This window comes from Manacus vitellinus, unplaced genomic scaffold, assembly GCF_001715985.3.
Source record: "Manacus vitellinus isolate BGI_N305 unplaced genomic scaffold, ASM171598v3 scaffold_79_pilon, whole genome shotgun sequence".
In the NCBI taxonomy this organism is placed as follows: domain Eukaryota; kingdom Metazoa; phylum Chordata; class Aves; order Passeriformes; family Pipridae; genus Manacus; species Manacus vitellinus.
The window spans coordinates 1,055,512-1,119,652 of record NW_021940812.1 but is presented as its reverse complement, the minus strand read 5'-3'; the positions used below and the strand labels follow the sequence as shown (position 1 = coordinate 1,119,652).

At 41.0% G+C, this 64,141-nt stretch overlaps 1 protein-coding gene across 1 annotated transcript; it reads left to right on the top strand.

Moving 5' to 3' along the window:
* Positions 1 to 19,607: 19,607 nt before the first annotated feature.
* PAXIP1 (PAX interacting protein 1) lies at positions 19,608 to 52,531 on the top strand. The gene is made up of 21 exons (XM_018084954.3): positions 19,608 to 19,792; positions 24,313 to 24,447; positions 26,383 to 26,426; positions 29,350 to 29,413; positions 30,417 to 30,530; positions 33,539 to 34,183; positions 36,858 to 37,578; positions 38,369 to 38,463; positions 39,415 to 39,510; positions 39,838 to 39,975; positions 41,302 to 41,423; positions 41,947 to 42,131; positions 42,263 to 42,306; positions 44,791 to 44,858; positions 45,248 to 45,350; positions 47,475 to 47,643; positions 49,109 to 49,209; positions 50,452 to 50,586; positions 50,670 to 50,745; positions 51,271 to 51,331; positions 51,767 to 52,531. The coding sequence occupies exons 1-21, from the start codon at positions 19,703 to 19,705 to the stop codon at positions 51,780 to 51,782; spliced, it is 3,222 nt and encodes a 1,073-aa protein (XP_017940443.3). The 5' UTR covers positions 19,608 to 19,702; the 3' UTR covers positions 51,783 to 52,531.
* The last annotated feature ends 11,610 nt before the right edge of the window (positions 52,532 to 64,141 follow it).

The window sequence follows — 64,141 nt, the reverse complement described above, 5'->3', positions numbered from 1 at the left end:
GCGGGAATCAGCCCCGGCTTTGTCTCGGGGTGTCTTCTCTCCCCCTCGGGGCGTATGCCGTGTGCCAGCCGCAGAAAGTTAGCATCCTTGTGAAATTGTCCCCAGGCTCCTCTAAAAATGTGACAGTGAGGCGCCGCGGAGATTTCCGAGCTCCCAGTTACGCTACGGTCTGCGCCCAGCAAACCTGTTAGTAATCCTGGTTATCCTGTGTAGGGGGAATGTGGCAGGGGATTATTTCTTTGAGAACTTCTGTGATGGCATTTCCTAACTTGTTAACAATTGTAGGGCCTTTTATTAGAAATATTCATTCACTTGGCTGCTGTTATTAATTGTTCAATTAATAACATTAGCAATTAATGAAATGCTTGAGCATTTCCCCTGGTTTTTAGCACGTTGCTTGTGGTGAGTGGTGGGATTCTGGGCCTCATAGCAAAAGTCAGAATTTTACCCCATGGAGCAGGTTTCCCTGTGCCCCAGCTCCATGAAGGGATGTCAGCCAGCTCCAGCCCACAAGCCTTGGATGGCATCCAGACAGGGCTGCACCGGTGCTGGCACACGGCTTCTCCAGACAGTCCCGGGATAACGAGTCCCAAGAGCCGTGGAGTCACAGTGATGTGAGAAGCTGCTGGGCACTAACGTGGGGCTCACGGTCTGCATCTCTGGGGGGAGAAGGAAAGAAGGGCATCCATGTTAAGATTTAGTGACAGTGACATTTGCCAGTGAACTGCACTTTCAGAGAGTTTGGGGAGAAGACACAAGCAGAGGAGATGTTCAGGGAGCACCCAAATCATTCCGTGCTTGCAGTATATGGAGGGTAAAACAAAACTGGTGCTTTCTGCTGCCTCTTCTGAATCTCTCTGGAATTTTTGATGAAAAACAGCAAAGGAACAATAACAAGGGGTAATGAAACAAAACGTTTTCTGGTGCTGCTGCTTGTTTCTCTGTGCTGTCAAGTGAAATGCAAGGCAGTGTATCCAAAACAGGTCCAGGTCCTTGTTTTGGTGGGAGGGGATTTTCCCCATATGGATTCATTCTGTGCTGCTGCTACTCGTTCTCAGAGCTGGGGATCTGGCCTGTTGTAGTTACTAGAACAGATGTAGCCTTAGAGATTATAACATAATTTTGGAAATAAACTGCCATCTCTTGGGGGGAGGAATTATTATTTTATCTTTAATACACAAGGATACTGACAATTTCAGAATGAGTAGTTTTTTTACTTACAACTTAAGGGACAAATGGGGTTTTCAGGCTTTCACAAAGACTCTTGATTTCAAATTCCTGGTTAGCAAGGTGCAAAACATCCTTTACTGTCATTATATTGATCAAAACACTTAGCAACTGCCAGGACTGAGAGCTTTTTGTTGCGTGGGCTCTTCCCAGAAAAACCTATGACCCAGAATTAATAGAATCAGCAACAAAATATGGAATATGTGCTCCTGAAAATACATTATTATTTTTTCCTTCAGGAACAAATAGACAAAAATTACATTTAAAGGGAAATGAAAATAAAATTTATTAAATCTGAAGAATTAAAACTGGATTATGTTCTCATGAAAAATTATTAATATTTTCAGTATCTTACTTACTTGACTTTAAAAAATATATACTGGCAGATTCTGGAGTTGAATGGGTCAGTCGTAGTATCAGAGTAGAATCAGAGTAGTAACAGAAATAGAGAATGTAGACAAATATATATATGTGTGTATATATATATATACATATATATATATATATATATATGGAAGCACAAAGATTAAAGTGAAAATCTTGCTGCTGTCTCCAGCTGCCTCAGGGGTGGGTGTACAGGGGGTGAAAGCAAAGTCCCCTTAGAGGTGCACAGCAATCAGATGAGATGAAATCAATGAAAGTCACAACATCAGGTATTGACCTGGGGGTGTTGGTTGATGAGAAGCTCAACGTGACCCAGCAATGTGCACTCACAGCCCAGAAACCCAACTGTGTCCTGGGCTGCATCAAAAGCAGCGTTGCCAGCAGGTCAAGGAAGGTGATTCTGCCCCTCTGCTCCTCTCTGGTGAGACCCCACCTAGAGTGCTGCATCCAGCTCTGGGGGCTCCCAACATGTGAAGTACATGGAGCTGTTGGAACAAGTCCTCCAAGAGGAGGGTCACAAAGATGCCTAAAGGGCTGGAGCATCTCTCCTCTAGAGACAGGCTGAGAGAGTTGGGGTTGTTCAGCCTGGAGAAGAGAAGGCACTGGGGAGACCTACGGTACCTAAAGGGGCTACAAGTGAGCTGGAGAGTGACTGTTTATGAGGGTATGGAGTGATAGGACACAGGGTAATGGCTTTAAGCTGAAGGAGGTTAGGTTTAGATTGAATAGTAGGAAGAAATTTTTTCCTGTGAGTGTGGTGAGGCACTGGAACAGGTTTCCCAGAGAAGTTGTGGATGTCCCATCACTGGAAGTGTTCAAGGCCAGATTGGATGGGGCCCTGAGCAACCTGGTCTAGTGGAAGGTGTCCCAGCTCATGTCAGGGGGTTGGAACTGGATGATCCTTCAGGTCCCTTCCTCCCCAAAGCATTGTATGATTCCCTATTCCAATTAGAAACTGGGAAATAAATGTTCACCTGGAGAGTGATCAAACACTGAAACCAGTTCAAAGAGGCTGTGAAATCTCCATCCTTGGTGATGTCCAATCTGGACAGCACTGCGAGTCACTTGATCTGACTTTGAAGTTGGCCCTTCTTTAATGGGGGTTAAATTAGGTGATGTCCAGAAGTCCCTTCCAACCTAGATCATTGCATTCCAGTTCTGATTCTGCAATATTTAGGCACGTTGGCTGAATGTACCAGATTCTGGAGGTGACTGAATTTTGTTATTTTTAAGGACAAAATGCTGTTTACTTTACACAGATTAATAAGACCAGTCATTTCCTCAGAGCTGTTGATATTTATAAAGCAAGTGGAAGGATGGGATCTGTAGCAAGCAGATAATGTTTGTGGAATGATCACATCAATGAAAGTCTCTGAGAAAAGTTTCTATGCTACAAAGTCAGGATTATCTCACATTCTCATTAATGGAGCCAGAGGAATTAAAAGTGACGGGACTTCCTCAGATTTAGCAGAATTCCCTCCGGTAAAGACATCAAATACTTCTTACTACTAAATACCATTTACTGGAGGTACCTTCCAATTCAAAATACGTACCTGATGGTTTGAGATTAGGAGGGAATTCCCAGTGTAATCAGTGCCACTGCCTACATGCACATCCAAGTAGTATCTGCTCTTAGAGACAGAGTGAATGGACTTACATTGTTAACCTGTGTGCAGATCTTCTGAAGCTCTGCCCTTATAACAGGTGGAAAATGGAGAGGAGATGGCTCAGGAGTTTTCCTGGGCATGCTTAATGAGTGAATGAGAATTTCTGTCTACAGGGTAGGTGGAGCTGCTAGGTTAAACAAGGATTACAGGAACACATATTCTCAGTGTATATATAAACCATCACTGGAAGCTCTGCTCAGTTGCCAGCCAGACTGCTCAGTAAGTGCATCCTGTCACGGCAATTTCTAAGCCTCAGATATTCATCACTTATATTTTGTTTAACATTCAACCAGCATCACTCCAGCCTCACACTACATCCAGCCATGCCTTGGAACACAAACACAGATCACCTGCTCCTTTCCCATAACAAAAATTTCAAACACAAACACAGTTAAAATGCACAGACTGTGAGGTTATTCTCACACCCTCAGAGCCCATCCACAGTTCTGATGTCGCTCTAGTCTTCTGAAACCAAGATCATAGAATCATAGAATGGTTTAGGTTGGAAGGGACCTGAAAGATCAGCTCATTCCAACTCCCCTTTCACCAGGGGGACAGGGACATCTTCCATTAGACCAGATTGCTCAAAGTCCCATCCAGCCTGGCCTTGAACACTTCCAGCGATGGGGAAATCCACAGCTTTTATGGGCAACCTCTTTCCATGTGTCACCATGCGCACAGTAGAGTGAAGAAGAAATCTTCCTTACATCTGATCCAAACCTACTCCCTTTCAGTTTAAAGCCATTGCCTCTGGTCCTGTTACCCCATGTCCTTGTCAAAAGTCCCTTCTCCAGCTCTCTTGTGGTCCCTTTAGGCCCTGGAAGGTGCTCTAAGGTCTCCCCCAGAGCATTCTCTTCTCCAGGGTGAACAACCCCAACTGTGTCCATAGGGGAGGTGCTCCAGCCCTCTTATCATCTTTGTGGCATCCTCTGGACTTGGTCCAACAGGTCCATGTCCTTCTTACGTTGGGGGCCCCAGAGCTGGATGCAGCACTCCAGGTGGGATCTCACAGGGTCAGAACTGAGGGGTGGAATCACCTTCCTTGACCTGCTGGCTATGCTGCTTGTGGTGCAGCCCAGGATGTGGTTGGCTTTCTGAGCAGCAAGAGCATATTGACAGCTCAGGTTAAACTTTTCATCCACCCCATCTTCAGGGATGGCCATTATCAGCACAGTGACAGACTCTCATAATGTTTCACCTCTGGCTCAAGTGACCCATGGCATTAGGACTGTCGTTCTGGGAGTGAGGTAGGGAAATGCCAAATCATGGACTTCCACCAGCTTTTATGAAACTCGTCTCTTTGTCCAGTTCATCCCATAAAAGCTGTCTCAGGTTCAGGGTAGCAGCTCGAGTTGGGAGGAAGACTGAGTGATTCCCTCCCTCTCCAGGTGTCCATGACAGCATGTCCTTGGAGCATAGGCAACCAAGGTTCGAAGCATTGCAGCTCAGGCTGTGAGCTTGGATCATGATGCTTTGTAACTCACGTAAGCATTTCCACAGCCAAGCAGCTACTCTAGGTAGCTATCTCTCAGGTTTGTGGCATTGAAGCTGGTTAATAATCACATACTTACTGGAGCATGAACTTACCTGTGGTTTTCTAACATCCCAGCCAAGAGCCAGAGCAACCAAAAGTTGGAGTCAGCCTTTCCCTCCCAGTAACATGTAATTACTTACTGCAAAGTGGAGCAATTCCCACTGACTGAGAAGCAGAGATTAATCCTGTTGTGTATTAGTAGGAGACTCAGCAGGATTGTGGGAGTATGTCAGAGCAGGAACAAGGAGGACCTGAGTGCCCCACATCCCCACGTGTCCCATTGACTGACCTGTTTGCCAAACTGGGTTCTCTTCCTTCAGATGCTTATGAAGAACTTAGAAAAGTCTCTCTGTCTTGGGACAGAAATTAAAACAATGAGTTGAAATCCTGTTGGTTTTTTATTTGTATGACTGGAAAACTATTCCCCAGGCAGGTCTAATCCAGTTCAGATCATCCAAGCTTTCCTTTAGGGAGGCACCAACTGAATGACTGTCATCCCAGCTAGGAACTAAGTACCATGCAGCCACTTCCTCCCCTCCCAAATGGGGAGGAGAGTTGAAAAAAATGAGTAAACTTCATGTAGTGAAATAAGAACAGTTTAATAATTGACACAAAAATAGTGATTTTATACTTGTATTACATATATTATGTAATGCTTCATTCACATGAGGAGCAGCTGAGGGATCTGAGGGGGCTCTAACTGGAGAAAAGGAGGTTCAGGGGCACCATCTGTCTCTCTACAACTCCCTGACAGGAGAGTGGAGCCATGTAGGGATCAGGCTCTGCTCCCAGGGAACAAGTGACAGGACAAGAGGAAACGGCCTCAAGCTGTGCCAGGGAAGGTTCAGGTTGGACATTAGGAAGAATTTCTTAATGGAAATGGTAATCAAGCATTGGAAAGGGCTGCCCAGTGAGGTGGTGAAATCACCATCCCTGGAGATGTTCAAGGAATGACTGGATGAGGCACTCAGTGCCCTGGTCTGGTTGACAAGGTGGTGATTGATCACAGCTTGAACTCAGTGATCTCGGAGGTCTTTTCCAACCTTAATGATCCTATGATTCTATGATTCTAATGATACCACTCTACTAATGAAAAAAAGAGAGAGGGACAGGAATGAAACCCAAGAGACACAATTGCTCACCACCTGCTGATCGGTGCCCAGCCCATCCCCAAGCAGGAACTGGTGCTCCCAGCCAACTCCTCCCAGTTTATATATTGGGCATGATGTTCTGTGGTGTGGAATATCCCTCTGGCCACTTCAGGTCAGCTGTCCTGTCCATACTTCCACCCAGCTCCTTGTGCACCTGCTCACTGTCAGAGCACGGGGAACTGAAAAGTCCTTATCTTAGTGTAAGAACTACTTAGAAACAACTAAAACATCAGTGTGTTACCAACATTATTCCCATAGTAAATTCAAAACAGAGCACTGTAGCAGCTACTAAGAAGAAAATTAACTCTATCTCAGCTGAAACCAGGACAATGACTTTAATGACATAGCTGGAATGTTGTTAAATTCTACAGCAGGAACAAAACAGAACAAGAACAGAAGCTGTTCAAGAGTGCAGCCTCTTTTCATGTCTGTCTTGCCTAGAGCATAGTTCCCTCTTATGTAAACTCAGTGGTGAGTGAGTGCTTGTGTTTCCTGAATGTGGCCACAATCCCTGTGGCCTAAAGGGAGGATGGACTCTCTTACCTTGCAATACTATGCAGATCTCAGTAAATGGAGTGCCAGGAGTGCTTATCTGTCTTCTGCCCAACACGAATAAACTCCTGCTGGAATTAAACCCTTTGTTCTTGCATAGTGAAAAACATGTTCGTGGTCAGAGGACCAGCTGGAGTGTAACTTTAATAAAGTCTGAGGATGACTCCCACATCATTCACCGTCGCAGTTAGAGTTGCACTCTGTGTAAAGAAATGAAATGTAAATAATTTTATCGCCTCTTTCGTACCTTGAGGGACAACATTAATCATCCGTGTAATTTCAGGGGAGTCAGCAGAGTTACATTAGGCGTCATATTGGCTTTTAGTCAAAGGTGCTCTGCAGTGAGTAGTTATGACAGTAATGCAATAACTTGGAGCCTGCCTCGGGGGGTCCTGCCCTCATAAAGCATCTACAGTTTTCATTTATTACTCTGGTGGTAGCAAATGCTTAACACATATATACACCAGCACCTGTGATCTCCTTCACCTATGGTCAGTCCCTGAGAAGTAAGTCTTTCTCTACACTCTGATGGACTTGATGTCTACAGGTGGCTTGCAAACCACGGTAGAAAATTACCCATATTTCTGATTAAAAAAAAAAAAGGAAGTTTAAAAATACCAAAATATATTATGTTTCTGGGAGTACGGGGTATCCTGCAGTTCTGTGAATCATCTAGAATAGCAAGGCCATAGAAAAATAAGAAACTGTGTGTGGGAAGTCTAGGTAAATCTAACTTAATACATGAGCTTTGGCAATCAAAGCTGCCAGTGCAAACTGTCAGGACTCTGCCAGGGAGACAGATGGCATGATGACAGCAAATGGATGGGTCTCTAAAACTCAATTACCATTTCAGTTCAAATCCTTCTTCCGTATGCCGAGTTGTGGAAGAGGTTTGTTTATCTTGAGCTTCATGCATTGTGGCAGATAATTTGTATAGGTGTGAAGCTATAGGAAAGTCTATGATAATGTGAGACTGAACACGAGTTTTTCTGCTGTGTGGTGTTTTCCAGGTTACCTTCCTGCTTCCCTGCAAGTGGCAGGTTTCTGAACCTTTATTGACGTAAATCCATCCATAGTCTGGAAGCGATTTTTCAAGCTCCAGAGGCAAAACATTTTAGGATCTACGTACCACAATAAGAACTGAAAACACTCTAAACAGTTTATTGGGCAAGAAGTTCTTCAACTTTTTTTCATAGACCTGCTTTCACCCCCATTAGGCTCCTTTGGCTCCTTGTCAGTGTGTGTTCCCATGCCCATTGGGCAACTCACTTCCATAGGTTAGGCTGCCTTATTCCCAAAACTCCACTAACTTTAGCATTCAAGACTGGTTTTGTTATTGTAACTGGTTGGTAATATATGCAAATATTAAACCACTGATGCCATCATCAAGGGATATCTTTTCTTCCACTCCAACAGCCTTCGGTTGTTGCCTTCTTCCCTGGAGATCCATGAATAGCCACATCCCTACCTGCCAAAGGAAGCACTGGCATGGTTGTACAGCCTTCTCAGCTTCAGTACCACTGATGACTGTCTCAGGTTCATATTCCAATGCTGCTTCCTTCCAGCTATGGAATATTCCTCCCCCTGATTTTTTGGAGTAGCTGGATGTTTCCCAGGTCACACAGAGCAGCAGAACTGCTCTTAATTTAAGTAAGGTAAATTCCCAGTATTTTCAAGCTGTGCAACATGACTGGTCACTAGAGAAAATGGGAAACCTGTGGAATTTTTCTTATTTATATTTCATATCTGTGTTGCTATTTCAGTGAGTGAGAGGCTCATACAAACCAGAGGAATTATTCACAAGTTAGAGAAAGTCAAATGGTAGGATGTGACCATTTCTGTCTGCAGCTAAAATGAGTCTAGTCCCATGTCTGTGCAAGAAAAGTCCTTGTAGACATCTCCTGTAAGCTGATAAACACTTTGCCTCTGGTTTGCATGCCAGCAAACTTCTCCAGCTCTTTGAACAAAGACAGCCATTTTTAACAGTCCCCAAACATAATTTCTCCTGTAGAATTTGACAGTATCATGTTAGAATTGTTTTATTTTTGTTCCTTCTACCACAGCAGCTACCTGATCAAGCAGTCTTCTTGCTACAGCTATAAAATTCTCTGAACACACAGAACGAAAGTGGTTGTATAAATGTGTCTAAATGTCTCTCTGTTTTTCACAAGGGTTTTTATTAGTAGCATCATTATTTTTGACAACCAGCATTCACTGCTTTGACAGCAAAATGTTGCCAGACTTTTCTCATTTGTCTAGCAATACATTTTATTATAAAATAGCTGAATTTTTTTTTTCCAGCTGCTGGTCTGTGAATCAAGGTTGGTAGACTGCAGCTCAGAGGTGGTGGACCAGTGTGGCTCCCACCTCGGGAGCATGACATGTAACACTGGGAATATGCTCATGCAAGAGCTGGGTTTGGGAAAACCTATCCAGTAAGAGGGCCTGAGCATCTCTGGGTCACCTGGGGGTACGACTGTGTGCCCATCTGGGCCTTGTCTGACAGTGAAGCCACCGGGCTTGGAGGGAGCTGTTGGCATCTGACACCAGAGAGTTTTTCCCTTCTTTTCAGAGCCCTCCCTTCCCTTCCTTCAGGTGCCTTTGGGTAGATGCAATGTTTTGCATAATTCTTGTCCCTGCAGAGATTTCAGAATGCGACCTGAAAACCAATGGACCTGGCTGGACTTGGTCAGCTGGTGGCTCCTGTAAGTTCATCTTCTGTAGTTACTTTTTCTACTTCTTCTGTGGCTACCTTCTATTTTGGGATTTCAACTGAAACTTTTCTTATGATTTTATCAGAATTTCAGTGTAAATTTAGTAAAAATCTTCCATTTTGATACCTCTGAATTATTCAGGGTCTCATGTCAACATACTTCTTGGGGTGTCTTCATTAAATTCATCTGTACAGACGATGGCTCATGTATTTAAAATCTGAATCTCATTTTGGAAACAAAGAAACCACTGTTTTTTAAAAGGACTCCTCATCTGACCTGATACACCTTCAAAGCTTTCTGGGCAGACTGTCAGTGTCCTTCCTCCTCCACACATTTCACCATCTTCACTGTATGCTCCTGCCCCTTCTTTTTTTCTGTCTTTTACTGAGCACTAGAAGAGTTAACATGGACAGCTTTTACTACATCACCATTAGCAACTGACTTGGCAGTAGGGTTATAAATGCAGTTTTGTAATCACAAGCAATAATTCAATAGAAAAAAACCACCAAAGCAAACCCCATCATTTTCATGTTTTAAAGTCTTTCATCCAACATTCACACACACGACATCTCCTGTCCCTTGGCTTTGAGTCCTAGCACCAGTCTGAGTCTTGCAGAGCTGCCCACTCACATGCTTCCCATCCCTCCTGTTTTGGTATCACTCCAGCCAGTCTGTCTGCTGGTGCTCAGTCCTTCTCCTGCCATCATTCCTTCTGCAGCACGGCCACGTCTTGATGGGAGGCTGCAAGTGGAGTCCTGGGCTTGACACATCATGAGGAAGATGCAGAGAGACAAATGGCCTCTTCACAGTGTGTGTTCTCCATTTCAAGGAGGCTTTCTGATTTTATAACAGCTGTGACTATAAGGAACCATAAATCCCATGTCCTTGCCCCAGGTAATCCCTCCTGCCCAGTGAGAGGCCTGGCCCATTAAACACAGCATTACAGCCTCAGATTAATGGCAAGTGTTACAAAAGAGCACCATGGGTTGTGGGGAACCACAGAGGGTTCATTAGGGTGCATCTTGCAAACAAATACTGCTGAACATCCAGCTGGACTGTTTTACAGAGGTGTGGTTTACTGCACAGGCTTGGGCTATGCAAACAGAGTTAGCCATCCATGTGCCTAGCATTTATTATAGAAATTTATGGCAGCTGCTTTCTGTGGACAGTGAAATAGGTGAGGAAATAGATTTTCTGAAGCAATCTATGCTTCCCCTCCGTTCATTTCAAGGAGGATTATTATTTTGAAATGTAATAAGATTTTTTTATATAAAACTGAGGTGTCTGAAATATAGACATCTAAATCCTGTGGACTGCTTGGTAAATCTCAAAAAGACATCTCTATATTAATCAAACTTTTTTTTCTTCATCTGAATAGTAATACTCCTCTAGTATCTTTTATATCCTTTATCGTTTCGAGTGAAGACAGACATGGGTGAGCTTTTGCTGTACAAAAGCAAGACCAGTCTCCAAGGTGTGTTCAGTAAGCAATTAAGGCAACCTATTATGACAAATTACCCTCCACAGATTTAGGTATAGTGAATGATGGCATTTTGCTTCTGTTCTTGTCGCCTTAAATTGTAAAGGGAGTTAGACCCATCTCCCTGCACGTCTCTTTTCCTTCTCTTGCGCTGAGCCAGAGCAGGAGCACGGACACAAAACCAGTGAGGGGATCTAACCTTCTGATATTTACCAGCTGCATTATTTATGAGTGTATGAGTCGGAGGAGAGCCACGTGGTATCTGGACTCTTCTGGGGAGAGCAGATCTTCCTGTGTTCTGTGATGGACCTAAAATCCCACTTAGGTGCTGTTACCATTTAATCACTGTGACCACTGTATGAATCATAAATTATGAGCATGTACATGTAAAGCACGGAATGTGTAGAGAACTACAGTAGATGGTGGGTATGGAAGCCACTGGAATGTGTCCAGTGCGTCATTTTTTAGCTGGACTTATTTCAGGAACGCATCCTCATTCACGGCTGTTTAATTTCAAGGATGTGCTTTAGTCCTATCCAAATGAGCAGAGTTTGAGGATATGCTTGAAGGTAAGAATGGGATTTTGGAGCATCCCTGACTCAGAGATAAAGCTTGGGAAAGTTGTCAAAAAAATGTTGAGGCAAAAAGCTTAGACTGTAGAAAAGTGTAACTATGGAAAAGTCTCTTCCCTTTTAGGGAAAAAGTGTAGAAATGTATCCAGTTCTTTGAATGCAAACAACACCAAGGAAAATACTACACTACATGTTTAGAATGAGTTAAATCAATTGCTGGCTATCCAGCCACAGAGAAAAATAATGTAATTGTAACTGCGAGCAGCAAGATGGTTCTGTCTAATAGTTAAACATCAGCGAGCTCCACTGTGTCTAATAAAATGCAGATCTCATTATCTGTTTGTTATGTGCATGGAGAGATAACTGTTCAGGTTGAAAAGTATAAAAATTTGATTTAACTCAGTGACATTTTGGATACAAGAGGGTCAGGTTGGTCTTGTAACAAATAACAGCTTGGGGCATGTGGAGAGGAGTGTAATTGAAGATAAGGCTCTAGCAAGATGAGTGGAAAACGTAATAGAGTTCAAGGATACATTAAACAAATGCATCCTGGCCCTCACACAGTAATCACCTACACGTGCCATAAGGCAAACAGCAAGTATAATTGACTCCCTGAAGGAAGATCATTACAGCTTTGGGTCTTGCTGCCTCATGCCACGATTTCTTCTTCCATTCGCAACACTGAGAATTCAGATGTGGCAAGTCCTGGGATCCTGAGGCTGCTCTGAATAGACCCAGAGACGTTTTCAGTGGCTTCTTCAAAGGTTAAATCTGTGAGTATCTAGCACAGTGTCACAGATCAAAAATGAGTAACATTGACACGAATATGGCAGAAGCCTCCATGATTAGGGAGGAGAGTGGTCTTTTAAGGGTTAGGATGGTCCTTTCAGAAGGATAGTCCTTTAAGTACACAGGAGAACTAACAAGTTTGGCTGTACTATGCCAAAATCAAAAGAAACAGCTTCTTTGTACCCTGGTGTCTTGAAGAGCTTTGATGTGATCACAGTTTCATGTGTGTGGTGTGGAGCTCCTTCCTTTTCCCCAATTCTTGGGCAATTTCATCCATATCTGACTGGGCTGTAGAGCTGTCAGGGATATGGTAGAAGTGAAAGACCTTACTGGACACTGAAGCAGACACACTGTGAACTTAAACCTTACTTAGCCTCAGCCAGTTCATGGAAGAGTAGACCTTGAAACATAAATTAGTGGTAGGCTTTCTTGCTTCAGAGATCTATGTGCTCCTACTGAGGGAGCTCCAGCATATCACAGAGCATACCTTTCAACTATCCAAAACATTCAGGTACTTACAGAGTCTTTATTTCCCTGAAAGCTTCCTGGAATTAAAAAAAAAAAAAAAAAGATTTAGAGCCAGGACTGGCCTGAGAGTATAAGCAGTATGCCTGCATTTGTCTTCAGCTTAGCTCTAATGAGACACTCATTTGTTTGAATCCCAGCTCCTGGTTAGTACTGAATAGTAGAGATCATTCAAACAGACATACTCTAGATACCCAACCAATATTTTTTTTTTTTTAATTGAAGTGTGGCAGACAATTAGGGACCTAAGTAACAAATGTGTTCCTTCATAAGGTTTTCTGCTTGGCATGCTAAAGAGGCAGAGTTCTAGATATCAATCTCTAATTAATTAAGATGGCTCTGGGGTCCTGTGAAGATTGATCAATTAAGAGCAGCAGTGGATTCATCTCTTGATGTCTTCGAAACAGCATTCAGTATTAGCTCAGCTCATAGAAAGAGTGTTTGGGGTGAAATTTAAGGGCAAATAATAAGAAAGGATGACCAGAAGACCTACTGGTTTCTTCTGGCCTCGAGGCTGTTACCAGAATGCTGTCAGAACATATTTTTCAAGGATATCAGTGTAAGTTGTTAATTTCATTTGAAAACACGTGAGAAATAAAAATCAGGTTCCTTCCACAGAAAAAGAAGGTGGTAGTTCAACCTGGCAAAAATAACTAGTCTACATAGTGGACTCACATCCACGTGTAAGAACTGGGAGCCTCCCAAAACTGCAACCACAAATGTGTGACGAATACAATAAGCTTCTCTGTTTGTACCCTAGCACAGGTAGATAACCATGTCTACCTCCGTGTCTGCATTTTAAGGATGTGCAGGCACAGCTTTCAGCTACCCTGAAAGTGCTGCTTTAAGCTTTAGCATTTGGGAAGGCGATAAACCAGAAACGCGCTCCCAGACTGCGGCTGTTTTCAGAGACAAACAATGGAATGATCAATTCTTCTTCCAGTGCTCCATGTGGAAGGTTAATCTAAGTGACCCTCTGGCCTTACACTCCATAAGTTGGAGGAACTGCTCCGAAGATGATGCAGTTGCTGTGTTTTTACGTCAGTCAGGGAAAGTTTCCTGGCAGAAATATTTTTCATTGGTTTTAGCACTAAGACCCAATGGCTACATACGAATTTCTCTGGTGGCACAGGTGGGCTTGTGTAGCTGCCGCCCTCCATCTCCTATTCCAGAGTAGGAACCCTGAGTCGCTGCCTGCACTGGGCCAGCACTGGATTGACTGAGTCAGGAGTATGACCTGTGGAAAAACCAACCCTTTTTAATAGATTGTTCTCAGCAAGGTCAGCACGGGGCATCTCTGAGACACTGAAACTTCTCTGTGAGCACAGAGACGCATCCTCAGGCAAGTGTCTTGTCTCCATTCTTCTTTCTGGATGAGTAAAACAAATATTTAACTTTCTGGACTACAAACAGAAGGAGAGCAATGTGATGTAAATGTTTTATCGGCACAGATTTAGGGTTTTCACTGTATTCACAAGTACAAAGCCATAAATGAAAACTGGAGCTCATCTCAGAGCAGTACCCAGGTTCACTCTTCACACTGCTCTGTAACAAGCTCTTCAATGCCACTAACTTTAGTTGTCTTTTTCTGCATTTATCCATTAACAACACAGAAAGAAATACAAGTGTTAGCATTCTTTGAATCACAGGATATTCTGAGTTGTGAGGAACTACGTAATAAAGATCTGGCACAAATAAGACCAAGTTTGTTCCTTTCTAGAAAAACATATTTTAGTAAGTCCAGGTTTCATTAACTTTTTTTCAAGCCTGCATGAATGAAAGCCCAGGCTTAAAGGAAAATTTTCATTCTCTATTGTTTTGCTGATACTAATTTACCCAAATGGAATGCCTGTAAACGAAGCAAATTTGATGAGCTTACAAAGAAGCGCTACAGGGATAATTAGCCACCATGTTTCACAAATGAATTTTTTCAAACTCAGAAAATACACAGAAATTGGTAGGTTCCTCAATTGGAGCAGAAGCAAAGACTTCTCCTGAGATGCAAAGAATGAAGCCTACAAATTATAGTATCACATTTTATTTGTGGCAAATTATTTGTTCTTTCACAGACTGCTGGGAGTACTTGCATTCTTCTCTCCTGGTGCAATACAATCAGGTCCAGAACTCATTAAGAAAGTATTATAATGTTATATATGTATAGGTAGGTAGGTATGTATGTAATTTATATGGAAATGGTTATTGGTAGTCTGAGGGAAAGATAGAAAGAAAGAATCGGTCTCATTTACAGAACAGAAGATATAGATCAGATATTTGGGCGTTGGAACTAGATGATCTTTCATGTCCCTTCCAACCCAAACCATTCCATGATATTAAGAAAGACTTCTAATACTACTAATAAGGAGTTTTTACAATACTAGAACAAGGTATTGAGAAAGTTATCTGTAGAAATTTTAAAGGAGGAGGATTGACTGAGGGTCCCTCCTGCTTTCCCCATCCCTACTGGCAGCTCCTTTCACCTGTATGTGTGGAAACTCGGCAGTTTTGACGAGTCCTGCATCAGTCTGCATCTTTAATTCCTTTAGCAGTTTCCAGTGCAGCCCTCCCAGTAGATCTACTTCAAGCAAGACCTGTAATGATGTCATTCCATGTCACACTTGTTGGAGAAGGTCTTGGAGCAGCAATGGTTTCAGCCAAGGGTAACTGATGCAATTACTCTGTGTACTTCCCCACTAACTCTATTTTGATAAAGGCACACCCAGCTGCAACTTGGAGCTGTTTTTTATCCTTCCAGTGTGACACACAACATCTCATTCACCTTTCCCTGTGGGCTGATATGCCAGAGACATTCCTTAGCAGGTAATACAAAGGAGTATACCTCCTTTAACACTATGCCTCACTTCTGATAAAAATTGCCCTTACTCTAAAATGTGCTAATGAGACCATTCTCCTCCCCTACTCATTTATGCACAATTATAGTAAAGGTATAACTTCCTACTTGGCACTTGCAAAAAAAAAAGAAATAAATAAAATAAACTATTATATTAAAAAAGAAAACTGTCAAGCAAATGACAAGGGATTCTCAGCGCAGTTCTGGAACTAGAAGAGAATGGAAAATGAAACCATCAGTTCCAAGGGAGCCTTTTAGGATTCAGTGTTGCTGTGCAGATAAAAAGAAAGTTTTTAATTATAAATCATATTTGCCATTGCAAGCAGTCCCACTGAAGGAAAGAGGAAAAATGCATAGACAGCTCAAGCCAAAGCAGAGCCCTCTGTGTACCTGTTTTGCACATTTTGATTCAGATTAAAAAAACAGATTCTTGTTCATTTTAAGAAATGGGAATGGTGATAATGCAGGCAGCAAGCCTTCTGGGATTCTCAACAACTTTCCAGGCACACTGAAACTAACACATCTTTCTGTAAAACACTGGGTACTTTGCGAAGATATATTTTATTGGAAAAGTAACATCTAGAGAGCCAGCTGCTACCAAACAAGTATGTATTATTAACAAAGGACTTGGAAAGCCTTCTGCTCACTGGAGTTAAACAAATATACAATTTAATCTAAGCTCTGAATTTAATTAACTGCGAGAAAAAAAAATCAAGCTGTTGTTTTTTCACAAGCAATTATGCCTAAATATGATATTGTAGGTGCGTATGAATTTTTCATATAATCATTTGTACACACAAATAAGGCATTTATGTAAGCAAAGAGTAATTGCCTGCACAAATCTTGCCAGCTCAGTGGGCTTTCACTACATGAAAGCAACACCCATTACAAACTTTAGATCACTTTACAGTTTTTCTGGAAACATGGTCATAAAGTTCTGTGTACGGAGCTCTCTTAGTTAAATTAGGCACCGTGCTTGTTGTGTTTATAGCACAGATAATGTGCTATAAAGATCATTGTGGACCATGGTGATGTGCACCATCTCTGTTCAGTCTATTCACCAGAATAACTAAACTCAGAAATAAAAGTATTAAGGCATAATTGACCCTTGCCCGTGGTTGCTCCCATGGCAATTACCCTGAGGCTGCATCAGAGCAGAAGCTTTATGTAAAGTAAGAGTCTGTTCATGGATGTTTCTTGGGGAGACTAAGGTTCTGCTGCGTTCTCAGAACCTTTTTTTGCAAGAGTTAAGTTCCTTTTGGTTAGTCTCATCCCTGTGTGCTGTGACCAGACCTGCCAACAGTGGCTTGGCTCAACACAGGAATGTGTCACCATGTGACTGAGCATCCCATGTGACAAGGTGGGCACAGGTCCAGTGATGTGACAGGGACAGGCTGCAAAGCTATCTGAAACACAGTGAAGGGGAAGAATGAATAACTGGAAGAAAACATATTGTCCTGAATCCCACAGGACTGAGGTGAGGCTGCTCCATGTCTCCAGGTCGAACCAGTAAGTGAGGCTGTACTTGTATTCTCAGCTGGCACACACACATATACATGACATACACACATTACCACCATAATCTGACTTGTATTGCTAGAGAATTTTCAAACTTGTGATTTAAAATATCAAGTTCATCTCATATTCTTCTGATTTGACTAGCTGAACAAATGGAAGATCCAAGGTTGTCCCACCTGTTGCTGCAATAGCACACAAACTCCATCTGAAGGTTTGGGAAGGGGCATTATTGTGCAGAATGTGTGCTGGTCGTTTGCATTATGCTCTTTGTCAGTATTAGCATAACGCCTGATTTGACATACTTGTAATCTTAGAGTTGTGTGAAGAACCAAAAATGATGTGACTACGAAAAATCTAAAGGATAGGAAAGCCAGGAGAACTCATTACAGTAACACAGAAAATAGTCTGAGGAGGAAAATTAGGAGGACAAACCCCTTGGAGGGCAAAACTTTGGTTTTCTTTGTGTGGAGTGGGAATATGTGACAGTTTATGGGATCAGATACAAGGAAAGTAATTCCTGTGAGAAGGGGCAATTTAGCAATCACATTGAGAAAGATGAAGCCAAGTAATGAATGACATGAAAAGAACTCAGAGAAAAATGTGGAACAGAAACCTGAGAGACAGCGATATTTATCAAAGAAAAGAGGTGAAAACTACCAGTGCTGGAGGATGCAGATGATTACAGAGGGAATGAAATCCAACAGGAAGGGAAACTTGGGAAGCAATGGTGTAAATGATATCTAATAGATCAAGAAGAATAAGAAAAATATATCGCTGCAGGCGAATGAAGATTTAGGTCAAAATAGTTCTAATTTAGTGTGAAGAAGTCAAAACGGATCAAAAATGGAGTGGGAAAGAGTGAAAATTATGGAACTAAGAAAGCAAAGGCTGGACTTAGGGGCCTGGAGAGTGGCTATAAAGGAAAGGAAGGCTCAGAGAAGTGTTTTTCAAGGACAGTCCAGGAAATACATGAGACAGAAGAAAATTACTCTAAACAAGGGTTATTAGAAAAGATAAAAAGTGAAATGAGAGTATGAATTATTGGATGAAAAGGAAAAATGGATTTAAAAGCAGATGGTTATCTCTACTTCTTTTCCTGCACTACCAAAAAAAAAAAAAAGCGCTATCATATAAAATGTTAAGGACTTTTTACTTTGATTTTAACTTAAGAAAGTAGATTGTAATTGGGAGGGTGGGCGAAACAGTAAAACCTGCAATCAAAGGGTAAGATTCCTCTCTGGAACAGGGGAAAAACAGGTGATAGGTTGGGTATTTTTTATATAGCTGGAGTAGAAAGGGGAAGACGTTATGTGGAGATCCAGAAGAGCAGGAGAAAGGTGGTTGAAGCACCTTCCTTGAAAAAGGGTGAGAAGGAAGCTAAGAACTTGTATACTATACATTTCCCTACAACTCCCCCCTGAACACTGGATAAATAACTTTATCCAGTGAAATTTGATAAATAAAACTGGATACATAACTTTATCCAGTAAAATTATATCCAGTAAAAGTAAATAAATTAATTGTAAACCGATTAATGGTTTCTGCCATAGTTTGAAGAATAACACAAGTTAAAGAAATCCAGTTTGTTCCTGGGAAAGTGAGACAGGCCTTGCAGGCAGGAGGCAAACAATAGGTGTCCTGTATTTTTATTTCAATAAGCCTTTCAGTGTCACCTCGTAACATCATACTTAAGTATGGGAGCAATATTTAAATAATATATAATATATATTACTGGAATAATATTATATAAAATAATATATTATTATAAATTAACATATAATATCATATTTTATATTATGTTTATTTTGTATTATAAACACCCCTGTCAATGCAGGGATGTTTAAAATATGCCAGATGAATCAGGCTGTGAAAGTGATCATTTCTATAACTGATATAAAGTGATGATTTCTGTTTTCTGTTATCTTAAAGTTAGGTAAGACACATCCCCCTCTAGGCGTGGATGGTTCACTGTGAACGTAGAAGGATGCTCTGAGTCAGCTTGTGAGGGAAAAATTTCTGATTTCGGTTGGACTCGGTGACCTTATAGGTCTTTTCCAACCTGAATGACTCTATCCCGTGATTTCGGGAGCAGGCAGTGTGTTCACTAGTGAGCTCGGTGCTGGAACACGCATCACAACGCCGACCGCCGCGTTCTATCTACCCCCGTCCCCTCACGGCGAACGACGGGTGAGCGAGACGGGCGCGTCTAGTGGTGATGGAGGGGGCGGGGGCCTGACGGGGCGGGGCCTGGGGTGCGCCCTTGAGCGGCGGGGCCGGAGAGCGCGCGCTCCCCTCCCCCCCGCCCGCGCTTGCTCGCCCAATGGGCGGGCCGGGGTATCCCGCTGCCCGCCTCTGTCCGTTTCGCGGCGAGTCATTGCACTCCGCGCGGGGGGAGCGCCGGGGCCTGGATGCGCTTCCCGACCCGGTTGCGGAGAGAGGAGAGAGTAGGCAGGGGGATAGAGCCCGTGGCAATCAGAGCGGGCTTTGCCCTGCGGCAGCGTTGGTGGCTGATCGGGCGGAGGAGGCCGCTTCGTGCTGGCGGCCGCTCCCCTCTCCCTTCCAACCCCCCTGTCGTCCCGGCGGGGAATGGTTGTGCCCGCCAGCGCGCGCCTTGCTTCGCGCGGTTCGGCGGCTCGCGGGGGGAGGGGACAGGAAGACCCGGGCCCCGGCGGCTTCTCCACAGTGAGCGCGGGGGATCAGCGGGGAGCGGCGGGGGAACGCCCGTGCTGCCGTCCGGGACAATGTTGGCGGACGACGAGGAGGAGCTGAAAGTCCCAGAGGAGATGTTCAAAGATGTCAAGTTCTTCGTGGTGGGAGACATCGACCCCAAGGTACCGGGTCACCCCTCGGATCATGCCCGCCTTCTCTTTCAGACCGCCCCAGCCCCCCCCCCGATGGGGGGGCACTGTGGGAGCGTCCGCCTGCCACGGCGCGGGCTCGAGGCTTCGCGCGCCGCCTCACGGGGAAAGGGCGGGAGTCGAGGGGGGGTCGCCGTGCGTGAGGGGCCATGAGGGAGGGCGCGGGGGGAGCGGCCGGTCTCGATCCCGATCCCGGCCCGGATTCCCGATTCCGGTCCCGGCCGTGCCCGCGGGAAGCGCGCCGCCGCCGCCATGGGAGCCGCGGCCCCGCCGCGCAGGCCCCACCGCCGCCGCCTGAGCGGAGGAGGAGCGGGCGGAGGGACTTCCTGTGCCGGGCCGGGCCGGGCGGGCAGCGAGGGCAGTGCCCGCCGCTCCTCCGAGGCGCCCCGGGGGCACAGCCCCTCCCTGCGCCCGCCGTCGGGACGGCGCAGGGACACGGGGATAGGCCGTGGGGAGGGCTCTGCGCGGGGGGCCAGACCGGCTCTTCCCTCCCACACGGACCTTCCCGCCTCGGCGCGGCCCCCGGTGCCGCCCCAGGACCGCCCGGGGTGGTGCTGGTGGGGATCAGGCGCGTCTCTGAGCTCCTGCCCGGCTCCCCGGGGGATGAGGAGCAGAAGGGGCTGCCCAGTGCCCGTCCAGCCTTCTGCCCCTGCCCTGGGTGGTGCAGGTGGCCTTGCAGTGAATAACACCCGGTCCTGCTGTGCGAAGGTGGTTTAAACAAAGTTTCTGTGCCGTGTCCAATTAGACAGGTGCTTGAAGCGAACCGTATCGCGCTTTAGGACAGCAGCTCCGTGCAAGCAGGTTACTGCATGCACTTCCCACTGAAGTTGGAGTCTTTGCTCCTCTGGTATTTGCTGCAGTAAAGTCTTAGTTCAGCGTTGGGTTCCTTTAGCCTCGTGCGCTGGTACTCAGTGAGCCTCGTAGGCCTGTAAGTGACCTGGAGACACTGGCACTGACAGATTGACATGGTTTTTATTCCTATTATGATAAAAGAAATACGGCTCTTGTGGGGAGCTTGTGTCCTGGTTTCAGCCCAGCTGCCAACTAAGCTCCACGCAGTTGCTTGCTCACCCCCCAGCCCTACCCAGTGGAATGGGGAGGAGAATCAAAAGTAAAACTTGTAGATTGAGATAAGGACAGATTAATAATTGAAAACAAGGTAAGATATAATGGTAATAGTAAATAATAATGCTAATAAAAAGGGAAAGGATAAAAACCAAGTGATTCACAATACAATTGTTCACCACTCGCTGACTGATGCCAGACCCCCCTTCTTGAACCCAGATCGGCCTCTTCCAGGTAACTCCCTCAGCTTATATACTGGGAATGATGTTCTGTGGTGTGGAATTTCCCTTTGGCCAGTTCAGGTCACGTGTCCCAGCCACATTCCCTCCCAGATTCTTTTTTTTACCTCTTCACCAGCAGAGCATGAGACACAAAAAAACTTGGGATGAACTCGACCTGGCAAAACCCAAAACATCAGTGTGTTACCAACATGATTCCTATTCTGAATCCAAAACACAGCACTGTACCAGCTACTGAGAGGAAATTAACTCTGTCCCAGAAGAGACCAGGACACCCCTGTGGTACCCTGGGGACACCTGAACAAGAGGAGCATTTACTGGGTGTGTTTTGAGCTGAGACAGAAATTCTAAATCAAACAGTTCTTAGAGTGAAATTTGCCCCATTACTGATGTAAAATTACAAATATATTTAGCGCTTTTTACTTCTTCATATAAAAGCAGATGCCAGCTTGATTTTGAATAGAAGTTTACTCCTTCATCTTTTGGGGAGGAGTACACTTTGATCATCTTAAATTTCCAAACGGTTTCACGGAAAACCAGTTACCTTAATAAATATTAAAACAGGTTTAGTGCAAGTAAAGCACGGTAGAACACGGTAATCAAAACAAATACAAGATTAAGACAAAAAAAATTTATTCAGTTGAATAACTGCATCCCCACTGCCTATTAAGGCATATGCAGCGTAAATTGTAAGGGAAACAAAAGTCTGGAATTGTGCCTGGATGTTCTTTGTCAAATGAGGGAGAAGTAGGGCTGCTGGCTCTCAACTTTAAATCCATTCCACTGGGATGTGCACTTTGCTGCTCACACCTCACCAGGGGTGATGAGTAGATGTCAGCTGCTATTCTGTTTTTTTTTAATAAGTGCTTTTCCTGCTTTCCTAAAAGATATAAACTCAAACCATCATGTTTTGGGAACAGCAGTTAAAATCAGTATTTGATTCAGAAAGAGATAGAAGCAATGCAGTGCAGCACAAGGACTTTGAACAGGATATTTGGGTTCTGGTTATCTCTCGCTCTGTTTATTTTTTATGCCCATTGTCTTACTTTTTAGTTTTGAACAATTCCTGTTTCATCCAACACAGATTTTAGTGGGAGAGGATAAGATAAAATTTATATACCCCCCAGTAAAATAAAATTTCATTTAGTGGGTGTAAACTAAGACCTAAAGTACAGGATTTTACAATGTTCATATTAGGGCTTTTCAGCATTTTGTTTTCTGGTTACAAGTATATGGTTGATACAAGTATAAGTGAAGTTCTTTAATTGTGCCAGCATAACTTTCCAGTCCAGGAACTACTTAATCTGAAGAAGTCACTTGTTCTGAGAGGAGAGTTGAAGTTGACGTGAGCTGAATTAGAAAAATTCCTTTTTATGAAATAATCCTATGATTATTTCTGTCATGGTTGTCGTGTTTAAATTTTGTACCTGAAACTGGTGTAACTTTTGTCATAAGCAGACTCTTTGCATGAGCTCTTTAATGCAACATGGTTTTGATACAAAAACGTTCATACTTTCAGCACATTAGTTGCAGCTTCTTTCTGACACTGTCAGATTTGGGCACTCAGTTTTCATGATGTTTACTCCTGGTTTTAGCCTTCCCCTAAATAAACAGTCGAATGGGATTGTAACCCAAGGAGAGCTGTGTGAGACAAAGAGCTCATGTGCTGGGGCTGTTCTTAAATACCTACTATTTTCAAAAGGGCTTTATTTTTATTTATTGGAATGATAGTGTCCCGTGTTACCTTGTGGATAACTGGATTTCATGCAGGAAAGTGTCTCCTGATTTAGGAGATTGATGTGTAAAATGGAAACATTGTCTCCTCTTCCAGGCTGTGGTGGCAAGAACAGCAAGCTCACGATCAATTTTCTTGGTTATTTTAGAGTATTTATTTTGTAATTTGATAATATCACATATTCATCCACTTCAGAACAAGTTGATTTTTTTTCTGTAGTGGAATTTTAAAGTCAGATACTTCAGTCAGGAAATGCTGAAATTGTCTCCTTCTGGAGCAGTGATTTTTCCATCTTTGTTTTTCTGCTTAGCACAGATGCTTTATAAAACATCCTGATGCCACGTTTTGAGAGAGTCTCTTTTTCAGTGCTTTTCTGTCCTGGTGAGTTTATAGGGTAGGGAGTAATTGCTTAAGGACCAATTAATTAATATTTTGTTTGATGAATGCAGTGCCTTGCTCTCTGCTGTTCACTGTTGTGAGGAGAGCATCCTGTTACAAAGGGAATGTCCCCAGCAGGTTTTCAGGGATAGGCATCCTGGCATCCCCTGGCAGCTTTTGGAGGATAAGCATCAAACCAGTTTTGTCCTGCTAAATCATTATTTCTGAATAATAAGAGGAAAATGAAACAATAATCTTAATTTTCATTTTTAGCTTTTGAACTCTAGACTGTAACATTTTAAAACATTTTTATCTTCCTCCCCGCTACTCCCCACTACCTTCTCTGTTACTTTTGTTGAAATGAAAGTCTGGTTTTTGGGGGGCAGGGTGGGATTCATCACACAGATCTCTACAACAGAGCTGAGAGTGTGCTGAACTCTTAAACCAGCATCTGCTGTGTGGGCCTTGCAAAACTGGGAGTGAGATGTGCTCTGTTAGTTATGAGGTGTTCTGCATTTTCTGAGGACAGAGCAGTGGAGTGAGACACATCCATTCCAGCTCTTTGTGGTAGTAACTTAGGGGGCATTTGTTCTACTTGTTTGGTTTTCTAGTGTTTTGGGGGATTTTTTGTATTTCTCTTAATCACTTAGTCCTTAAAATTCAACCTCTTATTTTAAAGAATATTCAAACACTTCCAGAGCAACCATTGTGAAGAAGAGTTTTCGTACCTTGCCTGAGAGAAAATTGTTTTCAGATGTTTTTCAGGAATATATGTTTTGGAAAAGTATTGACATTTTCCAGATTTCTACCAAAGCCTGAATTATTCTGGAAAGTAGATCTTCAAATTGAATGATGAAAATATGCAGAGATGTAAACCTTTGGCAATCAGGTTTTAAATGGGATGCATTCCCATTTAACTTCTGAACTTCTGAAAGAGTGCTGGCCACCTACAGGAGGACAACTGAGAGAGAAGGTCATAGTCATTCCTCCAGTGTTAGTGTCTTCTTGCAGTGATGTTTTTCTCAAATAAAACGTGCTAAAATTGTTGACTTCTCCCTGTTCTCTTTTGGGTTTAGGTTATTCAACTTCTGAAAGCTGGGAAAGCGAAGGAAGTTTCTTACAATGCGCTGGCTTCACATATTATTTCAGAAGATGGGGACAATCCAGAGGTTGGAGAATCTCGTGAAGTTTTTGATCTCCCTGTGGTAAAGGTGAACGACTTATCCATGATACTGTCACAGTACTGACGTGGGTACTCCATTGTTATAACAAAATATTCATGTTTGGATGATGACCAAATGAAACATACATTCAAAAATCTTCTATTCTTGTTGCACAAACTTTTATCCTGACTGATAGACTTCTACTACAATTCTGTTCTTTCCTTTCTGTTGTTCCTCTGTATCTGTCAGTTTGGGTATTTTTTGGTTTTCTGCTTTGTTTGTTTTTGTTTTTTTCCCCAGATTCTTCCTTCAGTCATCTGTGGGATGGTGTCCTATTGGCTGTACTTTAGAAATGTTTCTGATGGGGAGGTTCTTACAAGCTTCTGGCAATGGAAAACCTCATTTTAGAATAAGTAGTAGATTGCTGAGGGATTTTTTCAAACACATATAATTGACATGGTGAAAAATGATTCTGTTGATTCTGCATATGTGTACTATGCTAATTTTAAACTACAGGAATTTGTGGAAAAATAGATTTTTCCCTCTTAATTTTAGTTTTTAAAGGGTGTTTGTTTTTTTTTTTCTTTCTTCCTCACACTGGAATTACCAGTAGTTTGTTACTACCTTTTAATACTGGGGAATTTTTCCAGTGAAAAATTCTGGGCTTCATGTTCGAAAATGTGAACTTGTCACTGTGGAAGTCATGGGAGAGCTTAGAAGGAATAACACTAGAATTTCACTGCTAATACCTTTGGGTACATGATTTTGGGTTATTTTTTTCAGCAGGGTTACAGGTGACAGTAGAGAATTTTGATAGGTTATGTCATGAGAATTCACCTGAGAGTTTAGAACTATGAATTAATTCTGAAAAATGCAAGGTGCTTGGCTGGAGACCTTATGGTTGTAGTGGGCCTGCTGATTAATGTTTAGTTCCTTTTTCTGAAGTGTTTTTTGGCGTAGTTTTAGCCTTACAAACAAGAAGATTTGCTGCTGCTGTTATGTGAAGGAAGGACATTGGTGTTGTAAGAGCACTTCCTGCTTTCTAATGCCATTTACTGAAATAATTCAATTTTCTTCAGAACTGCTGCTAACTGCTAACTCATTTGCCAAATGAGAGCAAGTCTGTCACTAATGTCACTTAGTTTGACCTGAAAACATCACAGCATGATCTGTAATCAAGAAGATTAGACTAAGTGTTAAAGGAATGGAAGCCAGAGGCAAAAGTAGCTGGTTATAGGGAATAAGGAAGAGAAATTCTTGAGGATTGAGGAGTTAAGAATGAAATGTTTTTGGCTCATTTTTTTGTATGCTGCCTTATAAGGGAAAGAGAACAGCAAGAACTGCGACACCATAAACGTAGTTGCCACAGTATATTTTTTTACTTGTCTTTTGAGAAAGAGTAATTTCATTCAGAATGTGACGCCACTCTTTGCCCACTCTTCCTTGTCTGCTGCACTGGGACCACTGTCCTACATCTCCTCCATTCTCTGCCACCTCCCTGTGTCCCTTTGAGCCCTTCTGTCCCAGAATGCTGTCAGGTAGGGGCCATCACTTTGCTCACCACCAGCACTGCTCTGTCTTCAGAAACCTTCTGTACAAGGTTATGGTTCCTGACTCCTCGGTGATGAGAGTAAGACAGGGGTTTATACATAGGGTTTTTTTTAATTATTTTTTCTTAAGGGTGGGGAGAACTGAAAAAAAAAAAAAGGGAGAGGATGAATAAATACTGTAAATGGCACAAGAGAAGGGGGTCTTGCTCCCATATTGCTGCTCAACCTTTGAGCTGTCTTTACCTGAACTCTTACAAATAAATGAGAACAGCCTTTTTTTGCAGACTAACTACAATGTCTGTGAAACACTTAGACTTCCAGCTGAATGTTACATATTGAAACTAGTGTAGTGTGAACTTGGAAGGTAATTTGTATTTCGTACATGTAGACCAAGGTTTTTAACATCTTGTGGTTTTTGTTTTTGTTTTTGCAGCCTTCCTGGGTGATTTTGTCTGTTCGCTGTGGAGCTCTCCTGCCGTATCCTTTTAAGTTCAAAATTAAATTAATTCTATAGGAAACATGTTAAAATAGATGCCATCAAGGGATTAAACATTGTTTCAAGTAGGTACGGCTTAAATTTTTAAAATGATAGGATGTGTTTTGCCTGCAGTTTTCCTGTCCCTGTGGCTATTTTGTGCTTCATAGGCACTTGCAGGAAAGCCATTATCAAATAGACTCAAAACATTTTAACTGGCAGGTGATACATTATTTACCTGAGGTGCCAGGAAAACCACTGTGGAGTGCACTAAAGGGAGGAAGGATGGCTCAGAGTAGAATGGCCTATTCCACCTTTTTTAGCAAAGTTAAATAATGAATAAATATGGAATAACTCCTAATACTGTATTATAAACAACACTTTATAAACAGATAGTGTTATTATTCACATTTTTGGGATAGTCTGTCCTTGGCTTTGGTAGACCCTTGTTCGTGTTTGGCTAGGTCTCTGTTTTTTAACTTGTTTGGAGCCTGTATTTTGCATATGGATGGCTCATTCCTTCCTCTTCTTGTCAGTTATTACTGTCCATCTTTGTTTATGTTCCTGGCAGTTCTTTTCTTGGAATTACAGGAATGGTGACAATGGCTATTTTTATAGAAAAAAAAAATTGCACATCTTTTTCTCAGGCCATTCAGGATAAATATTCTGTATGTGGACAAGCTTAAACAGAGCACTGCATTTTAGTACAGATACAAGCAAGTGATGGCAACAAACAGTGCCAGGACTAGAAAGGAGTGTTGTCAGGCATGAGATCTCATTTTGGAATGAGGTAACAGGTAGTTGTGTCTGTAATGGAAAACAAAAGGTGATGGATGCGAAAATCCAGGTGTCCATATTGGGAATTCAGGTCTTTATATGCTTCAGTGGCTCGGAATTTCTGTTTTACATCTGGTATTTTAAGGTGTGTGACTTGGCATCTCTGTCTCTGTGGTGTGATCTAGGCTAGTGATTTTTGTCTTTTGTGTCTGGACATAATAAATGTGTTTGTTGTCCTGTCGTCATCAGGATGGGAGAGTACAGTAGTTAATGTCACATATCTGTAAACCTTCTCTCCCAGTTCCTTTGGACTGGGACAAAAAATAGCTTGGAATTAGCTACATTTTCAGGCTTAAGTAACCTAACATTTCATTATTGATGTTGTTCTTTCCCATGGAGAAATTGCACTATTAGAAAATTTGTCTTCCATCTGAAAATAGGGTTTTTAAAAGGGTATTCTAAGAGCTGACGTTATTAGATATACCCAGAAGAGAAATAAACAGATAAAACAACAGAGTGACGCAGTCCATAACTAAATTGTAGCAATAAATGTGGGAATGTAGCCCTCAATGGCTATTGCTCAGGAAGTCTTTATTGTGGGTATAAGGGAATGACCAAATGAAAAGACCAGGTCTCAGTAGTGTCATGTTCTTGAGTTGCATGGAGGAAGGAAGTTTTGTCCACCTGCCAGCAATAAATGTGTTCCTTGGACCTTTGACTTTCTCTTTTCTAGCACTTCATGTTCTTAGAACACGGTGGGTTTAGATTTTATTCTGAACCTTATTGTGCTCACTAAAAGGGGTTGTTAAGTCTTAACTTTGTTTTGTTCTGTGTCAGGCACTTTATGACTTCGAGTGCGGTGACATCCGGCCTTTCATTAGGGATTTAGGTACTACCATAATGAAAAAAATAGAGCAGTTAATAGGAATAGCTTAGTTTTTCCAGTTGACTGGTTTTGGACCCAGTTTAGGCAGAAGTTTGAGGTTCTGCAGTTTTGTCTCTTGTTTACGTTTTAATTTGGAGATGTAATGCTCAAAGTGGTCTTTGAATTTCTGAAGAAAAAAGTCCTAGAAACACCTTGAGTCAGTGAGACAAATGGATGTAACAATGTTAGGGATTTTACCTTGGCTTTCCACTTCTGGTACTTGATGGACATTTGCTTGTCAGTTTTTAAAGGTGAAGTTTAATTTAGAAATATTTAATACAATATAAAAGCATAGTAATTTTGCCTGTTTCTTAGTGAAAGTTGTTTTCACCAGGGGGAACTTCAGAAGGCAGAGTGTTCTCCTGTGTCCTGCTATCTGACATCTGCAAAATCTGACTAACCTGCAGTTGAGGGGAAGTAGCAGTAAAATGAAGCTGGAAGCAGACTTGGTGAAGAAGGATAAGGAGTTTCATGTGTGAAAACCTTGGCTGTAATGCCATAAAGAGGGCTGGGACTTTTTTCGCAGCAAAAGTAAAAAAGAGGAAGGTTTGTTTTTCCATGGTCTTGTACAGATAAAAGAGGGTCAGAGCACTTCTGAACTTGTGTTGATGGCAGGGGAAAAAGTGAGTTTTCCTGCATACCCTCTTTTATTTTTTTATTGCTCTGCTGCTTGTAACTGTTTCACTCCTGTTGTTTAGAAAGTGCAAGCTGCAGGCAAACTCACGGACCTCCCTAAAGTTAAATACCAACTGTTCCTGCCTTGTGTGTTAGCAGTAGATATTAAGACAGGGAGCAGACAAATGTACAGTTTTGGAAGATGCAGTGCTGAATTTCCACCTTAGATGAGATGCAGAGCAACACAGTGAAATTCAGGATGTTCATCAGATTTGAACTTCTTGGAATATTCTGGGTAATAGCAGTAATCTGTTAAGTTTTAAAGTGCTCTGGGCTTTGACTAGACTCTCAGACTTCGGGTCTCAAAACTTAAATGTTGGTACATCTGTCAACATCATGGGGAAAATAATTTTATTTCATTTAAAAAATCTCAATGTGTACTTGTGACACAATGGAAACAGACAACATACTTTTAAAGATAAAAGTTTTTAAATGGTCAAATAATTGATAGTATCTGAGAAGTACAATGCTCACTGTTTAATGTCCTTCTAGTGTCCTTCAGGAAGCTCTCATTTAATTATTTTGCATCCTTGACATCTGCTTTCCAGTGTAAATGGCTTTTCTCCAGAATCATGTCAGATCTTTTTTGGAGTCACTGCTTGTCTCTCTCAGGTAAGAAGTGAACCATATATTAGTCTACTCCACTGTACAGTGTATTTGTGATGCTTTGTTTTTTTTGAGGAAGGATACCAGTTTTTCTGTTGTACTGTGACTTTTTTTCTGTATGTTAGGTGAATTATCACCTGACAGTTTTTCACTGAAAATGAGACCATGAACAATTCAAACTGAACATTCAGTCAGTAATTTATCTTCTATTCAGCTGTATGATGATTCTCAAATGCAGAGTACACTGGATTACAAAGTCTTTGCTCCTATTCTGCATTTTCTGTTTCTGCACTAATACAATATTCAGTCAACATGTTTTGCTACTAATGCACTGAAAACTTAACAGAGGTTCTAGTGAGTAAAACAAGTGGAAGGGTGGTGCTTCCATGGCTTGTGTTCATAGGCAGCTCTGTAGATCTGTCACCAGAGTGAGTGCAGACACAGGATCAGGGCCAGGTGCTAATGGAATAGATGTGTGTGTGTGCTTTAGACTTTTTAACCAGTTATTACTGTAATACTGTCACTGACTCTCATTGGTAATGGCTTCAATGCATGTGGCTTTCTTGGCATGGGAGGGGGACATTGCTGTGACATAAATTGTAAGAAATAAACACTTTGGTTCTTTACACAGGCTGTTAATTTGGTCTGCTTGTTAAAATTCTGTTTAATGATTTTATACAGATTGTCCAAGCTAAATAACGCCAGTTTGCTTGATCACTAACTTTTTTTCTCTAGTGGAGGGTGATACACTAGTGTTGAGTTTTACAGGAGTGAAGAGTGTTTTTATTTTCTCTGCGTGGGTTAAGAATTATTATTTAGAGGTTTTTTTCTTGTTGTGTGTCTTTGTCACCGTTTTTCTCTGTAACTTCTATACTAATTCGGTATTTAAAAGTTATAGGTAATACATTAGCCAGACTTGTAAATGGTGTGTCACGTATTATAGTAAAATTCTTCCAGCTGAAGACAGCTGGGTGTGTAGAACTAAAAGGCTTTTTTACCTTCCTTTTAGGTTTCGTCTGAAGACCGAAGTACTCTGTGGGCTTTGGTTACTTTTTATGGAGGGAATTGCCAGCTGAGCCTCAATAAGAAGTGTACTCATTTGATTGTGCCTGAGCCAAAGGGGGTAAGAGTTTATTACATGTACGGTTCTTCTTGTTGTAGCTCTCATTTGCTTTTGAATAATCAGAAATTTTCCAGCTCCCTGAAGTTAGAATTCTTAAGACCGTTCATTAACAACTAAATTCAGCACAATTATGCATTGCAGCTCTTCAGTGCATACTTATTTTCTGCATGGCTTTAAGCGTGATTAATTCAAAAGTTGTTCAGTTTCCTACCATTCCTGTTTGAACAAAGAATTTTAATTTTATTCTTTGTTCTGTTTGTCTTAATCTAATTTTGACATATCATAGTCAATAGTGTTTGTGATTTGTATATTTGTAGATACGGAATCAGTGAAGAAAATGAAGGACGAAATTGCAAAATTGCATAGAATGCCCTTCAGGGTTAAGAGGGAGAAAGGAATAAAGGGAGCAGAAGGAGGAATGGGTTTTTTGTTGTGTTTATCGTTGTGTGCTGACCAGCACAAGGCAGAGCAGGACAGTGCCTCCCTCAGCCAGCTACAGTGCTGTGCTTGATGCACCCAGGACAGGGCTGTCCCACTTGCGTGCCAGGGCACACTCATATTCAACTACCAACCCAACCCCCCAGATGCCTTTCTGCAGGGCTGTTCTCCAGACTCTTATCCCCCACTTTGTACCTGAAACCACAGTTAGGCCATCCCAGGTGCAGGATCTGATGGTTGCTCTTGCTAAATTTCATGTGGTTGGTGATGGCCCAGCTCTGTGGTGTATCCAAATCTCTGTAAGGCCTCTCTACCCTTTGGGGGGTCCACAGCTTCCTCTAGTTTAAATACTGCCATTTGATTTCTTATTCCCATGTAGGAAATCAAATGCTGCTGTCTTTATGCAGGTGGAGAAACTGAATCAGGAAGATCAAGTAACTGGCTAAAGGCAGCATTGAGCACTGCAGAATAGCCTCCTGTACTGCAATGGCAGTAATGCTTTGGTTGTAAACAGTTCACTGAAACATCATGAACTGTTCGGGTATTCCTCTTCCTGAGGAACAAATATACTTGTGATTGATTTAGTGTGTTAGTTCAGAGACTGAAAATATTTTAAATAAATTGAAGCTCACTTAAAAATGATTGCATGAGTGCTTTTAGTTCATCTGGTGCCCAGAGCAAGCTTTGGGTTTTGTATTTTACTTTTTGTCCTTTAAGAACATGAGCACATTTCCATCCTCTTTTTTTTTAAATTTCAAATCAGTGGAAGGAGTATGACACAGTTTAGTTATTTGAATATGAGTAACTCTAAGATCAGGTTCTGTACCTCCTTACCTAAATCTTGTGAAACTTTGTCAAGTTCCTCATGTTGTTCTATACAAATTGAGTATATTATTGTCCCACCAATGACCCTTTTAATATTTTGGAATTAATGTAAACTATCTAAGATAAGATAAAAATATGTGGCTAGTAGAATGACAGTAAATTTATGTGTGCATACATAGGGAAATGTATTAGAATAAAACATAGGCTGGCAATGGGAGAAGAGAAAGTGTGGACATGGGAAATTGTTGCTTCTTCTTTAAAATGAGAGAACCTTTGTAGAGTTGGGGTTTTTGTGGTGGATGTGTGTGTGGGTTGTTTTGATTTTTTTTTTAAGCACATGATCTTTCTCCTGTGGACTGTTTAGAGGGGTATATTCAACACACACCTAGTTGTCTCTATTAGCTAATTATGAATTAGCATTTCCTTTCTATAGGATAAAAATATTTTAATTCACATAATCATTGAATGGGAACAATTCTATGGGATGATTAAAGTCCTTCCAGTCCTGCTGCTGTGACTCACTACTACAAGGGAATCTGCAGCAGTTTGTAACGAGAACAGTTTTGTCACTAGGAAAACTTGAATGATTGCTTTGACCAGACACAAGATGATAAAACAAGATTGTTAATAATTCTCACCACCAAGAATGAATAAAAAAACGCGTGTCGGCAAGTAAACTTGATTTCATCTCTAATCTCTTTATTGGGTTTGAATGACAGTTTCATTGTAGGAAATAACTCTAGAGAATCATTAAATTAAATTAATTTCCTTTGAATGTGCTTGTTGTTAACTTATATTGTTTGACATACAAAGAAAATCCCAGTTCAACGACTTCTAAATATTAGATCCTGAAATTAGTTTCAAATTTTCTAAAGAAAGTTTTCCTTTTTTTTCCCCTTGCTGTTTTGATATATTGAGGGGTTTCCGTCAAAAAGATGTTTGAATAAATACAACACTGATTCTGTAAGATTTGTACATATCTTCAAATGATGAAATGAGAAGGAAGGAGGGAGGAATAAAATTTTCTACTTTGTCAACATTGTAACCTTGCACTGAAATGGTTTTAGGTAATATAGGACAGAATGTAACTTTGTAGTTGAGGGCAACATTACAGTTTGCAACTTCTGAGAAGGTGTATGGGAAATACCTGACTGGTTTCTGATTTGTATTTCTGTTGAAATGCATTTTTTTTCAGTGACCACCTTGTAAATATTTGTCTCTACTTTATTATTAAATTCTGACTTTCTTCCTAGATGCATTTTGTTTTTGTTTTTTTTTACCTTTTATTTTAGTGGACAAAATGTAAGTATAAACTGTATTTAAACTCACCATAATGTCCACCTAAAATCACCTGCATTTTAGTATTGACTGCTGATGTATTGACTGCTGCAGGAGTTCTGAAGGATTTTTCAGAACCAAATTTCATTTTTTTCAGAACCAAATTTCATTATTTTCAAATCTTTTGGCGACTTGGTTAGGGAAGAGTTGTACAAGTGAATACATCACCTTCTACAATTGTGCCTTCTGCGTCCTTTATACTGTAAATGTGGAGAATTTTGTTTTAATGTCTTGGAATTTGTGGTTCTGCACAGTAGTGTAGTGTCCTGTTGGATCTGGGAGAGATTATTCTCTGGTTTTGGACAGCCTCTTGTGATCTCCCTCTCCATGCTCTAGCCCTGCACTCAGAAATTTGGGATTTTTTGTCTTTAAATAAAATCTTTTTTTTTCTTTTTTTTTCCCCTCAGGAAAAATATGAATGTGCTTATAAACGGGACAGCATTAAAATTGTGACCCCAGACTGGGTACTGGATTCTATAACTGATAAGGGTAAAAAAGAAGAGACTCCTTATCATCCTCGTTTGATTATATACGAAGAGGAAGAAGAGGAGGAGGAAGAAGAGGAGGAAGAAGCAGAAAATGAAGAACAAGACTCACAAAATGAAGCTAGTACTGATGAAAAATTGTCAAGCCCAGCATCTTCTCGAGAAGGATCACCTTTGGGTGATCAAGTTTTCTCACCAAAATCTACTACTGCTGACAAGGCAAAAGGGGAACTGATGTTTGATGATTCTTCAGATTCCTCTCCAGAAAAGCAAGAGAGGAATTTGAATTGGACACCAGCTGAAGTCCCACAGGCATCTGCAGCAAAGCGTAGGTTGCCTCAAGGGAAAGACTCTGGGTTAATTAATTTGTGTGCCAATGTCCCACCAGTGCCAGGTAACATTTTGCCTCCAGATATGAGGGGCAACCTCATGGCTTCGGTACAAGGTGCCCAAAGTTCTGACCGCCAGGAAATGATGGCCACGTGGAGTCCAGCCGTGCGGACGTTAAGGAACATTACTAATAGTGCTGATATTCAGCAGATTAATAGACCATCAAATGTAGCACATGTAAGTGTTGGATTTTTCATTTATAAGCTGTTGGACTTTCTCTTAGGAGCTATCGTATCCAAGAACTTCAGTTTCCTTTTCTTGTTCTTAAAGTGCCCACAGTTAAAACTTAAGAGTCCAGAGTACTGGAGTTCTGGCCAAATTCGTAACCTCCCCGTAATAAGTAACTTCATTCCTAGCAGGTTCATAGAAGTAAGAATGCAGCTGGAGAAAATGTTTGGAAGAGTAAAGCTGTGTTTAACTACAGCATGGTTTAGAGTTTCAGTAATGATTTCTTGATAAGAGCAACAAGAAAAAAGCATTAATTTAGAATTATTTTGCTAGTTCGGGAAACCTGGCTTCATACCCTTCAAGCTTTTCAGTCAGTGCAAGGAATTATTTGTGCTATAAACACGTAAAACTGTGAAATGGATTGTTCCCAGAGTAGGTTTAGTTCTAGACTGTTGTTCTGCTGGGCATCATTAAGTTGTTATATAGTATAGCCAGGATTATGATGTAGAAGTCCGGACTTACACTTTCTTATGCCACTTGTGTATTGAAATAACTGCAGCTCTTGTATTGACTTTATTTCTAGATGGAAATAAAAAATCAAGTGAGCATGCTGCACTTGCAGCATTGAGATCCTTAGATGTGTATGGGAACGGAGCATGAGAAAAATAAGTGCTGGTAAATGTTAGAGACTTAAGTAATTGAATTGGTGCTTTTCTTTGCGTGTTCATCTGATGGTAAAACTTTGAAAGGTGCCTGAGTAGTACAGTGGCTTCCAGCCAGTACTGAAACACAGGGTGTGGAGTCCCTCAGAAGTGTTGGTCCTTTGCTGTCTATATGATTTCTGAATATGGAGTGGAAGTACAGGCTTCATTTTAAATCTTAGTTCCCTCTTCTCGGTACCTGAAATTGCTTCTGGGTAGAGGCTGAGCAAAAGCACCAGCGTGGAGCATCAGACCTACAGTGGGGTCCCTGTGCTGTCAAACACACTTTGTGCAAGTGTTTCTGTGTCAGTGATATTTACAGAGCTTCAGGGCAGTTGGTGGTGGTTTGGCTACACTCTGTTCTCCCAAAGTCTGTTGGAATAGCAGTGGGACCGGTGTGCAAGGGCTTTGTAGCAAGTGCTGTATCAGGCTGCTGTGGAGGTCACTGTGCAGGCTCCAGCACCTGGAGAAAGGCTTTGCATCTTATAGTTGTGAAGCTCCTTCCTAGAGGGAGGAATTACCAGTTCTGCCTTTTTGCCCTATAATTTCCTTTGTCCTCTGTGCCCTGCATGAGTGCAAGGCTCAGTGCACAGTCTTGAAAAGTTAGGGGTTTATTTGAACCTCAGATTTCTGCAGAATGGCAAGATCTCTAAAAATAAGGCGTTTTGCAGATACAAAGTTACTTTCTGAATATAGCCCTAGGATACTTTTTAAAGTTTTATCCCTTTATTTTGAAATAAGTGTCCTGAAGCTTCTGTAATTTTGACTTCTGGGACTCTTAGTGGAGAACAGCTCCTCATACTGTGCCACAGAAACATTCTTTTATTTCGTGTGTTATTTTTAGTTAATGAATGTTTACACTGTGGTGCTGTCAGGACATGAACGATGGGCAGTGCCTTCATAATCATGGTTGTACGTGTGTGCTGTACCAACCACATCAGAATTACTCTGGATTACACCTGAGATATTTTGTGTGCAAAAACACTTGAGCCACCTCTGGTGGAGAGCTGATGGACATCTCGTTGAGAGGATCCAGTTAATTTGCTTTGTGCTTTAGTGATGGGCTTTGATACCTCTCTCACACACTCACGTTGCTGAAGGTGACACTGTGTATGTTGAAATAGGATTCACCAAAGCTGATTTCATATTTAAAAGGCTTTATGAATGGCAAGTCTAGAATTTCCTGTAGCTCCTTCTCGTTTCTAATTGGTAGTTTATATTAAAATATTTTAATAAATATGTAGCACTCATCCTAATCTATTAGAACTTTGCCTAATTTTCCCTTTTCTGATTCTTTAAAAATTCACTTGGTAATTTGTCTGCTTAGTGTGAAATGATTTCTCTCTTAACAGTGAGTTGTACATCTAAAAATTAAATTAAATTCCAGATTACTTCAGCACTCTATATGAACCTAAAACCTATTATTCTTAAGTATGGATAGGTTAGGTTCTTTTTCTTTCCCAAGAAACCATTAGTGCTCAGCAGACCAATGTTTTTTTGTTGTTTTTTTGAATTCTGGTTAAAAAGCCATATATTCCTGAATTAGTTCAAAACAGCACTAATTAATGGAGGCATCATTAGCAATTTTCAAGTGAAAATAAGACTGTGGACCTAAAATCTTAATAGACTAGCAGGTTTTTAAAATTAATATTACAGTTGATTAGTGTAAGTATTCATATAGTGTTAAGAGTCACAATGCTGTTGAAGAAATCGTCAATAATACAGGGATGGGTTTGAATCTTAAATTTTGCTAAAATGTGCATTGCCTTTTATTAGGAGCCACTTGCAGCTCAATGCTTTTCTTTGTGTAAGTCCTATCTTTTAATTTTGCTATTAGCAGTTAAAGATTTGTGTTTAGTTCACAAGGTATTTAAGCACAGGGTTCATTTCTTTTAGGAATTGTATTTTCCCAGTAGTTCTTTAAATAGTTTTAAAACTGAATGACAACCAAAAGGTCACAAAACTAATCTTTGTTTTTCTAGATATTACAATCACTTTCAGCACCTACAAAAAGTTTAGACCAACAAGTAAATCATAGCCAACAGGGACATCCAAATGTGGTGCTGTTTAGTCAAGTGAAACTAACACCAGAGACACATTTATTGCAGCAGTCACATCAAGCACAGCAGCAACAGCACCATCCTCTTTTACACCTTCAACCTCAACAACTCATGCAGCTCCAGCAGCAGCAGCAGCAGCAGCAGCAGCAACCCCAGATCCCCCAGCAGCCTTTCCAGCAGCAGCAGCCTCACCAGTTTCCCCAGCAGCAGCAAGTCCATCAGCAGCACCAGTTCTCCCAGCAGCAGCTCCAGTTCCCGCAGCAGCCGCTCCACGCGCAGCAGCAGCTGCACCGCCCTCCGCAGCAGCTCCAGTTCCAGCAGCAGCATGTGCTGCAGCAGCAGCTGCAACAGCTGCAGCAGCAGCAGCAACAGCTGCAACAGCTGCAGCAGCAGAACCTGCAGCAGCAGCAGCTGCAACAGCAACAGCTGCAACATCAGCAGCAGCAACTGCAGCAGCAGCACTTACAGCGACTGCACCAACAGCATCAGCAACAGCAGATGCAGAACCAGGCTGCACAGCACTTGACTCAGACACCTCAGGCACTACAGCATCAGCTTCCAGCCCAGCAGCCACAACACCACCAGCAGCAACAGCAACAACTGCAGCAGCAACCGCTTTTTGGGCACGATCCAGCAGTGGAGAGTTAGTAATTATTGCCTTCTGATCCTGGAAAAAAGTGGTGAATGACATGATGTGGGCTAGAATGTCGAAAAAGTAGTGCTGTGTTTGCAGGATGGGATTGTAAGAAATGCCATTCATGGCTCAGAATTGGTTTTACTAATTTTTAATACTTAAATAATAACTAAGGATGATCCGGCAATCTGAAAAGCATGAGAGTGCTGAGAACGTTCTCTTTTCAAATACATACACAAGTACATAAATTGCACTATCAGTACAGTGTTAGTCTGTGCACACTGTCATTGGTTTATGTTTTTATTTTCATTTGGAAGAGGGGAAGGGGGGGAGCTTTCCAGCAGAATAAGAACTGGAAAGACAGGTAAAATTTTGCAAATACTAGTAAATAATGAAGATTCAGTATCAGAAAGTTGTCACACATTGCTTTGAGTTCTGTCCATGCTAGTAGAACTGAAATTTTTTTTATTGTTTTGGCTATTCATAACTAATCTTTGTAAAAGAGGAAGTTGTCTTATGTTTTCCTTTTAGTGACCCTTCCTTCTGCCCCTTTAGCCTCCCGTCATCCAGGAAAAAAACCACCCAGAACAAAATCAATCCCCGGACTGAACTGTGCCTTTAAGGCTTTCAGCTTTGAAATGTTGTATCCTACTTTTTTCAAGGAAGTGCACTTTAAAATTGAATGAAGTTTATAACCTGGTAATAGGAAAAGCTTAGTGTAGCGAATATGTTCTGAGATTAACTCCTCAGACTTGTAAGTATTTAATTGTTTGTTCTTTTATGTGCCAAACTATTCCAGTTCCAGAAGAGTATTTCCTACTGGGCTGTGTCTTTGCAATTGCTGATTACCCAGAACAGATGTCTGACAAACAGCTGTTAGCGACCTGGAAACGGGTAAGATTCTGCTGTATTTTTAAAAAACTATAACATAATGTCATAGTGCCTAAATTTGAAAAGAAATCACTGGAAGTATGTCAGCACTGTTCACTTTTCTTAAGGCACCCTTTGGTGTAATTCTTCTGTTACAACCTAAAATCCATTTTTCAACTGCTGCTGACCAGAAAAAGTAATAAAAGTGCTTTAGGTGTGCAGCCTGGTTAAATTAAGTCTTCAGTCAGAACATGAGTTAAATAAGTTTCAGCCTTAATTATTTCCCAGTTATTTATGCTTTTAATCAGCTGTAATACAGCAAATGTAATATAGCATCACTATCTGTCTTTAACTTCATTGTATAAAAAGACTCTTTTTTGCATATAATTTTGGCATTTCTTAGCCTGTGAGGTATCCACCTGAGTGAATACGATGGAAGAATAGAGTGTTTCTATTTTTTTGCCAACTTCTATTTTTCAGAAAAATCTGATTGTATCCTTTCCTAAATAAGAGGACTTTGATGTTCTTCAGAAACTTCTGATGGATTTTATAGTTGAATTTTCCCTACAATTTTGCATAATCAAGTAAGCTGTTGACATTTCTAACAGCACTTGTGTTTATTGCTAAGATAGAATTGAATAGTTCATGAAAAATTGTTTAATAGTTATACTGCAAAAAAATAAAAAAGTGAGAATTTTTTTTGTTTATATATCTTTATTTTGCTTTTTTTTCTCCATTTATTCTAAAAAATAGACTTTTTGTTCAGAGAAAAGCTGCATATTTAATTTTGTTTTTTGTTTCCAAGAATGTTCTTAAGCTAGATAACAAACCTGGTTTTGGGGGGTAACTCTTCAGTGAAATGGTGCTAATGGTGGCAGTGTCCTAAAGAGTAGACTTTGATTTCAGACTTTTTGTTTTTTAAGGTAATTTAAAAATTGTTATACATTAGAAGCTCTGGGTTTGCTCTCTTGCCAGATCATCCAAGCACATGGTGGGACAGTGGACCCTACTCTGACAAGCAGATGTACTCACCTTCTCTGTGAAAGCCAAGTCAGTAACATGTATGCTCAGGTAAGCAAACTGGTAGCCTGTATTGGAGCATGCTTTCATTTTATTGCTGGAAAGTAATAAAATTCTCTGTGTGCTTCATGCTTAGATTGCAAGTACAAAGTTAAAAGTTTTTCTTTATGTGCTTTTTTATGATTTGTGGGTTTTGGTGTGCAAACTTTCGTAGTGCATGTAGCAGACTGATTCCACTAAAAAAGACTCTCTGAGAAGGAGGATCCTGAAAAAGTAGAGAAAAACAAACAATGAAAATCAAAGCTTTGAGTTATAAAAAAAGTGTAAAGTAAAATGAATGTGTCTTTTGGGTGTTAAAAGCTGTTTGTGTGTTCCCAGGCTTTAAGGGAAAGGAAGAGATGTATTACAGCACATTGGCTGAACGCAATCTTGAAGAAGAAAAAGATGGTCCCACCTCATCGAGCCCTTCATTTCCCAGTGGCATTTCCACCGGGAGGAAAGCCATGCTCTCAACATGTAAGAAGGAAAAGCTCACTTCTAAAGAATGCTTCCTTCATTGCCTGCTTCGTTACATGAGCAGTGTTAAAACAGAGCTAGAAAGTGCTCACTCAAAGCAAAATACACATTTCTTTTGCCTTGGAAGAAAAGCTTCTGTTAGTGTCTGGGTGCTGTGTTAATGTGGTTTGTGCTGCCAGGTGGTTTGAGTGCTTTGCAAGTCTCATTGAGCTCAGAGTGGTGAGGGGAAACACCTGCCTTTGTGAGTTACTCTCAGACACCAAGGGGCAAAGATTGCATGAGTGACACATAGCAAGATGGCAGGAATCCAAGCTGCATAGCTTTTTACTAACAGCACATCTAACAGTATGTGCTACCTCTACCATAACCCAGTATTCTGAGAGCGTTTTTTTGAGGGTTTTTGTTTTTCTGGGTCAATGCTTAGCAAATATCAAAAAAGGAAGCCCGTGCTGGTAATCAGAGAATAGGAAGCCACACTGCCAGTAGCCTGTGCAATGAGGAGACTGGGGAAGTGGAATTTTGTGGGGTTGAAAAACTTTAGTTCATTCAGATGCATCTTAAAATGCACTGTCCTGTATAAAACAAGGTGTCCAAAATTTGTCTTGGCACTGGATTTCTTCATACTGATGCAGACATACAGGATGATGGCCTGTTCAGAAAGACATAAAAAGTACAGATTTGGGAAAATCAGAATATAACAACATGCATGTGAACACAGTGGTTAGTAGTAAATGTAATATGTAATGTAATAAACATAATTTAAACAAAATTACTGTCGCCTTTTCCTAAAGAAAAGGAGAGAATGGTGAAAATGAAAACCTGGCAAGATTAAAAATAATGGAAGATGTGGAATTATAGTTCACCACCTATGATCAGCTGGCACAGTTTATTTGGCTTCATGGCAGAATAAAGCACAGCTTTCAGGAGATTTTAAAAAGTATAGTAGAGCAAGTAAGGGTAAGCATTTCTCTGCCTGAATATAAACAGCAGCAGAAGGAAGAGATGAGATATGTGAGAAGCAAATTAGCTCTGAGCTCTTTCCTAATAAAACTACAGTCTCTGTAAATGAGAAAAAGATGACCAGAAGAATGGAAATTATTCTTCCTGAGTCAGTACTGGTGCTAGAAACCTGAAATTTTTAAGTGTAAACAAATCACTTTTAAATTGTACTGTTTGTATACAGTATATGCTTATATGCCACACTTATGATACTCTGTATTTCACTGTAATGTAAAAATGTTAGTAATGGAAAAATCTTTTCCACGGGAGTGTTCTGTAAGTACTGTCCATGTTCAGGTGTTTATAACTGTCTCTCTCTGTCTGCAGATAATCTGTGTGACGGGATTTGTTGACAGTGACAGAGATGACCTCAAGCTGATGGCCTACCTAGCAGGTGCCAAGTACACGGGCTACCTGTGTCGCAGCAATACAGTTCTCATCTGCAAAGAGTAAGTGCTCTGTCAACAGTGCTCACCTTCTCAGCAGCCTGGTGCCAGGCAGTGCTTTTCTGGATGTGAGGTGATGGCTACAGCTCGTTGTAAGAGTGTTGATTTTAATCAATTCTGCAATTTGATAGCAATAAGCTTAGTGATGTTGTTCATTGAACTAAATTACAGCACATTATCTGATAAATTTGGCCTTCTGAAGACAGGCAAAAGTAATTTCTGATTTTGCTATTTTATAGTATTTCATAAGGGATGCCAACTCTTGCATCAACTATAAGTAAAATATGTATTTTTTTTTAAATGTTAGAGGAGGGAAAATGTAAATCCAGGTCTAACTTGATTCCATTTAGGGCAGAAATTCTCCTCTAATTGACTTGCTCTAGCACACAGAACAGAAGTATTTTTCAGACTATCTACTCTGTCACAGTTAGAGCAGATAACAGAAATTTTAGGTTTATTATTAGAAATTGGTGTTTCACCTATTTCCTTGCAATGCAATCCTTTCTCTTCACCTCTGAACACTAAGACCCAACGGGTTGAAGTACGAGAAAGCCAAGGAGTGGAGGATCCCGTGTGTGAACGCGCAGTGGCTCTGTGACATCCTGCTGGGAAACTTCGAGGCCTTGCGGCAGATCCAGCACAGCCGGTACACGGTGTTCAACCTCCAGGATCCGCTTTCTCCCAGTCAGCACCTAGTGCTCAACCTCCTGGGTGAGAGTTCCACTCACAAAATCCTGTGCCCTGTAGCATTTATAAGTGCCTGTTCAATCGATAGGAGTGTGTGTCCTCTGTTAAAATAACTTGGCAATGGTTTCATTTTTGTTCTCTACTCCATTCCACAGATGCTTGGAGAGTCCCACTAAAAGTGTCACCAGAACTTCTAATGGTATGTTGAATTATTGTATATATAGAGCTATTTTGATAAGATTCACTTCCTAGTGTTTTTAACGTGTGAACACGTGTATGTGGTGTGAGCAACATGTCACAGAGACTTACACAGACCTGTACTGAAGCTCCTGGTGGTACTTTCTGCTAATGTTCTCTCTATTTTATTTTGAGAAATCTGAGAAATAGTCTTTTGCAGAACTAAGAAATTGCAGTGGGTGTACAAAACAAAGTTGCCGTTGAGACATCTTGGGCTAGTGCTTCACTCTTCAGTTGCTACATCAGACCTCTAGAAAGGGCTTAGCATTTTTTTGAGTCAGTACCTAACACTGTGAAAATGAGACCACATAAAGGTTTTTAAGACAGAACACCCGAAATCAGTAAGAATTTTGTTAAATACTGATGAAGTTTAAAAAAAAATGGATAATGTAAATTAATGGTGGAACTACTTTATTTTAGAATTTAAGCTTATACCGTGCATTAAAAAGTGTCCTGAAATAGTGGACATGAACAAAGAAGAATTGTAACTTAAAAAAGATACAAGACATTTAATTTTTGTCATGTAGGGTATCTGTGAAACATGCAAAACATGAGATGGGTGTAAGAGATGAGATGGAAACTGCAGCTTGTTCTGAATATGTAGAAAACTACTTCAGCTTTTGTATTGTAAATTTTCCCATTTCAGATTTATACTTGATATCTTTTTCCAGTGTGCCTTCATGTAGATGGATCCCAGCTTAGGCTGGTGAACTTTCAGTTCATTTGTACAGCAGGTGGCTGTCAGATAACATTTTATATTGCACGAAAACATTTTGCCATACCTCTGGTATGGTGGATCACTTGTATCTCTAGTCACTCTGTAAACTCTTTAGAAAAGAGGTGCTTAGTAACTCTTATAACTTAATTTGTACTAATGCTTTAAATGGAAATTCAGCACACTGTTGCTTTAATACCTTTCAGCTTTATAAACAGCCACTAATGTAGTCCTGACCATAAGTTTAAAACATTTTTCTTACAGACCCCTGTGGAATTGTTTTGTGGCCCCATAGGAAACTAATTTTTAAAAAACTAAATGCTTTTAAAAATTTGTGTTCTTCATATTTTCCTGAAGAAGAATACATTTTACTGTGTCAAGATAAAAAATCCTTGAGGAGATTCAGTATGCACTATTAGTATTTAAAATAGCTTTTAACTAACTCTGATTTGAGTTTATTAACCACCACCCTTTGCATCCACACTACAGTTGAGCTCATTTTAAAACTGTACACATGCCTTCCTTGGGGGGGTCAGTCAGACCATGTAGTGGTCAATGTCTTGTCTTGTGTAGCCAATGGAGAGACCTTAGGGGTCAGATGCCTAATTTAGTACCTCCTCTTCTCTATTTACTATATGAGGACCCTTCTTGTCCATGTGAAGTGGGAATGTTGTAACTTAGATTGAAAGGGACTTCTGGTGACAATCCTGTCCAGCTGCCCTCAGGGTGCCTGCTCAGGAAGAATATGGTTTGGAAATAGAAAATACTGGACATGTGGAAATGCCAGACAAGGTACTTCACTGCCTTCACTGTAGGCATTTCTATTTGTCCTGGGATTTGGGGTCCTCTTGTGAGGACAGCTCTCTTGTCAGACAGAGTTGATGCCACCTACCTCTTGCATTTTCATGGTTGAAATGTCTATCAAAAAGTGGATGTGTGCACTGTTCTTTCCAGCTGCTCATACTAGCAGTTGTCTGGCATAAAAATGCCTGTCCCTGAGAGCAGGGAACAAACCCCTGTGGCCTCTTCGTCCCAGAGGAACATCCTCACAGTAAGGCTGGAACAATGGTGCCTGTCTTTTGTGGTCCTGTACCCTTAGCATTCCTAATTAAGTATCAGGTGTCGATTTGAAGGTTAAAAAGGAATAGATGTCACACACTCCTCACCTGGGAGCTGTGGTTTCAAGTTTCCCAGGCCAAGGAGAGCCTAAAAGCTGCACATCTTTACCCTGGGCACATGCTCTAGAGGCTGATCTGGTACTGGGGAGGTGGGAGTGTCTATCCTGCTTTTGTTTATGTAGTTAGGGAACATGAGTTTAAAACAGGGTTTTTTTTTAATATTACCACTCCGTGATATTTAGCACCAGGAAGAACATTGTGGTCTTCGTGTATTTAACAAATGGGCAGGCTTTTCAGTCTCCTTCTCATTTAATTCATTGGGTTTTCCATTTATGTTTGTCTGTGTTATTTAAAAGAAAAAAAGTCCCACAGTATTTTATGTGGTGTACACTTACATGGTTACTTGGGTTTGTGGAGAAGCTTTGGTCAACACCCAGCTTTGCTCTGGGGCAGGTTGTGTAAGCAGCAGGTGCACCATGTGTTCATGTCATTTTCATTTGTTTAATTGTCTTTAATATAGTCTAAAATATGGTTGTGCAGCTTTCCTCTTTCACAGTAGAAGTTGGTTTCCCTGCTCAATTCAGATATAAACATGCACATGGTCTGATTTCAGGGGGTGAGGTTGCCTTTGAAACCAAAGCAAAATGAATCCAGTCTTCAGCCGTCTTCCAAAAGAGCAAGGTAAGAATAGAGAGCAGTCAATGCCCATAGTCCTTAATTGACTTTTCCTTGGAAGTTTCAGCTGGCCATCAGCTGCTTCCAGCCTGTGGGCTACTCATTGAAATAACTTATCAGTGTTTTTTGTATGTTGCCAGCCACTCAACTGGCAGGAATAAAACAATAACTAGAGCGTGAAGTAGTAAGAGAAGTGGGAGAGAACAGAAACAGGAGGATTTGCCCTGTTCTCAGCATGGTGATTTTTATTTCAGAAAAAATCCTGCCTAGTTCTCATTCATCTGGGTCATTCCATTGGTAAAAATTGCAAGAGTGTGCTTGTTTGATTTCAAAATTGTAATTACACAGCTTTGGGCCCAAACATCACATTGTGCTGTATTTCCTGTATTTTGCAGGATTGAAGACCTGCCACCACCTACTAAAAAACTCACCCCCGAGCTGACACCAATGGTGCTCTTCACAGGATTTGAACCTATGCAAGTGCAACAGTACATTAAGGTAACTTTCAGGCTTATCTCTTGTGAACTACGTTGAAACATTTGATAATTTTTTTGTTGATGTTGAATTTTTGCTAAGACTTGATTAGCATACATCTAGTGGATAAAACCCGTACTGATTGGGCCTAGGTTAAAGTTTGTGAAATGAGTTTATGTGAAATGAGTTTTATTTGTTCTGCTTTAGTTAACTACTTCATACTAATGTGCTACTTGCTTTTACTTTCTGTATGATTGCTTTAAAAAGCAAGAAAGCCCTTTATACATTTGTTTTTAAATCATCAAACTTCATTACCAAAGTGGATAAGACCCAAGTTTATTCTAGTGGAGTTGCTATCTGTATTGCCAAATGCTTCAAAGAAAGCTGATAACAAAGCTTATGGCAGGTGTGAGAGAAGTTCCTACTGAGGTTCCCTAATAAAGCTGTCCCAAAATTTAACTCTAAATAATATACAGCATTCAGATAATGAGAAGTAAGTGAGGCCTAGTTTGAGTCCACTACATTTCTTAGAAATATGCACCACTTTGGTGTGCTCAAAAATATCTAATACTTTCTTTATTACACTTAAACTTTTCTTTCTTTAAAGTAGTTGGACTTGGGAGTTTTTTTTCCCCTTGCAGTGTTTACATTTGAAGTTTGATATGAAATATTTTGGGTTAGAAAATATTTTTCAGTGTATCCCATGAAGTTCCAGTGTCAGCTCCTCACTTTTGGTCATGTTGGTACCAGGTTAATTATATAGAGAATCTGTTTTGGTAACATCTGTTATGGCTCACAAATATCAAAAATTAACTTCAGCCTCAAGGCTTGTGAAGTTGAATCTAAACCTGGCAGTGCTGATGCCATCAAGATTTTGCAGGGTTTGGAGTTGGATACCTCTCATCTTCTTGAGATGGAGGGGCAGGGCAGTATTTTTACCTGTGTGCCCAAAGGGTTCCTTGCATGTCAGAATGGAAATCTTGCAGGATCTGCACTCATAAGTGTTTGAGGTGAACATAGGAATAGCAGCCTTTACCATTTATAGGGTGCAAGTGTACTGTTCATACATGCCCTGAAGGAAATAAATAGTGGAGAGGTTGAGTCACTGAATAATACTTTTGTGTGTCATCTTTATGCAAACCATCAAAGCAAGCACTGTAAAGAAAAGCTTAAAGCACTGTCCCTGTCTATCCTGTGTGTTCATCATTATCAGTGCAGGAGAGTACACAGGGCTGCCACAGACCTCTCAGGGCTTCCAATACACCCCTTAGGCTTTCTTGCTTGGGGGACTCCCAATGCCTGATAAAACAGAATCACCCTAGTATGTTAAGTATTTATACTTTAAGATATTGGTGGGGTTTCTATTTATTTGTGCAAAACGTTTGCCGTAGAAAATCAGAAATCCATGGTGCATAGTTACTAAAGCTGTCCAAATATTTTTTTCATATTTAAAATTTTTAAAAGGGAAGCATTCTGTCTCTTAACACCCATGGTAATCTGATGTGCCTCACCAGGTGATTTGCTTTATTTTTAATCCCTTCAGATAATGACTGTCTTAACTGACAAGATAGCAACTATGATGTATTAGGTTGGGTTTGGTAGTTTAAACCAAGGAAAAAGGAATAGTTGCTCAGTATTGTAAAAAATACATTGGGGAACTAGTGTATTTAAAGAATATGTGTTTTGCATGAGATGCTTTTCAAAGAAAAGACTAACAAAATGAAGTTTGCTGTAGCTACAGCATTTATTATACCTTCCACAGAAAAGAGCAAACTTATTAAATACTCTGCTTACTTCAATTCAGTACTATGTTTCACTTAAAAAAGATTTTCATTTGTAACTTACAGTTTTTAACTTGCTTAAAAAAAGCAAAACCCAAAATCAAAAAACTGCAGAAGTAGGAAATAGCTTTCAGTCTTGCCAGGTGATATTTATGTCTGGAAATACCTGGATTTTCAGTGGCTGTAAATTCTGTCAGAATTAATCAACTTTAGTAAAGCAATGACTGTAACACAGAAATCTATATTTACTGTTTCATTAGGAGCTCGGTTTTATTTGATGGTGATGTTATGATTTTTTATTTACGTTTTTCCTCAACTTTTATTTTACAACTCTTTCCTTTTAATTTGTGTTTGGTACAACTTTCAGAAACTGTATATCCTTGGAGGTGAAGTAGCAGACTCTGCCCAGAAATGTACCCATCTAATTGCCAGTAAAGTGACCCGAACTGTCAAGTTCTTGACAGCAATTTCTGTAGTCAAGCACATAGTAACTCCAGAGTGGTTAGAAGAGTGTTTCAAATGCCAGAAATTTGTTGGTAAGTTAAATTAGTATCAACTCTTATAGTAAACTTACTGTTCATTGACGTATTTAAATATACTTCGCTGTTTCAACTTCAGTGTTTCTTACTGGTTTTCTAAAGAGTTCAGTTTTTAAAAGCAGAGATTTTAATTCTACAGCAGGTCTGTCACTGTTCACACCTCTTGAAGAATGTTGTGCAATGTTTTTAAATAATTATATCAGCAGCTAGTTTGTATTCCACTTGAGTTATAAGGTTATGTTAGTATGGCTGGGTAAAGCTGTGGCTTGATTTTTTTTTTTAAACAAGTTGTCTTTCAACAGAACGTTTTGTTTCATTTAGTTTTCATTGGATTTGATACAGTCTCTTTACCTTAAATGAAAGAAAACATACTTAAAAGGTTTTCTTTAGGATGATTAAATATTGGATGTTGTTAAACCTTGTATTTCTTTCTTATGTAGCCAGTTTGTAGATTTTTACCTGTAGTTGCATTATTTAGCTTTCTTAAAAGCTGATTATTTGGTTTATGACTGTTTTGTGCTTTTTATATAATTTGTTTGTAAGAAGAAAATATATAACATCACTACTTAACCATCATAAAGACTTAAATCTATAGATAATTAGCTAATAAAACCAGCAAACATTTTTATAAATCTCAAGAAGGCAATTTGCTTACCTCAGCATCAGTGAACTGAGAAATCAATTCATTTGAAAGCTATTTTAGAAGATGAAGAAAGTCAGGGAATTTAGGATGACTGTTCTGATCTAGTACTTAAAGTACTTCACTTGTCTGTTGAAATTGAGTTGATTTGTAGCTCATGGGCTGCCTCCAGTTTTGTACCTGCTACAAGATGGAAAATGTAGCAATTGTTTACAAAACTTGTCCTGCTAGTTTCCTTTGTCTTTTGGAGGAGTATTAACACCATCTCTTGCAGGTCATCAGAATTACCCTTGGAAAGACCAATTTGTTCTCCATATAAAAATACATTTTTTCTTTATTCTTTGAGCTTAGGGATTTTGAGTTGAGTTGGATTTAGAAATGTGTTTGACATAGATTTTCGTGGAAAGATAAAGACTGAAATGCTATCCCTAATAAAAACTGAAAAAATTGGCTGAATAACAGGGCAAGTGAAAGAAGTGGGAAAATTTCTGGGCTCTCATAGGTTGTCACAGTAATTTGAACTTAATTATTCTGCTCTTTTGTTTGCAAAGACTCAACAAATAAAAGCTGCAGGTTCCTCCAAAGTTAGAAAAAGGGACTTGATAGGACAGTGGTTGTTGTTAGGTATGCAAGTGTAAAACAGTTTAGTTCTGCAGGTAACTGGGGGTCATCGTTATAAAGTGCATAATAAAAGGGGGTATTGTAATCATGTTAAAATTATAGTATGTTTTCCATTCAGAGCCACCCTGACCCCCACAGTCACATCTGGGTCACATGAATGTTTGTGCTTTGTGTGTTACATCCTCAGTCTTTCTTTTTCAGATGAGCAGAACTTTGTGCTCAGAGATGCTGAAGCTGAGGTGCTTTTCTGCTTTAGTTTAGAGGAGTCTCTAAAGAGAGCACAAGTAGCTCCACTGTTCAAGGTATGCAGTTTAACGTGACATTTAAATACTTGGAGTTTTTCAGCCTGGTTGTTTCAGCATTGGGACCACAGGTTTTATATCTGAAGGCAATAAAACAGACTGGTGTATAACAGGAAGCATTTGTTGTAAATTTTATTTTTGACTTTATGTTTATTTCCTGCCTGAGCATCATTGGAGTGGATATAAGTGGAGTGACTGGATCCTGGTGGTGTGAACAAAACATGCTCAACTTATTAACAGTATTTGTTCCCTTACAAAATTTATAACATTGCTCTATTACTTATGAAAAGCCACCTATGGAAGGAACCTTCTTTCTTTTCTCTTTTCTTTTTTACACCAGCCTGGTAGTCAGAGCACTTGCCCATGAAAATGGGAGTCTGAGAGTGAGTTTGCACTTCAGTCTCAGGCAGTTCTGGTCTGATTATTCTTGGAGACACCACTTTCCACCAGGCTGTTTGCTGGGATGGTGCAAGATGTTTTCATGCCCCTGGTTAAAATTACGTTGCAGTGCAGAGAGGTCTCTGGAGATCTGAGCTGCTAGAGATCCTTCAGCCAAACTGAATTTCAGACTGTTTATTGAGGCAAACCACCTAAAAAGGGTATTTTTTCAACCTGTAATGAGTAAGAATCTCCATCTTTTATTAAGTTTGAATGCTATGTTTTGCTCAGTTTTGCAATGTAATAGTAAGGCTTTTTCTATTTTTTTTATTCCTAGCTGGTAAGCAGAGATAATCTACTTTATGATTTGATCACCTGTAGCAGTCTGAGCAAAGCAGTAGGATAATTTTTGTCAGGAAGTAATAAATTGGCTGTTAGTTGAAAGGTAAAAGTTCTTTTGTAACACTTGAGATGTCCCTGTGCTTGAAGAACAAAGGAGCATTGTTGTTCTTATGTGTCTTACCATGTGCAGTTACTTTTGGTTTGGGGTTTTTTTTTTTGGAACCATAGTGGTCATTTGAAGGTTTCCTGGTTGTTATTTTGCAGTTATTGAAATGGGAACACCTATACTTTCAAATTTATCAAAACTGTGGGTTTGCCCCTCCAGGGGAAAACATCAGAGGCAATTAAGGACAACTCACCAGCTGATGAATCTGTGTCCATAAGCCTCATAGCGAACCCCAGCTTACAAAGCCTGCCCTGTGGTTGTGTAAGAGAGGATTCACATGACAATAAAACTTCATGTGTTGCACAAATCAGTTAACAAAATAATGTTTTTTCTTGTTCTTCTTTTCCTCTTTTTAGGGAAAATATTTTTACATTACACCTGGAATTTGTCCCAGTCTTTCCACCATGAAAGCTATTGTGGAGTGTGCAGGAGGAAAAGTATTATCTAAACAGCCTTCTTTTCGGAAACTCATGGAGCATAAGCAGAATAAGGTGTGTTGAGTGTTGCTTTCTAAAATTTACTGGCAATACCTTCCTGTGTCACTCTGACCTTACCATTAGTTTCTTTTGTTTAGAGTTTGCCGGAGATAATCTTGATTTCCTGTGAAAATGACCTACATTTATGTCGAGAATATTTCGCAAGGGGCATAGGTATGTGGAAGCTTTCGTTGTAATTCCAGTAGCATAGCTGTTATGTTGGGTTTTTTTCCTTTTTTACAGTTATTATTATATGAGTATGGAGATTCTTGAAGCTTTCAGATAATAATAGAGGAATATGTGGACTATCCTGCAAACCAGGGAGAAATCCGAGCCCAGCTGTTTGTTAGGTATTTTTATTGGAGTTATTGTATAGGCAGGTCACTGTGAATCTCTGGAAGAGTAGGATTGAACCTGGGGCTTCAGTCCTGTGTGAGACAAAATTACCTGTTCTGTGCTTTAAGCCCAGAAGGCAACTAAGTAACATCCCCTGGCTCCCTCTCCCCCAACGCTAGAGAGAAAGAGAATTGAAAAAAAAAAAGTAAACATCATGGGTTAAGATAGAACAGTTTAATAATTGAAACAAGATAAGATAATATGCTACTAATACTAATGACAATAGTGGCCCCTCCTGACACATCTGCAGAAGGAGGCAGAATGTCTGTGTAGGGTGTAAACTTACATTTTTGATATTTCCAGATGTCCACAATGCTGAGTTTGTCCTGACTGGAGTACTTACTCAAACACTGGATTATGAATCATATCCTTTTTGTGTGAAGACTTTCTGCTGCTTAGGGAAGAGTGGTTTACTAGAAGTTTTTTAAATGAGGAACAAATTAATTATAATTTTTTAGGATATATAGTGTTTACTTGATAGGAGAGTAGTTTAACACCCAAACCCCTAGTTTAAATTCAAAATGGAATTACTTTTTGATAGGAAATACTTCAGGGGAGGTGGGAGGCAGGGTTGTCATAAAGGAATAGGGGTGAAATATTGGGCAACAGGGAAAAAAACTTGTCACTAAGGAAAATACTTGTCAGGAGTTACTTCAGATGAGGAAAATAATTTTTTACTGAAGAAAATTATAGACCCTGTTTGATAATTGCAGTGGGGGGACCAGTAAGGCCTCTGTGTCATTATAAAAGTTGTATTTTGCAGTCATTTCTTACAGTTGTTCTTTCTTAACAAGCATACATATAAATTTACTTGATGGATAGTAAAATGCCTTACTGCTTCGGAATCCTTGGAGCCTTATATCTAGCTGTTCAGCCATTGTACAAAGCAACTAGAACTTCCTGTGGATGCTGTTTTCCAGCTGTTTTTTCCTAGGGATGATGAGTGGTTTAAAGCAGGAAAGCAAAAATAAACTGCATCTTTTTTAGGATGTGTAATTTTATTATGCTGAAACATAATTTACTATGTTTTGTATTATACTACCATTTTAAAAGAGCCCATTTTAGGTATCATGATTAGCCCGTTTTTAAGCATTTTAAAATAAATTATGGTACTTCAGCCAAAAGTGTAATTTGGATGTAAAAATGAAAGGGCTTGCTATCTATTAAATTATGGATGTCGAAGATGAAAATGTTTTGTACTTTATTTTTATTTCTTATACTCTATTTTCTTTTATATTGATATTTTGCCCACATTTGAAATAAATGTACTTTTAAATGTTTTACTCTATATTTTAGTGGTTGTTCATTTTTTTGAATACTGTGCAGCAATGGCACTCTGGTAAGAGTAAATTACTCAAATCTTTTTCCAAGGAATGTGAAATTATTTTAAGCTTATTTTACCAGATATGTTTTAATATATGAATCCCAGTGCTTTAAAGGGAAATAGTTGTAAATGTATATATGTGTTTTTACTGAGGCAAAGAAGCAGCTTGAAGGAAGGAGAAACTACAACCCTGCCTATTACACTGTTGTGATAACTTTTTGTTTGTATAGTGAGTTTTACTAAATAAATATTAAAAAAATCAGTCTCCTGAATCTATATTCAGTTGTATTTTCTACAACACACAACAGTTCTAATAATCTGACTTGACCATTTTTATCAGTTTAGACTCCAGTAGATAAAAAAAGTGATCCTGAAAGCATTTATTCTCTGATCAGCAAGGCTTTCAGCTCTGATGCCCTACGGACAACTGAGTATCTGCACTCACTCATCATGGAAATTGCTCATTTCAAATCTCTCTTTTGTGCCATGACCTAAAGTGTAAATCCAGCTGGTGCTGGACACTGATTCTTCTGCCTTTCTCCCAGTGCCTCAGTTCAAGAAAGAGCTTAAGTGAGTGACAGGTTCCTGCTGTAAGAACATAGTGTGGTAACTGTCAAGATAATGAAGTCCCACAGAGGTCAGTACTGTGCCTGTTGCCTGTTATTGCTGGGGCTGGTTCCTCAGCTATTTCCATATCCTGAGCTACTCCTGTATTTGGCTTTTCTGTTGTAAGCAGTAAGGGGCTGTGTGAGGATCACAAGAATGGTAAAATCTCTACCAGTGAGACGTTTGGTCAGGTGACAAAACGTGACAAATGACAATGTTGTGCTTTGGCTCAAGATGGTTTTGGGTGAACTGAAGGTTTAAAAACGTGTGGGAGAAAATGGTACTTTTTCACAAATGCCCTTTACTTGCTTGTTATGTGAGTGTTTTGTGCTTTTTCTTAGTGTGACATTCAGCTCTCCATTTCCTCTTCATTTCCTCAGTTTCCTCTTCATTACAAGACAGATTAAGGGAAAGCCTGTAACGTGGAGACCTGAGGTTGGAAGTCCGTGATATGATTTTATGCTTTAACTTTTAAGAACAGTAAAAAAAGAAGGAGCGACTGCAGTGGGATTTAATTGCTGGTTGATGAGGTTTTGTGCAAATGACTTAAATTGCTGGGATATGCAGACCTGGCAAGTCTGGTTTCCCTTTACTGTCAGTGGAGGGAGAGAACATCTCTAAAACCTAACTTAAAGAGCCCTGCAGAGACCACATCTCATAACAGTTCAGCAGACTAGTTTAGTTACTTACGTCTTTCAGAACACAGAAAATAAGATGAATCCCACCCTAAAGAACTTCAGTGATGCATTGCCTAAATACTGTTTTTTAATGGAGAAATAAGTACAGCTTTTTTTTTTGTCCACTTCAGAGTATAATATTGAAATTATGTAAATCTCTGTTAAACTTTGTATGGCTTGAGATTTTCTTTATTGTACCAATTACCAGGTTGCAGAAATATTTTGGGGTGCCTTTTCCTTTCAAACAAGTATCAGCTGTTGCAGCTTTTGAATGTTTGGAGATGTTGTGCTACACAAAACTTAACTTGAATATGTTACTTTCTACCTGTTGTGCATTCAGCATGTCTTCCTGCCTGCCTTACCAGCCATGTGTCACCCTGTCAAGTGTAAAATGTGTTCCTTTCAAAGAGACACAGACGTGTCAGGAGTTCAGCTGTCCATGAAATCAAACTCGAGGCACATGAAATTGCAGGACTGGTTGTAGAAGCCAACGAGACCTGGAAAAACAGATTGGTGCAAGATGAGACTCGGCCTGAGGGAGAGGCAGAGAGAAGCCAGGTTTGGATGCATTGGCAGTTTCAGCCTCAGCAGCATAAGCTGCTTGACTCCGTAGTGCATTTACCCTCACTAAGAGTTTCAACCTTTTTTTTAGGATTAGCTTCTTCCACGTTTTCCACAGTGAAAGAAATGTTGAGGATGTGTAATACCTTTGCCAAAGACTACTGGAGTGAGCCATGTGAATGCAGTAGCATCTGAAAGGTAAGTTTCCTTATGAAAACCATCCAAAAGGCTGTCAGGTACTGCACAGAGAAGCTTGAAGGAAACCAAATGTGATCATGGAACAAATGAACCCCGTGGGAGACATGAGTGGTAATGCATCTGTTTCATCATCAGTGGAGACAGTGTGTTTTATTTAGCCAACATACAAGTATGACTGATTTTATTAACCTTTCAATTAGAGTGAAAAACAGAACCTGCCAAAAAATAGTCTTTCAAGAACCACAGGAGCTGTCCAGAGCCAACTGGCTTGCACAGATGTTACTGTGTGTGTGATTAGGGATAGAGAAAGGGTTTGATGAAGTATTCTGGTACTAGGAAGCTGTTAGGAACATGCTTTTCCCCTAGTGGAAGATTGTAATACTGGAGTGTCTTATTTGATCCTGTCTTCTCTACTCAGGAGAGTAGGTTTGTTGCTTGCAGAAACATAAAAGGTCCATAACATAGACTTGTGTTCTTTGTTGAAAATCTGCCCTGATAAAGCAGGTATTTAAAGGTAAATACAGAACATGTCTGTAACAGCAAAGACTTTCCATCAGTTAGGGATCTGCTGGAAGTCAGGGAGGTATGGTTTCCACTTGTCACTCTGCAGCTTGCTTTGCCATGAGTCATCAAGTAGAACTGTAGAACAGAGCTGTAGAAGTACAGCTGGAACAGATCTCTGGAGGTCAAGTTTTCAGTGTCTTGAATGGTGAAAATACCACAACCTCTGCGGGCATCTTGTTTCTGTTTTTCACTACCCTCAAGGAAATAAATAAACCATCTTGGTATTTAACCAGACAATGCATTGTTCCTCAAGTGGCTCTGGATGCTCATTTCATCCCCGTGTGCCCCCAAGCAGAGTCTGGCTCTTACCTTCTTTCTCCCCTCCCAGTAGGTAGTCACAAACCATTGGAAGTCCTTCTGTTCTTAAGGCTGAGCACAGTCAGCTCAGCTCCTCCTTGGGCACTGTACTTACAGCCCCTGATCATACTGATGGTCTTCTGGATGTGCTCCAGTAAGTCCTTTTCTTACTGTGTGGGGAAGCCCAAAACTGTTAAAAGAGAAAACAAGTCCTGGGTACCACGGCCTTTTTTGTGTCTTTAATCTCTAGGTCCCATGCCACACTGAGCAGAAGACTTGCCTTTTCTGTTCCTTTTTTTTCTCTTTTGTTTCCTTTCCTTTTTCTTTCTTTTCTTTTGTTTTTTCTCTCTTTTCCTTTCCTTTGTACTGCTGATGTACGTACAGAAGCCTTTTGTTCTGCCTTTCACACCTCTTGCTAGTTTGTTCTTGGACTGAGCTATGTATAAAAAAATCAGCTGGAGGTCAAGGTGTGTGAAAGCTCTTGAGTGGAGCAATAAGCACCTGAAGGATTGTGTTTAGGAAGGTTGTGCAACTTTAATCTTTAGGCAGTTCTACTATTAAAATTCCATCAAACATATTGTTAGTGCATTTTAGTTAGTTTGTCTTACCTCAAAGCAAAAGGGGTAGATGAGGAGACAGCTCTGTTGATTTTTATGTGTTTTATGTTTAAATATCCTGAGGCTTTAGGGGGGTTACATAGACTATATTAGGTAAGAATTACCCTATTAATGGATGGAAATTAAGATTGAGAGAAATTTACACTGGGAGTGGTGAAGCAGAGAGTAAAACCCAGACTAACTAAACTCAAAGTTCACATTTTAGCAGCCAAGGGAGCCCCACTTCCCTTCTCTTTCCCTCTGCCTGCCTTGTGCTGCTCATAGCAGGAGTGAAGAGATACCAAAGGAGCAGAACCATGGCAAGCAGCAGAAGAAGGAGAACTCACACGAATAACACAAGGGAACAGACAGGTTGACACCTCAGAACAAACTTTTACAAGTGACTCCAGGGTTTAATAGGGGTAAGCTTTCCTAGAATTTCTATAGAATAGCATTAATACAAAAATGTTAATAAGGAGGTTGCAGATGCTTCGCTTTACCTGCAGGGCTGTGAAATCCAGACAGGCTTATGTCCCAATAATTTCATTTGCTAAAATTCATTCTGCGGGCTACATTCTGCCTCCTTCTTGTTTGTTTCTTAGTCTTCAGAATGTCTGGTAGTGTTTAAGAAAAAAGGACTTTCTAGCAGTTAGGGTTCCTAAATGCCTGAGCCTGGCTGGTGCTGCAGATGGACCAGCAGTGCCTACCCAGCCCGTTCCATTCTGATGCGAATGATGTCACCATCCTGAACTTGCTGCCCATCCAAGCTTTTTGGAAGAGAGAGTAGGATCCCTGCACCAGCTGCTAAGCATGGAGTGGGTTAGGAATGTGCTGCCATTTCCTTAAAAAAGCGATCCGGTGTCTCTTTGAAAAACAATAAGCTCCTCCCGAGGGAAAGGCGCACTTGAGAAGCTTCCTCAGTGGGATACAGGAGCTTTCCCCAGAGGACTGAGCCTTCAGGAGATGCTCTGAGCTCTGCTAAGGGAATTTTAACCTGCAGACAAGTGTGAAGAGTGAGTGATGCTTGGGAAAATACTCCCACCTTTACCAATAGAGTACATTCCTCTGATCCTAAAGCAGTGTTTTGTCAGGAGACCAGGCTGTGTCTGTCAGAGAGGAAGCATCAGTAGCAGGGAGCACCCCAGACAAGACACAGCTTTGAATGGGTCTGCCTAGAGTGTTTCCTTGTAGCAGGCTACACCAAAAAGAAAAACAAAATAATTTATTTTAAGCTCAAGAGTCCAAATTTTATTATTATGTCAACTCTAGACTTCTAAATTAAGCAGCTACATCAAAGAGATGAAACAGAAGTTTCCCTCCCTCCTCTCTGTGGCTTTATAGGACTGATCCTCACTCAATTTCATTTAACTTGAGGTGTTGGGGACAATTGCACAGTCCTTTCTGGTGACAGGAGGTTTGTCCTTCCAGATACTGAAAATACATTAATAAGCAGTGATACATCCTCACCATTTTCAGGGCTTTGGGGATTTGACATTTAAATTTAATAAAATCTCAAACTTTTATTGACAATAACTATGTGATACAGTCCTTTCCTGCAGTACAAAGAGACTTTGTGAGAGAAGACAGAGAAATGTCTTTGTCACTTGAGCTACATTTGGGAAGGCTGGGTTTACTTTGGGGCCCAAAAGAGGTGAAGGCCACCAGCCTTACAGAGGCCAGGCTGGGGCAGAGGAAGGAAGAAGAGTTCAGTGATAACTCAGATGAAGTCAGCCAGCCTTCCCAGAGGAAGAATTGCTTAGAATTGTCTATGTTCTGTTAAAACAATTATTTTCAAAGGAGTAGGTGGGAGAAGAGTGTGATTTTTCACATGACAATTGTGGCTTCTATCCTAGCATGGAGAGAGGCAGACTGGAGCCCCCAGGCCAGCTTGGAGAAATCTGAATTGCAGATGAGTCAGGAGGAGTTAAAAAGTCAGGAGCACTGACAGATGTGATGTAAACCAGATGTGACTTCCTTTTGTCTGCAGTGACATTCTGCTGCTCACCTGGGGAAGTGCATCCACAGAACCCTGCAGTGGTAACTCACCCAGCACCCAAACCTGAATGTTGCTGTGGCTACAGAGATACTACAGACAAGTGCAGTTTTGTGGTGGAAGGACTCTGCAGATGTGAATTAAATGCACTGGGAGGAAAAGGGAGGAATCAAAACACAGAAATCTTCCTCCTCTTCAAGCATCCTTTAGCTGAGGGGCTTGACAGTGAGATCACATCCCCTAAGGGGAGAACTCAGAGGAGCTGTGGTCCAAGGCAGTTTAAATCACCTCTCCAGCAGAGTTGCAAACACAACAAACCCATCTGACTCTACCTGGACTGAGTGAAAGCAAGATTCCCATCTCCCTGGCAATACCAGCAGTGAGTGTGTTGGTCAGTCCAGTGCTCCTTCCCCTCTCCTTCCATGCTGCTTTCACCCCTGGCTCCTTCTTTTCCCTCTCTGCCCAGAAAAGGCTGCAACAGCCATGAATTTAACTTTCCAGACTCTCTAGCTGCTGTTGGGCTGTATCCTGCTTTACCTGGCCTCCCCAGTGCCACCGTCTTTGTGATCCAGCACAATGTAAAAACTATCCAGGATATTAAAAATGCTACTGAGGGCATTAAAAGCAATATATTTTGTGTCCTTGGCCTCCAGTCTGTCTCTAAACCCTCTCATTTCCGTCTGTGCACTTCAGCTTTCCGTTCCTCACATGAGCATGTGGTCATGGCACAGCTCTGTCACGGAAATAGAGCATTTGGTCACCAGGCAGCTTCTCCAGACTGTCTTTGCAATGAACATCTCAACAAGTTTGTTTTGTGGAGCCTTTCCCTCTCTGTCAGCAGTGACTGATATGGCTTCATTTCCTCTCTTACCGTCCCAAGAAGTTTTTTTATTGTGAATTGCATCTCTACTTCCGTGCAACAGATAATATAATAAAGTCCAGTTATTACAGAAGTATCTCTCTTCATCTTGAGGACAGAAGGCAGGTAGAAGAAAAGAATATCTGTAAACTGCTCTGATTCACTTTGCTGTAAGGTACCAAAATACCTGAAATTCAAACTAATCAAATGTAAACTCCGTCAGAGATCCATTTATTTACATTTGTGGTGCAATGCCAATATGAACAAACCCAAAATTCCTTTTACTGTTACCTTTCTTTATGAGAAGCAGGTTTGACTGTAAGAATATATTAATTTAATGCTAATGAGCATTAAACATTTATCTAATGCTGCATATTTAACTGTTGAAACATTTGTATGCTGAGTCTCCCAAAGACACATCCTTGTCTCTCATGTTTGAGTTCATCTGCCATACAGCTCTTGAGCACAAACCCATGAATTTAGTGATGGACAAAGTCACTGCAAAGTTCCTCTGGACCCTTAGTCTTCTCTGCTGGTCTGGCAGCATTGGGCAGGTGGGATTGTCTGTGCAAGGACCACCTGAAATTACATGGTTCACTTGAGTCATGTGAACATCAGCACTTGCTATTGCAACCCTAGAGAGCTTAGGATTCAGATGCTGATTTGGGATTTATGACATTTAAAACATCGTTTTGCCATTTCATTTTGGGGGGCTTAAGCTTTAAGAATATTTTCAAGCTCTTCTCATCAGCCACAGTTATAGAAACAGGTTTTTAAATAAGAATTACAGAACCAAGGACTTTGTTTTATTCGTAGAATCACAGAATGATTTGGGTTGCAAAAACCCTTAAAGACCTTCTAGTCCAACCCTCCTGCCATGGGCAGGTACATCTTTCATCAAAACAGGTTACCCAAAGCCCCATCCAACCTGGCCTTAAACACTTCCAGTGGTGGGGGATCTATGATTTGTCTGGACAACCTGTTCCAGTGTCTCACCAGCCTCAGCATAAAATGTTTCTTCAACTCTTCACAGGAGAGCCCTAACAGGTCCAGGTACTTCTTGTTCTGAGGGTCCTAGAGCTGGATGCAGGTGAGGCCTCACAAGGACAGAACGGAGGGAGAGAATCACCTCCCTCAACCTGCTGGTCATGCTGCTTGTGATGCAGCCCAGGATGCAGTTGGCTTTCTGGGCTACAAGTGCACATTGCCGGGTCATGTCCAATTTTTCATCCCCCACTGTCCCCCCAGGTCCTTCTCAGCAGGGCTGAGCTGCAGAGCTGCCAGACCCTTGCTATCTCAGTATCTACTCCATGTGCCAGGGCTAAAGGAGAGTTTTGAAAAGCTGACCCCATGTGCTGAGCTGTCACCCAGGGCAGTGAGCTCTTCATAACACACAAAACACAGGATCATGATGGTAATTGAATTCTTAAAAAAAAAAAATCCTGTTGTATCCTGGGTATAAAATGCCTAATCAAATCATGTTTACTGCTCCTCTCCAGACTGCTAATTTGCTTTGATTTAGAATTTAAAAAGATAATTGCGGATGTGTGCATCTGCGTAGGTGGCTGTGAAAAGCCTTTCCTCTCCGTGTAATAAGCAGCACATTAATATGGACTGCCCTAATTTGACTTCTCTTTTTCAGTACGATTGATTTTAGTCCCTTTGTTAGAGCAGGAGACTGAGCCGGGGAATGCCGTGTGCTCCCACCAGAGGCGCGGTGTGGGAGATGGGGAGCTGAGGAGCAGCCTCCTCTCATGGATCTCTGGAATCCCCCTTGCCCTAGAGAAACCTCCTGGTAAAAACAGGGACAGATGCTCACACTTCAGAGCTCTGCTCTTAATATTCTTGGTTGCACTTTAACAAAGCCACGTGCACACATTTGCTCCTGGTTTAGTGTTAATAAAAGTGGAATGAGCTGAAAGTTGGATAAACACTGTAACAGCCTACCACACAAGATTGTTCCTGTTTACTAGAACACTTGTTTTAAGGCGTAATTCCTACCTTAAGATGATCCCAGGGACGAATCCCTGCACCTATCTGCCTGTGCCCTGATATTGTTTGTTGCTGACCCTTTGCAACATCTTGCATAATCAAACGCTGCCCAGACTGGCTGCACACCTGGAGAGCAGCTCATCTGCCCTGTTTTGGTGTTTATTTAGCTCAAAAATCACTCTATAGATCACCTTGCCTTGACCTGCATCCAACCAGGCTCCCTCCCAGGCACCAGAATCTACCTGACAGACACCTGTGGTTTTTGAGTCTAATTAATCAGGTCAGGTTTTAAAGGTGAGGGATTCAAGATTATATGATATCATGTGTCAGGTGTGGGGAGCCTTCATGCCAGGCTGGCCAGCCTGGCCTCTCAGTACCCACGTTTGCAAGAAAATTATAACTATAAGCATGAAAGTGGAACAAAGATGAGGACTTGATGGCCGCTCTTGGCAGCTCCTTCTTCCCCACTTACAAATCAACCCCAAAGGTCATGGCAAAGGGGCTGGAGCAGCAGTGCTGGAGTGGGATTGCACTGGCTGAGTGTTGCTGCAATAACCCAGAGTGGAGCTCAGGCAATGCTGCTTCTGTGTGTGCTGAGGGTGGATATTATAAAGGACATCCCTGAATTTTGCTGTAACCTTTGTCTGTCCTCTCCTTCCCCTGCCAACACAAATCTTCAGTGGTCCACACAGGCAGCAAACCCCGCTGCCATCTTCTCACATGGGCTTTATCACATGCAAAAGCATGCATTAAAATTCAGAGATCTCCTTCCTTCTGATGTTTCTTGCAAAGAGACAGCAGTGGTTTTGGCCTTCAGGGATGGAAACTTTCTCTAGAGATAGTTCTTGTCATTTTTTTTCCGCTCGTGGAAATGATGATTAACTACTGCAACTTTCCCAAAGCGGCTTAAAATGACAGGATGTTTGAAATATTGTTAAAAAGACCCAAGTCCTTGGGCATTCCAGGAGAAATCTCATCATCCCAGTGTGGCATCTCAAAGTCAACTATGGGCAAAAACCGGGATGGTGAGATCCAGCTCTTCTGTAGAAACAGCAGAAGGAAGGTGCTGCCAGGGTCCTGATTCAGCCTGTTTGCCCAATGCCAGGCTCCTCTCAGTCTCTGCTTCAGAGCTCAATTTTGTGGCTTTAGGATTTCCAGACACGGATTTACTAGTCTGAGTTGTGGGGTGAAAGATTGTCCAAGTTCAGCTTTTGGTGCAACTGCTCCATTTTTAGCTATTACCTCTCCCTGTAAATGACATTTTATTTGAGCTGGCCTTGCAGTATCATTCCACACAGAAGTGGCTTTACCCGAGGAGATGCCTTGTGCCAGGTGGTTCAGCTGCCCTTGTCCCAGGAACAGCTTGGGCACAGGAGGCAGCTTGGGACCAGGGCACAGGCAGGGCAGCAGGTGCCGACCCCAGGAAAGCTGCTGCAATCCAGACAAGGAGGGGAGGGAGCAACCAGGGCAGGCTCAGCAGGTGAAAAGCCAGATGTAGGTGGATGGGTAGATTTTGTAGTGTGAAGTTTTTCCTCTACCTGTTCAGCTGGGAACATCAGAAAACAAAAGCACAATGGTATCTCACCTCCCCAGGCAACAGCTCTGAGCTCAGCCTGTATTAGGCAGAAATTTTATTTGACACCAGAGAAAGATGTGCACATACAGTTGTGCCCTCCAAGCCTGCAAAAGAAACACTGGAAAACTCACCTGTTCATCTACAGGGAACATGCATTTGAAGGGATAAAACACAAGCACCTGGTGGCCGGGTCACCCATGAGTGTCTTTACCCTGAAGCACTCACCTGCTAGACCAGGTCCATGTGCCCCTTGTGTGGGCAGAACTGAAGCCACTGGGCAGGACTCACCTTTCCCTGCATTGCCCCTCACCACAGCCTGATGCCAGCCCCGAGGTAAGACATCTGTGGCCAGCAAGGGATGTCGCCATGTCACCAAGCAGCAAAACCTTTTCACCATTAGTGTGGATTATGCCAGAAGCTGAGAGCCTCTTCTGCCACTTATTCAATTTCTGAGTTATAGCAATGTTTTCCCCCATGAGACTCTGTTTCTCATGTTCACCAGCAAAGCAATATTTCCTAAAGACTTACAAGAGTTTTTTTCTGCGAGTATGTTTTGCACAGGAGTTACAGCATGTGAAGATTTCTCGTATGTTGAGAGGATGTTTTGCACATCTCCCTTCAGAGACACATTGCTGCACCTCTGAGGATCTGAAATACTATATCTAATAATACACTTTAATTAAAATAAATAGTCCTCCTAATTACATCTTGTCACACAGTTTGTACCCTATAATTTATCAGTGGGATACAGCTATGAATAAAACATTAAAAACATATTCATGTGTAATTTTATTCGTACAAATGTACTGCTGCTGTGTTTCAGATTGCTCTTAGTTTAAGGAAACCATGATGTGACCTGCAAAGTCTTCATAAATGACTGTTTTCATAACTGTAAACAATTCTGCTTCAAGAAGCAGTTTTGTAGCTGTGAGGATGCTGAGAGACACAAGAACAGAGTCTCCTGTGTTTAACTATTTCAACTATGAAATGAAAATGGGAGAGAAGAAAATGAATATAAAGGGAGTTGTAATTTATAACCTATGCCATAAATTAGGCTTACTCAAACAAAAAGAATGAACATCACAATGAAGGAATCATTCCAGGGTTGCTGGGAATACTTGGTACTTGTGTCTTCAGGAAGTTGTGGATTCATCCTGTTTATGTGCATTTTTGCAGAGCATCACTTCACATCTGGAGTCTCTGAGTTCCCACCCTGTACCTCTAAGGGACAGGAACATCTGGATAACTGCAATTGTTTGCTTTTATTTGGGATTCAGAGATACTTTTGCTTCCTCAAAAGGTCTGGCTATCCAAAACCAGGCCCATCTGACTTCTTCTCATGAAAATGAAATAAAAATTGTACATTGTACACATTCAACCTAAAAAAAAGAAAAAAAAAAAGAAAAATATTGTTTGCAAGTATCTTGTTCCTTATTAGTCCTCTTGTTGGTAGAAAGAAGGGACTCTTCAGTTTTCAGAGCCATCCATAACTGTTTTCATTAACTGGAGTAGTTGCTTGTTTGGTACTCAAAAATACAGGCCCAGCAGCCCTGTATGTGGCACAGGTGGGATCAGTCTCTCTGATGAGCCAGGACATGCACAGCAGCTGCTGGAACTTATTCCCTGATTCCCTACAGGAGCGAAGGATCCACTCCAAAATCAGCACTGATGAGGCAAATGGAAAACAGTGACTCCAAAATGTAAGTCAAACCTGCTTCTCGGAAAGAAAGGTAACAGTAAAAGGAATTATTAAGTCAACAGCTTTTTGTTGCATCAGTCGTTAAGGCATTTGCTCACCTCCATGAAAACGTCATTGGAGGAAATACCTGGATTTGTGCTTTGCAGCCCCTGCCTGTGGAGCTTCGATCACAAACATCTGCAAAAAGTTTCTTCTTCTGTCTTGCCTCCCTTGACTGAGATGAGTTTTCTAG

Bases quoted from the DNA above. Each gene is read 5' to 3' on its own strand.
- PAXIP1 (XM_018084954.3), top strand. From the start codon at position 19,703: ATGTTGGCGGACGACGAGGAGGAGCTGAAAGTCCCAGAGGAGATGTTC. The intron at 42,307-44,790 runs GTATGTTGAATT...GTCTGATTTCAG, and splicing joins TGTCACCAGAACTTCTAATG to GGGGTGAGGTTGCCTTTGAA. The intron at 47,644-49,108 runs GTAAGTTAAATT...TTTCTTTTTCAG, and splicing joins CAAATGCCAGAAATTTGTTG to ATGAGCAGAACTTTGTGCTC.